This window comes from Oryx dammah, unplaced genomic scaffold (assembly GCF_014754425.2).
Source record: "Oryx dammah isolate SB20612 unplaced genomic scaffold, SCBI_Odam_1.1 HiC_scaffold_27, whole genome shotgun sequence".
Lineage (NCBI taxonomy): Eukaryota > Metazoa > Chordata > Mammalia > Artiodactyla > Bovidae > Oryx > Oryx dammah.
The window spans coordinates 15,580,447-15,648,577 of NW_024070211.1; the positions used below are offsets into that span (position 1 = coordinate 15,580,447).

The 68,131-nt window shown below is 51.9% G+C and overlaps 4 protein-coding genes across 8 annotated transcripts; all 4 read right to left on the bottom strand.

Annotated features, from left to right (window-relative positions):
* Positions 1-654: 654 nt before the first annotated feature.
* EIF4E2 (eukaryotic translation initiation factor 4E family member 2) lies at positions 655-31,379 on the bottom strand. 3 transcript variants are annotated; one of them, XM_040228096.1, is made up of 8 exons: positions 31,273-31,379; positions 23,547-23,661; positions 22,398-22,532; positions 17,386-17,490; positions 15,691-15,843; positions 15,453-15,589; positions 8,410-8,488; positions 655-3,200 (listed from the first exon to the last, which is right to left on the bottom strand). In XM_040228096.1, the coding sequence occupies exons 1-7, from the start codon at positions 31,290-31,292 to the stop codon at positions 8,443-8,445; spliced, it is 711 nt and encodes a 236-aa protein (XP_040084030.1). In that variant the 5' UTR covers positions 31,293-31,379; the 3' UTR covers positions 655-3,200; positions 8,410-8,442. The 3 variants fall into 3 exon arrangements, with proteins under 3 accessions (XP_040084030.1, XP_040084032.1, XP_040084029.1); XM_040228098.1 differs by lacking the exon at positions 8,410-8,488; XM_040228095.1 differs by lacking the exons at positions 655-3,200; positions 8,410-8,488 and adding an exon at positions 13,461-13,726.
* Positions 31,380-32,998: 1,619 nt separating this feature from the next.
* Positions 32,999-38,616, bottom strand: CHRNG (cholinergic receptor nicotinic gamma subunit). Of its 2 annotated transcripts, none has more exons than XM_040228100.1 (12): positions 38,449-38,616; positions 38,099-38,238; positions 37,791-37,835; positions 37,506-37,612; positions 36,807-36,962; positions 35,902-35,999; positions 35,411-35,611; positions 35,125-35,239; positions 34,825-34,939; positions 33,906-34,122; positions 33,583-33,716; positions 32,999-33,306 (listed from the first exon to the last, which is right to left on the bottom strand). In XM_040228100.1, exons 1-12 carry the CDS (start codon positions 38,501-38,503, stop codon positions 33,133-33,135), a joined length of 1,557 nt encoding a protein of 518 aa, XP_040084034.1. In that variant the 5' UTR covers positions 38,504-38,616; the 3' UTR covers positions 32,999-33,132. The 2 variants fall into 2 exon arrangements, with proteins under 2 accessions (XP_040084034.1, XP_040084033.1); XM_040228099.1 differs by having other exon boundaries at positions 37,506-37,615.
* Positions 38,617-44,602: 5,986 nt separating this feature from the next.
* Positions 44,603-51,621, bottom strand: CHRND (cholinergic receptor nicotinic delta subunit). 2 transcript variants are annotated; one of them, XM_040228102.1, is made up of 12 exons: positions 51,522-51,621; positions 51,162-51,307; positions 50,715-50,759; positions 50,337-50,446; positions 50,085-50,240; positions 49,822-49,931; positions 48,856-49,056; positions 47,670-47,781; positions 47,477-47,591; positions 46,218-46,422; positions 46,010-46,128; positions 44,603-45,081 (listed from the first exon to the last, which is right to left on the bottom strand). In XM_040228102.1, the coding sequence occupies exons 1-12, from the start codon at positions 51,571-51,573 to the stop codon at positions 44,899-44,901; spliced, it is 1,554 nt and encodes a 517-aa protein (XP_040084036.1). In that variant the 5' UTR covers positions 51,574-51,621; the 3' UTR covers positions 44,603-44,898. The 2 variants fall into 2 exon arrangements, with proteins under 2 accessions (XP_040084036.1, XP_040084037.1); XM_040228103.1 differs by lacking the exons at positions 48,856-49,056; positions 49,822-49,931; positions 50,715-50,759; positions 51,162-51,307; positions 51,522-51,621 and having other exon boundaries at positions 50,337-50,418.
* A 167-nt stretch (positions 51,622-51,788) lies between these two features.
* Positions 51,789-57,390, bottom strand: PRSS56 (serine protease 56). Its single transcript, XM_040228101.1, has 13 exons — positions 57,288-57,390; positions 56,564-56,674; positions 55,911-55,964; positions 55,588-55,777; positions 55,232-55,331; positions 54,985-55,144; positions 54,611-54,753; positions 54,205-54,367; positions 53,841-54,017; positions 53,586-53,750; positions 53,438-53,506; positions 52,950-53,056; positions 51,789-52,579 (listed from the first exon to the last, which is right to left on the bottom strand). The coding sequence occupies exons 1-13, from the start codon at positions 57,388-57,390 to the stop codon at positions 52,289-52,291; spliced, it is 1,833 nt and encodes a 610-aa protein (XP_040084035.1). The 3' UTR covers positions 51,789-52,288.
* Between the last annotated feature and the right edge of the window lie 10,741 nt (positions 57,391-68,131).

Below are 68,131 nucleotides of genomic sequence, written 5' to 3' on the forward strand. Positions count from 1 at the left end.
CAGGCCAGTTTCGTTCCACCCTCAGACACCAGCACCAGGTGAGCGGCACCCACCCCGAGGCGCCTCCTTAGTTTTGTCTCCTTTAGGCCTCTTTAGTGGCTGAGTCAACAATTCAATCATATTGTTAAAATAACTTGCCTGGTTTGTGTTTCTACTTGGATCATGACTAATAGACAGAAAGGAAATTTATATTGAAATGCAGTCTCAAAACTACACTGTTTTAAATCTTTTGTAAGGTTCTGCATTGTTTCATTGTCCCCTGGTATTTCACATGAGCAATGGCCACTGGAATGCGCTACATGCCCACCTTTGGGCTAAATAAAACATTCCAGGCTAAGACCCAGGGTGGTTTCTTACTTCCAAATCTAAACCTTTGAATTCTAACACTCCTCATTCCAAATTCAGAATTAAAATTAACAACTACATTTTGGTATTAAAAATGTAAATTAAGTTTTGGAAATGATTAATGTCAATTAGAGAACAGCTTTCTGATATTACATTCATGTAAATGATACTGGCAGTATCTGGACTCTTCCACGTATTTTGTTCTGGAATGCGCTTAAAACAAAGACTCACGTGCTGAAGGGCAGAAGCAGGAAGCAAAACACCACTAGTATCCCCATTTTCCATTGTATTAAAGAGTCCACAACCAGGTTCTTGCTGATATTTTCCATTTATTACTGCAGTAGACAATTGCTCTGAAAGTGCAACACTGAATCACTCTTGTCACAGCCTCTGCTCCTCCACTGGCAAACACTTGGAAATTCATTCTAGGAGCCTCGTGGACCACAAGCGTCTCTCTGGGTGGAAAATTGTCACTGCCAATGTCACAGGGCAAACACACACACACATGAACAGGAGGGTAAGAGAAGAGCACTGGCGAGGCATGGGGCCAGTTTCTGGGGGTCCTGGGAACAGTCCACCTGGGCACACTGGACGCCCCCCCTCCAGCAGCCACCCAACACGTCTGCTAGGTTGGCAGATGCCTGGTGCACCTTTCTTCCTTTTTCTCTGGAAATGGTGATACCATAACTGCAACTGGGTCCTGTCTCAGTTGTTAGGAATTGAAAAGACCTCGCAAGCTAGTGTGAAAAACAGGTGGTTTGGAGAACTGACACTTTAAATCTCTGATTTAAAGCTGTTAGGCAGAAGATCTGGAGAGTTCTAGGGTAAGACACTGCCTAGCAGAAATAACTCTTGTTCTAGCCAGCATATTTTTGATGGGGAAAAAATAACTTTCAAATACTGCAAAGACAAAGAAGAAGGCAGGGGACAGGGAGTGACATCAGCAGCTCTAGAAAACACAAGAGACTAAGAAATTAAAACGAGACCCCCCCGCCCCCCCCCAAAAAAACAAATATGGACAACTAAGTACTCAATCTGACAAAACCTTCACTTGTGAACATGTAACAAACATATGCACCCACACACACATGCTAACAGTCAGTCAGGTAGATGCCCAGAGGGCAAATCCAAACGTCCGCTCTCTTTGGGATTTTCATGGCAAATCTGAGTTTAGGCAAAAGTGAAGACCTCCCTAGGGTCTAAACTCAGGAGGCAGCGTTTGTCCCCTGCTTGGGCCAACGTTGCTCCTGTATTTGTCTGAGCCCTTCACAGCTGTCTGGGCACTAGAGTTTATTCTTCATACTCCTGGAGTTTAAATCGCTGCTAGACCTTCTCTGATCTAACTTCACCTGCAATGGAAGCACCTCCCTTTTGGCCCCATACGCCTCTGTTCTTTTAGGAATAAGCACCCCAAGACAGTGGTAATGAGAGTGTTCAGGAGCTGGAAAGTAGGAAGAGTTAATATAAATACCAGAAGGAAATGCCTGTTACTCTATGATTTCTCTGAGACCAGGTGGCCAAGGACCCCGGCCTGCAAGGATAGGTTTTAGGGGAGGCCTTAATTTAAGGTACTGCAATCTGTGCTCACAAGAGCCAAGTAAGATGGCGCTCCTCGGAGGCTGCTGAGGACTGGTCCTTGGTACTTAGTCCAACTCTAGGTGTTCTCTGACCTCTCTGAGTTCAGTCCTTCTGGAGTCAGATCACCCGGCTTCTCTGGTGTGTGCCTGGTCATTTTTAGAGCCTGCCTGCAACAGCCCACAAGGTTTGTGTTGGGCTTCCTGGATGAGCACACACCAGCTAACACATTTACCAGGTGATGAGGACAGACAGCAGATTTCTCTACCACTGCAGACAGGCAGAGCCATGCAAAGAAAGCCGTCCATCACGGTCACCTTTTCTCCAGATGCCCCAGATTTGAGATCACAGAACTGACCATGTTAACACCTGGCAGCAGCCAATTTCTGCTTCCCTTCCTCCACAAGGGGAATGCAAGAACACACAGCAATAGGCTGGATACAACAGGTCCTGCCCGTCTGGGAACCTGGGTCAGAAACTGCCCTCAGCTCCAAATCCTGCCCTTGGCACCTCTAGTACAACCTCGCTCCTCATCAAACTGCAGTTTGGTGCAGTTTAATTTACAATCATACCTTCTAAGCCGCCTAAGTGAGACCTGTGTGGCCCACTGGTTACAATTCTAAGTGCAGCAGTGCCTAAAAGGAAAGAGTCCCACAGGAGGGAAGACTGGAGGGCGTAAGGAAGGAGACTACACAATCAGTAACACACATTCTGAAAGGGTGGCCTTGGGGGACAAGGGGTGTGAAATAAACAAAATGTCCCAATAATTTAGTGGCAGATCTAGAAGAGAGCGTTTATAGCTATTCTGGGACTCTCCAACAAAACGCTTTTCCTGGATGCACAGACATTCATAATACTGCTCACTCTCAGTCGACAGCTCTGGCTTGTACACGTGGTCACGACCCCCTTCGTACAGCAGAGGCGAGCACAACAGAGTGCCCGGGAGGCACCTGGACAGCACACAGCAAGACAAAAGGCTGAACTCCCCCCGACAGAACCCCGTTAAAAAAAAAAAGTCTGTCTATTACAAAGTCACGTGTTCCGTTTTTTCCGCTTTATAAAGTCAGCGACGCTGGAGGGTGTCTAGCGGAATCCGTCCTCCAGGAATGAGTGCAAAAGGGGAGCACGCGGCTCGGGGACGTCCCTTCGGTGAGCAGATGGAGGGGCCAGCCGGAGGCCTCCCATCCGCTTCGGACAAACACACACACACAGGAAAGGATTATTGCCAGCTTGTGTACTCTCACAAGGTGATTTTTGTATTTCGAAAGCTTGAATTGTCCCTGAAAGAAAAAATGGGAGAAAAGAGAGCATTCAATACACAGTGTCATCTCCAGGCAACACACACACACAGGGGGAAACTGAGCTCGGCAGCTCTGGGGCCCACCTGACACCCTGGGATCTTCCTTCCTTGCTCATTTAATGCCAGCATGGCCATCTGCCCCACAAGTCCCTTCAAATGCTTGGGCTCAACTGTCTGTACTAGCTAGAGGTCAGAAACAACCCAAATGCATGTGAGCAAGGGACTAAATATTAATGATACTGTGCAGCTTTTAAAAGGGGAGAAAGAAGCTGTCTACTGAGACTTCTGAAAAGAAGCCTTTCTCCCAGAGACCAACAGGGTAAGGTGCAGAACACATGTGCACGTGACGCGAGACTGTGTAAGTAGGGGTGGAGGAAATAAGGTTTTTATTTGCCTCAAGTTAAGCCATACATACTGAAACGCTGTAAGGCTCCATGGGAACCAGTAACAGTGGCTACCTGGGGCATGTGCTGGCAGGGGAAGGGGACTTTAGAAACTGGGCCAATGGAGAAAGAGTGGAAGGGAAACTTCTTTTTCTGTTTTCTTACACACACATGCACACGGAAAATGTTTTTAAAAAACTGAATCATCGATTTGTATTATATACTAAAAAAAAAAAAAAAAAAACCAACCAAAAATCCCTTGGTTCAAAACTGACAGCTGCTTACAAAAGGATATTCCAGGAGGTGAAATCTGGACACCCTTCACTTTAAAAACTTGGCATGTACATCCATGTGTGCACGTGTGTGCATATGTGCATGTAACAGATAACAAGATATCTTCTTAGTTGCCTTCTAGGGGATGCAGACAGGTTTGGCTGCCCACTAGTAATCTCTCCTGTTTCAGCCTAGAAATCCAACACCTTCGCCATTTTAATCCCAAAATCTCAGGGCTAGAAGGGGCTTTAAAAGTCACTGCACCTACTGCTCTGGCCCCAGGCTTCGGACTTAAGTTTGTGCGAACTTTTGAGACATAAATTCTCATTCATCTGATTTTGGAATCATTTCCTCCATTTAATTTAATTTTTTTATTTATTTAATTTTTTTCCTCCATTTAATTTTAATGGCACATTCTAGAAGCTTTGGTTTTCATTGACCTGTCGGAGAATTGCTACAATTGTCTGGGTATCTGGCAACTGGACTGGAGAGAGTTAATACTGACGAAAACATACGCTCAGCCCAGCCAAACAGCAGTGTCTTCCTGCCAATGGCTAACCAAGTCTCCCCTGTGATGGTGGCAGGCTGACAGTAACTTACAGCCCTCACCACACAGACAAGTAACTGCAGATAAGAATGCCGAGAGGGAAACCGGAGCTGGCATGGGTGAACTCTGGCTGAGAAGAAACTGATACTATCTCAAAAGCCCACTGGCAATTTTGTAACTGACACGCATGACCATGCAGCTCCATGATCAATGCTACTAGAATTTGAGTGATTCCTATCTAAGGAGTTGACTGAACACAAAGAGAACTTAGTGGAGTGATCATCTTTTTAAAGGAACGTCTAATAGGACAGATTCCCCTGAGGTGCCGCCGATAGCTAGTGAAGGAGGCGTCTGATAGTAAGACAGAAAAGCAGGAGTCGCTGAGGTGTGCTAGTTGAGTGCCCCCAGGAACACCGTGCTGCAATACTGAGGGCTGTAGGATGGAGAGCACCTCTAAAAACAAAGAAGTGGTTGGGAAGGAAGGATTTGTTTGGCTTCCTTCTTTCCCTTTGATGCCATCTCGATCCCCATGGGCCACCTGGTGGCTCAGATGGTAAAGAATCCTCCTGCAATGCAGAAGACCCAGGTTTGATCCCTGGGTGGGGAAGAGCCCCACAGATCAACTGGATCACAAGTCAATCAACAGGGAGACCAGAAAGGCAGAACTTCTGGAAGGCAGAATCAGAGAATTTTCTGACTATGGGAGAAGGATCTGTCTTGAAGTGGGAGAGATGGCAGGCAAATATCTGGACTTAGTCCTTTCACAGCTCTTTAGTGATGTAAAGCAGAGCATTCTCAGGATTAATCGTCCCCGTGAGCAGGGCATCTTATCTTCTAGGAGAACTCTTGTTCTGTGCTGGAGCTGGGCCTGAAACAAATTCTCTCGGGTGGCAGGTAAACTAAGAGCTCTACAACACGTTCCCATTCAGAAACAGGTAATACTTAATTCTACTGTCATAGATCTCTTCACAGAAATTCTAAGAACTCAGAAGCATTTAAAAGTTTACTTGCAAAAGAAAAATGGGGAGGAACAGAGTAACAGAGCTAAGAGAATCAAGCTGTTTTTCCTCCAGAATCTGATATAAAAGAAAAACAGAGAGGAATGAGGGTGGGCAACAGGCTCCTGATGACAGGCTGAAGCAGGCTGGTGGCAGTGGGCCCCTCAGGTCCAGCCTTTGTTTAAAAAAAAAGAGTGGGTTGAGAACAGCCTAGTGCCAGATTTAGTCTGAGGAATGTGTTCACCTCAAAGCAGCTGGGAACTAACCCTCAGCTGTCCCTCACCCCAGGCTGCAGGGCAGAGAGAGATGAGAAGACAGGAAGGGAGAAGTTAGACAGGAAGTGGCAGAGGCCACAGCAACTTGTTTTCCCCCTAAAGATGGGTTCCTGTTCTTTTAAAAGCAAATTAAAATTTAGACAATTAAGACTGAGCACTGGAAAGTTAGACCCTACAGGCACCTTTGATGGGCAGACTATTGGGAAGGTTTATTGGTTTTGTTTTTTCAGTAGTTTTCAATAATATAAAAGAGTGTTCAGAAGGAAATGATAACACTTTTTACATCATGGTCTTCAGGGAAACATTCTCTGGCTATTCACCTGCCCAGCCCAGGCCAGCTCTGGCTTCCTCCTCGCTCCCTCCCTGCATAGTAAATCAAACGGCAAACCACCTAGGTTCACTCGGATAAACTTCAGTCTCTCATCTCTGCCAAGTGACCACATCAACTTCAATCCCCATCAGTAGAGACCACTGCTCTGCACATGCCAGTCTAGACATACAGGGCCCCAGAATCTCCACCCCTATCCCCCCAGCAGCTAACTGGGACTTCTGCTGAAGCTATGGTTAACAGTGCCATGCTTATTTGTAACACTAATAGAGGTCACGTGACACAGTCCTAAAATAGCAGCAGCTACATGGAATGGCACAAAACAGCAGATAAATTGAGGACAAGTATTTGTGGTTCAAGAATTATTTAACTAGCAGTTTATTCCTTTTACTTGGTGGGAGAAAAGGGAGGCAAGACAAGAAGGCTAAAGTCTTAGGGGGCCTCTGAAACGGCAGCTGGTATGTGCACCTTCTTGGAACACCCAGCTAAACACTTTTAAGGTAAAATCAAAAAACATGAAATAAAAAAAATCCTTCTCAAGTCTGTTGTGACAGGGAAGTGAGCTGGGTTTTTTTGTTTAGACTCGAATACTCCTCTCATTCTCCCAAGTCTGTGCTTCAAGAATAATACTTAACCCATTGAAGGAATGCACCCTTCAAGTCTGCCCCATAAAAATGATATGGGGGTGGGGTGGGACAACAAAAAGAACAAAGAGCCTACAAAATGGCAATTATGCAAATATGACTGTTCAAAAAAAATTCAAAGGTATTTTTCCTGGGGAATCTAGTGCCAACTCTAGGGAGAGGGAATAATTTCAAGTTTTCTTTTGTCTCTTTCAACTTCATTTTAAAGCCCCATCCCATGCTCCTCCCATGGAACCTAAGATGCTGTTGAATTTTAAAGGTACCATCATTCTATGTACTTTGAGAGGTAAACACTGCCATTAAACTATGACAAAAACCTTTCTTATCACATTCAGTGTAAGAATCCCAATTTTAGGGATCTTCAAAGCAGGAAAAAAAAGGAATTTTATATATGGTAATGCTGTTAAAGCAAGTCCTGTATCGCACCAGGACTCTGGAAATTTAACTTATGGATGTATTTTGAATGTCTGCTATTTTCCAGCCTACAAGTCAACATGTTGGTATTAAAACTAATACGTTTTCATCCCTCTTTGATATACTAGACACCATCTTAGAATTCTATATTGAGTATACTTTACAGAGAATCCCTTTGAATTTCAATTCTGAAAACCTAGCATTATCATCTAAAAACTGAATCTGTGATGAATGAATTAAACTATTTGAAAAAAAGATGAGTGGCGTGAGTGTACAGGAATTCCGGGACTGTCTGTTCCTCAGACCCCAGCCACTTGCTCTGTCCCTCACAGGGTCATACTCTCTTTGGCTCATCTAGGGAAGAGGGCAGGTCTCCTTTCCTTGAAAAAGTCTCCCTTGCTTCCTGTTCTGAAGCGGAATTCTGAAACAACTACTACAGCGGGCATGTTCTTTTCCAATTTTAGAAATTCTCCATTTCTTAGGGATGGGGTCAGGGGGCTGGGGGTGGGGATAGTTAACGTCCAGGGATGTGCTTTTGGGCCAGGCACATGCAGACCCTGTCCCTGTAGCCATTCCTCTCATCCAGAATAAATTCATCCAATCCCTTCTGCTAAAGAGACAGACATGGACTTGGAACTCCCTTAACTGAAATATAAATATTCTTAAAATGAATGGTTCACTGACCCAGCCTTTGCTATCCCAGGGCCCCTCTCTGCCAGCAAACACGTGTTGGTCTCGCCATAATATAACCTGGAACCATGCTTCCTACACAGCCCTGAAATCTCCCCCATCCCCTACCATTCACTTTAGCCTTTGAAACTTGGAGGTTCCATCACTGTTTCCTCACAACTGACAAATACCACCAGCAAACGAGACACACCTCTCGTCTAAGTCATACAGGGGCCAGAGGAACTGCCCTGTTAGTCACAGGACACTGCCAGATAGCTTAAACATGGCCATGTCTGGGAATTTAAAAAAAAAAAAAAAAACAAAACACCTCTGGCCCATTTATAGTCATGAAATGTCAGGATCCAGAGACCAGAGATGTTAGTCTGTGAAACCTCATTTTCCAGATCAGACAGCAGAGGTGCAGTGAGGCTCATCGACCTGCCCAGGGGTTCACTGGGAGACACATGACCCAGGGAGGATGATAAGTCAGCAGCTCTGGACTCAGTGTTTCCCTCCAAGACGGTGGGTGCCTGGCACAGGCTCAGTGTTGGCAGAGATAAGCCTGGGGGCAGATGGGGAGGGGCAAGCCCTTGGGAGGAGGGTCCTATGACTGGGAGGGACATCACAGGGTTACGGAGTAAGATAGACGAGGCCCTACCCTGAGTGTGAGAGACAGAGGGGGAGCGTCCGATCAGCGGCCGCTGCTGTTCACCAGGCCATGAAACTCCTCCCAGGCCCTGGCAAACCAGAGACAAAAAACACAACAGCACATTCAGATCAGAGGCTTTTTAACAAAGAGAGCAGACAAGATAACCCCACACCCCAATTCAGATACCCTCAAGGTCCGGTGGGGCCCACTGAAACCGGGAAGCACAGGAACGAGGGTCCTCGCCCGGACTTTCCTGCTAAGCAGGGGGGCTGGCACCTTTCAGGGGCACCTGGCACTTCTGGCTCGTGCTACTGCCTGTCTGGCCCTCACTGTCCCCAAGAGGACTTTCACGTCCTTCCAGCCACTCCTTCCACAAGTCTACTGGGGAGGCCACGGAGGTCAGATTAAGTTCACCCACCATGGGAGACACTTCCTATTCACCAAGGCGAGGGGCAGCAGCGCTTTCTGTCTTGGGGATGTGAGGAGAGGAGGCAGAAATGATTTTTCTCCATCAGGCCTCACCCTGAGGGTAAAGGCAGGTACCCAACAGCATTAAGATGCTGATACAAAGACGCAGTGAGGAAATAAGACTGCTTCATCTGCTTCCATACTTCAAACCTTCTAACCCTTTTCAACTCAGATCCCCAATTCATGTCAAGTTCCATGTGTTTCTGGTAATACCCAAGTAACGATTATCTTAAAAAGTTTTATGTGCCACAGCATTTCCAAGGACCAAACTCCTTTGAAATTCCCCAGGACCAAAGCTCAGCACAACTTTAATGCTTATTACCTAAATTAAGAAACTGGAGCTAGGAAGGGATAAGGAATGTGACTGAAGGGCAGTCTTTTGGATGACGTTCCACAGAGAATGAGCCTTGGTGGCCGCAGGCCAGACACCAGAAGAAAGAGGCTCCCTCGTGCCTCCGAAGCCCTGACCCACCTCAAGTTCTCTGAGAGGAGCTGACATCCTTCCTTTTTACCTGAGCCATTTTTCAGCCACTTAGGGACAAAGTGTCAGGAAACTTCCCTGGGAATTATACATAAAATGGGTAATTTGGTGCCTTCGAATCTAAATCCCTTACCGTCAATTATTCCATTTGTGGCTTAAAGGGGTGAAATATTCATGGTAACAACATATAGGGTTTAATATGCTAAATTATTTGCTCACTGCTGCTGCTACTGCTAAGTCACTTCAGTCGTGTCCGACTCTGTGCGACCCCATAGACGACAGCCCACCAAGCTCTCCCGTCCCTGGGATTCTCCAGGCAAGAACACTGGAGTGGGTTGCCATTTCCTTCTCCAATGCATGAAAATGAAAAGTCAAAGTGAGGTCGCTCAGTTGTGTCCGACTCTTCGTGACCCCATGGACTGTAGCCTACCAGGCTTTTCCGTCCATGGGATTTTCCAGGCAAGAGTACTGGAGTGGGATGCCATCGCCTTCTCCAATTTGCTCACTACAGGTTTAATATTATGGCCACTAAACTACACTTCATCACTAGGTCTCCTACTGATAGCTTTTCTTCTTTTTTCAAATAGGAAGGGATGAAACAAAGACCTGGCCCAATAAATTCATTCTTCCACACAACCATCACATCAGTTTCATTAGTTATTTCCCTTTTGAAGAGCAACACTTATAAGTTAATGATGTAGCTCTCAGAACAAGAGACTGATCCACAGTTAATGGTTTCTTCAGAATATCGCCAAAATCCGGATACATGTATGTTCACTGAATGGAAGAAAAACGTTTAGAACATCCAATAAGCATGTGTCTTGTCAGTTCACAAACTCAGTTTCCACGGAAAGACATGTTTCACAGCTCTTTCTGGAGAGATGGTAACACGATGAACTTTGAGAGTCCATCAGTGACGGCAGGAGGTCATTTCACTCTTCACTCCAAATGAAGATAAAGAGAAAGCAAAATCTGACACCCAGGCAGTGACCCAGGAAACCCCGCTTCTCATTCTAAGAGTGAGGTTTAAGTTATAGTTAAGCAAGTTAGGTGTCAACAAGAAACTACATGGCTGTGTTGAAGGTTCACCTCATTTATCCTTTAGTTTCCAGAAAGGCCTACACTAGTGCAAACGGAAGTTCTCTATGTTAAGAACTTACAGAAATAGGGATTTCAGAGTTCCCCTCTAATCCAGTTTAGCATTAAACTGTCCTCCTATTTTCTTCAGCAGTATATTCTATACATGGAAAACTTCAACATGAAGAATCTGGGCAAAGAAATTTCCTCAGGTGGATTCAGTGGAGATAAAATCACTGCTCACAGTCATTGGTACAATCACTGGTTCTCAATGCTTGACTAAGTAAACCAACCGCCTAAAACTAGGTGCGAATGTTCTCGCTATTTTTCACCTGGCATCCCAGGCATATATGTAATTTTAAAACTTGTTTCTTTGAAAGGTAAACAAAGAACAAGTTAAATGTTATATCTGTCATGTAAACTGAGTTTCCCAAAAACATTTTTTTCCCATTATTCTAATACAACCTATAGGGAATTCTAAACAGATTCAAATGACAGGGTAACAATGAGTCCTTTCAAGATCACTTTTTACCAGCTGGCTTACCAGAGAGCAAATTCTAAGGGCAGAAATCTCATCCCTTAACTCTGCATTTGCCCCTACTCTGGCCCAGCCCCACTTCACAGCCTTGCCCTCAGCTGGCTCTCACACTCACAAATGAGTTGGGCCTCCTGCTGGTCTGGGCTTTACCTTGCACATCAGTGTAGAGGGACATTTCCCAAAAGCAAAGCCTAGCCAGCAATGATGCTGGGTGACGCAGCACCCCCAGCTGTGATTTAGCTGTGGCTAGAGAAGGGATGGTTGGTCCCTGCCTACCAAGTTCAATATTTAAATACAATGAAATCTAGATGTGGTGGAGTCCCCATGATTTGACCCATTTCTCCTCTAAAACAAATGAATAAAGACAAGTCACCTACCCTCAGCTGTCTGTGCAGAGGGGCCTGGTCAGTCTTCCCAACACTGTGGCCCACCGAGTGCAACAGGCCCTGTCTTCCCCCTCCCATCCCAGGCCAGAGGCACAAAAGGACTCAACAGACTATTCCAAAGAGGAATTTCCTCACAAAAGACACTGCTGTTTTATACGGCCCTGTGACCCAACTCTTCTCCTGGTGGTCCCACGATTCTGGGGTGCAAGTCTGGCTGTGTTATGAGGCTGTCCACCTGCAAGGACCCAAATCTCTGAAACCTCAGCCACACACCTAACACTTCATTTAACCATTTTCCCACTTCTCAGTGGGCCTGTGCACCCTTAAGGGACTGTTAGCAGTAAACAAGGGTGTGAGGCAGCAAGCAGTGTTCCCTCTGCAGCAAAGCGGTTCACCATGCCCCTTGCGCAGTGGCAGCGGTCACCTCTTAGCTCAGCAAGGGGTGCTAGCAAGGAGTGCAGCAGGAAAAGGCAACAAGCAGTGTGATGAAGGAAGGCTGGGGAACGAGACACTTGAAATACAACGTTGGAGACTGGACGGCAACACAGCAAGGGGGAGGGACACCTGCCTGAGAAAGCTGAGCACCCCTAGAACACTCTCCTCACCATTTCCAGAACCCCTCATCTTCAGAGTACGTGGGAGACAGTAAGAATTGGCTCTTTCCTCCTCATGTCCTTTCAATTCTCAAGTCCAAGCAGTTGCTGTTCCTTGGCTCAAACACAGCCACGCCTGTGGGACAGCCACGGGGGAAGGACAAAGCAGAACAGTCCTGGCTTCCATTCAGGTGTGGCAAGGCTCAGAGGGGTCAAGGTCAGTTCGATGCTTTCCGATCAACTCTTACACTGGTAGGTGGCATCAGGCTCAACCTCTGGACCAGCTATATTAGCTGAAATTAAGATCAATACATGTGGACATCACAGCGGAAGGCAAGAGGGAAAGGGCCACAGAACGTCATTCTTTGACAAACACTGAAAACATAGAAAATATGTGTTTCCACACATCAACCATCTCCATCTTTCAGGAACTTTAAGTAATCTGGGGTAAGTGATCACAAAAAGCAGCAATGACAGAGCCACCTCCAGGATGCTCAGCCCGTGTGCTAGTCCTGATGTGTGGTCTATGGGATCCCAGGCCTCATGGAGACAGATGGGCAGTCAGGATGGCACAGCTCAGGGTGTCACTGCCAAACTGGAGCAGCGCAGCCACTTTGGAGAACTCCACGCTATGCCCACAGCCACCTTCATAGATGCTATCAGGTCACCTGGCCTAGCGTGGGCAAAAGTGGTTTATTTATGGTTTGGGTGGAAGCTCTAAAGAAAACCTAAATTCACATTAAGCTTTGCTAGATTTCTCCATGCAGGTTAGGGGCCTGAAGGCCAAGTTGCAGCACATACATGCCGAGCCTCAAAAACACGTGAGGGGCTGGGCCATGCTGTGGTCAGATGTCCTAAGGAGCAAAGTCACACAGGACAAAGACACGTCCCCACCCCCAGGTCCTGATGCACGACAACCCTAGGGACTGGGGAAAGGGAAGGGCTAGAACTTTGCAAAGTGTCTGCAGGGTGAGCTCAGAGAGGAAGATGAGCTGGCTCCAAGGGGAGAACAGAAGGGGAAAGGCTGGCAGAGAGCTTGCAGTTGGGAGGCTTTGGCCAGTGAGGAAAGCCCACTTACACAAAGCAAGGAAGCTCTACACACACAGCGGCAAACAGATGGAAGCAAGGCTTTACCTCCAAGCAAGAGATGTCTTTGAAGTAAGACAAATGAAGTCAGCCAAGCGAAGGTCAAGGATCCCCCTTTCCAACCTAATGGACTTTTGAGCCGAATTCTAAATCAGAAATCACTCTGTTCCTGTCCTCCGCATGACTGGTGGAAACTTAAATACCAAAAAAACCGGGGTCTCTTTCTGAGAGCAGATGTCACCTCAGTGTCGGACCTCAGTGGAGATGGAACAAAATACCATGTGATGTGATACCATGGGCTTATGGAAATGAGGCTGCATTCCCCAGACGGCCCTCCACGGAGCAGTCTGTGCCATTCCTTACTATGGTGACAGTCAGTCTGAAAGGCCACTTCTCTGATGCACCGTAAAGAGCAAGAGCATGAGACAAGCTAGTTTAGCACCATTTATTAAGTGATCTCAGCTGTTGTTGTAGCTGCTGCGTGTCAGCCTGTTCTTAAAACAGAAAATGCTCTTCCAGTTCCTCTTGTCCGGGACGGAAGGATCTTCCAGGTAGCACACCAACAGAACAAGAGACTCCGATGACGCCGGCTTCAATGACGGTGCCATCCAGAGAGGGAGAGGGTCATGGCACATTCAACCGCGGCTTCCAGAGGTTTTGAAAAAGGAGCCTTTGGGAGCCCAGCCTGCCTGGCATTCTAGTGGAAGTGCAAAAGGTTGGCATGTTGGGAGAGAAAGAGGGAGCCGCGAGGGGAAAGTGGCATCTAGGTGTCAAGGAGGGGTTTCTGGCCCCTGTGGCTGCAGGGCTGGAGGACTAGGCAGACCTCTGATAAAGCAGCAAGCAGCAGACTAAGGCACCAAGCCCCAAGGCTAGCCTAGACTCTATGGACCTGTACACATGGCTACAGAAGTCAGGAAGAGCTGCTTTGGGGTATCTGAAAGGGAGAACAGTGGAGAGGGGGGAGTTGAAAAATATCTCTTTCCCTTTCCTATCCAGGTGAAAAGGTTGCTTGGGGGTGGGGTAGGGGAATGGGGGCATTTGGGAATACTAAACACAAGAGTCCTAGGAAAAGCAGGTGTGGCTCTCTCCAGCCTAGACTGAGTCTGGCTGGAGGGCAGAAACTACCTGTATTCCAGAACAAAGAATAAGAAAAATCTGCCAAGAGAAAAACAGTGCTGACCCAGGGCTGCCAAGGCAAGTCCTCAGGGTCATAATGGCTAATAACTGATGGTGGCTGTGATGAGCCACACCCAGCCATTTCAGACAGACCACCTCCTATGGCAGCATTCCCAGTTAAAAACTGGAGCTTAGCTGGTATGAGCCAGTTCCACCCACAACATGATCTGTAAATGCATGGGAAAAGATTCCCAAACGATCTGCCTGCTGAGCGCCATCGTTGGGCTCATTACTATAATGCCTGTAATAATAGTGTGATGATGTTATTACTAACGATGATGAGAGCAATAATCCTTGACCCTGTGAGAGCATTCTCCATCTGAGGACCTTTAATTACAAACACTGAATAAGCCTCACAAACAACCCTGCTCAGTAAAGCACTCTTACCCCCCACTTTTCCGATAGGACCGGTGAAGCAGAGTGGCAGGGACTTCAAAGGCACGCACTAGTATCTGAGTCAGAGGACAGAACTACCTCTATAGGTCCTGACTCCTAGCTGGCTTGCTCTCCCTTCACATGTGAGAAAACTCTTAATAGCCACTCCCCACAACATGTCTATAACACCCTGCGTTTATTTATGATCTTCAGTCACTGAAGGAGCAACCCCAGCCAGTGATTCTCACTTGTGGACGTCCAGCTCCACTCCCCTGAGTCTCAGGTAGACTGCCGAGCTAACTTCCCCTCTGGCATCCTGCTCCCCTTAGAGTCTACTCTCATACACACACTGTTCTGCTTCCACTTCAACTTCAGCTCTGCACACAAGGAAATGGAGTCATCATTCCTATAAAGAAGTCAATTTCCCAGGACAAAGAGAGCAGACTGAAGCTAACAAGTTAAAAAGACATGCAAAAGTGGAGTAAGGGACAGACAGGGAGGAGGGCCTCACAGTTCAGTGAAATTATTTTAGAAACTGCAAGAAAAAGATCACTTTGTCTTTCATTTTAAGACAGTGGTTAGTGAACGAAAGACAAGACAGCCTGTGTGAATACAGCAAGCCCAGGTGGTTCAGCTAGGACTCTGCACAAGGGATCTCTCATCCAGAGCACCCAGGGTGCAGGCAGGCAGAGAACCGCACCAGCAGAGAACTGCTATGAGTGGACAGAAGCACTGGGGGAAGACTGGTCTGTCCCTTCTCTTTAAGTCAGTCTCCTGGAAGACCATATTCCTCTGGACCCGACTAAGGACCTACTTTTGCTGAACTCGGGGACACGCCCCACACCCGCCCCCCAATCCCCCACAACACATACTTGATGCTGTCGGTGTGGGTTTTGTATTCCATAATGGTGTTGGGAGGTAGGTTAAGCACTCGCCGAAGCGTATCCCGTATGCGGGCCGTGGTGGCTTGATCGCTGGCAGTCTTATTCCATATGGAAATAATGTCCTCCTACAGGAGGGACGACAGAAGCATTCATCAAAGGAAGGTGAGGCAGTGAGAAAAGCAGAGGTAGCACGCGTGAATGCAGCCCCGCCCGCGAGGCGGCTTACCTGGAAGCGGACAGAGACCACAGCCCCGCAGATCTCCTCCCCAACCATGAACTGTTCCCCCAGCATAGCCAAGATGAGATTCTCCCAGCAGCGGGAGGCCAAGCCCTTCCGCAGTCGGATTATCCACTTTCCACCATTTTTATTTGCATCATCCTGTAAAAAAAAATGTATTAAAAGTTAACATATGGTCTCGAAGCATTAGGGCCAAGGATCCATGATCACTGAGAAGTCTTGCTGTTTTCCAACTATTCAACTCTATAGAAAAATGTGGACTACAGGCAGAAGAAACGAGAAAAAAGAAACACAAGATGGGGATCCTTGCAACCAGCCATTAAAGAACAGCCAAACAGACCCTTTAAACTAATCCTCTTTTGGGAACTCCCTGGCGGTCTAGTGGTTAAGGCTCAGCACTTTCAGCGCCAGGGTCTGGGTTCAATCCCTTGTTGGGGAACGAAGATCCCATAAGCCATACAGTGTGGCCAAAACAAACTAACCAACCAACCCTCTTTTTTGAAAACTACATTAAAATGAAATAATGTCAGATTTCAAACACAGATCATTCCTTACTTCATTTGCTAAAAGTTTATCAAGTGTCACCATGTCCCCAAATACAGACATGAAGTCACAATCTCTACCCAGATCCAGTCTAGTGAAGTAGACAGACAAGAAAACTAATTACAGTAGTATAGTCTGACAAGTACTGCTGTAACAGAGATACATACAGGAAGTTTATGAAGAACAAGACAGTCAGAAACACCCAGGAAAAGGAAAACATTTCGGCTGGGTTGTAAGGGACACAGGAGTTAGGTGGAGGGCTCTGTGGGCACTGGGAAGGACATGGCTCCGTGCAAACACTGACTGCGAGGCAGAGACGCCCAGAGGAAGGTCTAGCTACACTGAAGGGAGGCTCTCGAGAGGACAGGCAGCAGCGCTGAGAGGTAATTAGGTGTAAGATCACGTGGGCAGCAGAAGACTGCACAAGATTTTTAATTAAGGTGTGTTTGTGTGTGGCAGGGGCGGGCGTTCCCTGGTGGCTCAGATGGTAGAGAATCAGCCTGCAATGCAGGAGACCTGGGTTCGATCCATGGGTCAAGAAGATCCCCTGCAGGAAGGAATGGCTACCCATTTCAGTATTCTTGCCTGGAAAATCCCTGTGGACAGAGGATCCTGGTGGGCTACAGTCCATGGGGTCGCAGAGTCAGACAGGACGGAGTGACTAATGACTAAGCATAGCACCGCACGTGTGTGTGTGATCATGTTTGTCTTCTGGAAGAATGCTCTGGCATCAGAATAAAGAAGATGGACTACAGCAAAGAGATCACAGAGCTCAGCTCTGGGTCTCTGGTGACTGCCCCTAAGCTTATTTTTACTCACTTTAACCATATGTATCCTATGGTAATATATCACACACACATAAAACCAGTCTATGGGAAGAATAATAAAAAAAAAAAATCCTTCAATGTTGCTATAACACCATGTTAGTGAGAAAACAATCTTTGAAAACCATCCACACAAACAATGGAATCGGGGCTTTTTCCTAGAGTTCCCATTTCCAAAGATATACCAAACTGCTACACAGCTTTCAAAGAAGACTTTAACCAACACCTGGCACTAACCCCCAAACCAAACAAACAAAAAACCCCCAAAAAACAGAAAACTTCCTCAGAAAAACAGTCTAAGGCTCTCAGTTCTCACCTCCCACATGGGTTTAATTCCTTCTTTGAAGAGATGGAAGTCGCTGTGGCCTGTCAGGTCCCCGGGACGCACCATGTGGCTGTAAAACCTCCAGAACTGCTCCACCTGCAGAGAGAGCACAGCAGAGTCAAGAGAGGCGCTTTCTTTTTCTTTGCACGAATGTGAGATTTAAGAGAAGAGCATAACCACGGAAAACATTCTGCTAGAGGCTCTACTTTTGGGAGGACAGATGTTCATTCTGGGGATTGTGGGGGAAGAACAACATGTTGAAGGGAAGCAGACTATCTATTTTGATAAAAGAATAGTGTCATACTGTCAACACAAGAATAAACTCTTTAGGTGAGAAATGCCAGCCTCAGCCAGGAGCCTTAGTTGGTAAAATGTCAATACACATCCTCCTGTGGAAGCCGCAGGAGAACCACCACATGCTGTAGGAGGACTTTGTTTTACACAATAAAAACCACTTAGGTTTGAGGTATATTCAGGGACACATAACCTCAGCTTGAACCAGATCACTTAAAAAATATATATATACAGTATTATTAACATTGTGAATTAACTAGTCATTGTGCTCTACAGTACATGCCCATGACTTATTTATAACTGCAAGTTTGGGCACTTCTTGATCAGAGGTTTACGGTCAAAATACAGCATTAGCTACACTGAAGTACACTTTATTTCTATAGAAACAGTTACTGAGCATTAAGTGACAGAATCAACCGCAGGGACTACTCCATACCATGGTGCCCTTGCTAAGGCCCAGATGGTCCAAAAACCAAGCAGGCTTCCTCACTCAGGGTTTAAGTCTCTCTTCTTAGCTATAAAATTTCTCTTTGCTCCTCCTTCACAGTCCTGTTAGAAAATCATACATATTTCTCTATAAAATGTATGCTTATTTATATTTATCACACTATTTCTGTTTTTCTCACTAGTGATTTGATAAGAAGAAATTACTTCCCTGTGCGTAAGCATGCGTTCATACTAACTCACTCAAGTTGTGGTCAACTCTCTGGGACGTTATAGACTGTAGCCCACCAGGTTCTTCTGTCCATGGGATTGTCCAGGACAAGAATACTAGAGTGAGTCGCCATGCCTTCCTCTAGGCAATCTTCCCACTCCAGGGATCGAATTCACATCTTTGACATCTCCTGCATTGGCAGGCAGGTTCTTTACCACTAGTGCCTAGTGGCGCTTCCCAATTGGGAAGCCCTTGATTACTTTCCTATTCCTCTGGAATTCACGGAGAACACCTACAAAGTACTGGGCAGTCAAGTGCACACTTTACAAGTAAAGAAAAAATGTGAAACAGTCTGAAGAAAACAGCTAGTATTTGCCAAGAAACTGCTGAAGAGGCTCTAAATAAACATCAAGCAAGATTCCATAATGTGCAGGTAAAAACAGGTACCATGCAAACAGATTCAGGTCACACTCCCAGATCTGGATAGCAACTGAGGAGAAACCCTAGACTGTGTGAAATGGCTGTGCCTCTCAATCCTCTAGAGCACAGAAACATGGGCAACATCTCATCTTACAAGGAAATTAGGAACGAAGCCATCTGCAGGACTTCAACTCAGCATTTCACCTCAGCGAGTGCCATGCTTAATGATACCCAGGGATCTGGGTCAGTGAGTGGTCCTATGCATACAACGAACAATCATCTTTTCCCCACTCTAACACAGTGCAAAGGAGGACTTCCCTGGTGGCTCAGACGGTAGAACGTCTGTCTACAATGCGGGAGACCTGGGTTCGATCCCTGGGTTGGCAAGATCCCCTGGAGAAGGAAATGGCAATCCACTCCAGGACTATTGCCTGGAAAATCCCATGGACAGAGGAGTCTGGTAGTCTACAGCCCATGGGGTTGCAAAGAGTCAGACACGACTGAGTGACTTCACTTCACTTCAATTCAACACAGTGCAAAAAATGAAGCTCACCTTCTAGAAACTGTGGCTCATTGTGAATAAGGACTTGACAGAATTGGGGACAGAGCATACCAATCACCCCCAATCCTCCAGTGGAGCACTGCTTTATTAACAGTTTGGTCTCCACCAATCTGAGAGCCATTCTCTACAATCTTTTAGCCAGAATTCTATACCCAAATCACAACAGAGATGAAATAATAGGCAGGTCGAGAAATAGTATTAAACCTTTTTTTTTTCATTCTCTTAAGGCAACTTGCATTTTTAAAACTTTCAACTGGAACCAAAAAATAAATGTTTAGATTTAGAACATGGAATGCAGAAAAGACTTTAGAAATCATCTCAACTACTTTCTTTGCTTTCAGTTCAGTTCAGTCACTCAGTCGTGTCCGACTCTGCGACCCCATGAATTGCAGCACACCAGGCCTCCCTGTCCATCACCAACTCCCGGAGTTCATTCAGACTCGCATCCATCGAGTCAGTGATGCCATCCAGCCATCTCATCCTCGGTCGTCCCCTTCTCCTCCTGCCCACAATCCCTCCCAGCATCACAGTCTTTTCCAATGAGTCAACTCTTCGCATGAGGTGGCCAAAGTACTGGAGTTTCAGCTTTAGCATCATTCCTTCCAAAGAAATCCCAGGGCTGATCTCCTTCAGAATGGACTGGTTGGATCTCCTTGCAGTCCAAGGGACTCTCAAGAGTCTTCTCCAACACCACAGTTCAAAAGCATCAATTCTTCAGCGCTCAGCCTTCTTCACAGTCCAACTCTCACATCCATACATGACTACTGGAAAAACCATAGCCTTGACTAGACAGACCTTAGTTGGCAAAGTAATGTCTCTGCTTTTGAATATGCTATCTTTGCTTCATAATTGAGAAAACGGTTTCAGAACTTGCCCCAGCTCACAGTCAAGCAGCAGAATGGATGACACTTGTGATCCCCAAGTCCAACGCTTTTTTCATTTCAAGATACAGTTTTCTTAGTCACCTCAAGAACTTTTGAAGTGAAAAAGTGAAGTCTCTCAGTCATGTCCTACTCTTTGTGACCCCATGGACTAGTAGCCTGCCGGCTCCTCCCTCCATGGGATTCTCCAGGCAAGAGTACTGGAGTGGGTTGCCATTTGCTGTCAAATACTAGGATCGAGGACTAGTGGGAAATACTACTTTAGCATCATTAGTTTCAAAATGTAATTACTTTTCTGTGAGGAATATTGTGGGACATTTCCCAATGCCTTGACTTACATGCACTGTTGAGTATAAAGCAGCATTAACCCAAGATGATGCTGATGATAAAACTGTTCAACTTAGCATATATGCCCAAAGAAAACAAAAGCTCTCCTTGTACAAGCTGGGAACATTCACACATGCTTTCTTTAAGCGGGAAAGAAAAATGCTAGAAGTAGTTATAACTATGCTAAAATAACTGAACAAATCCTGAATGAAAACTGACTCCCCAGAGTTCAGTTTCTTCTCTGATCCTAAGTGCTTAATCAGTTGTTCATAACATAATGGCTGCCATTTTACCTGAAATGTCTAGCAAGCTATCAAAATTTTTGTGCATTCAGGAATGTTAGGATGACATGGATAGTTTTTTTAATTCTATTGTTATCTCTTCCAAGAATTCCTTCATTTATTATTTGTTCAAATTTTCTGAATTCAATCTTAAACCCATCTCCCTTCGAAAGAGGCTTCTCCAGGCTGAAATGAATCCCTTTACTCTGAACTGCAAGAGCACTCTAGCTATTTATGCACCTCCTGAACTGCCTCCCTGTATTAGAAATTCCTGGGCATGTCTTATTTCCCTAAGGGCAAGGTTTTTTAGTCATTTTAGAACCCTATTATGCCCCAAATTCATTCAACACACTTTTCTTGAACCAAATATGTACCAGTGCACAGTTACTTTTAATAATTCAAAAAAGTCTAAATTTAACAGTAATAAGAGAGCACAGGCCAACTAATACAAGATCTTTGCTTGTGGCTGAAATATCAACTCAACATAGTCAGATGATATGATTATCATTATATATGCATATCTGATTAATAAACAGATAAATAAATATAGCCTGTCTGGTAAACAAACACTTTGAAAAACTGGAGCATCCTGGCATGCATTTTGGTATACAGAAGACTGAAAGAATGTAGGCTTTGGAAGGTGGTTTTTACAGCCTACCCAACTGAGTCTCAATACTGGTTCCTCCACTTAATCAAGTTAATTATAACTGACTTGAGACTTCAGATCAGATACTTAACCCAAGTCTCATTTTTCTCATTTGTAAAATATGGATAACATCACTTACCTCATAGGGCTATCATAACGATCAAAGGAAACTATACAAAGTGACTATCATTGTGTGTCCTTCCTCTTTACTAAAGTTTACTGTCTATTATAGTTTCCTTTTCCAGTGTCTGCATTTTAAACAGAACGAATACCTTAACAACTTCAAGAAAATAACAAATCCTGCATTTGACTCTGCCCACAGATCAACTGTACAAAACACATAACAATCTTCACCAAATAAGACTGACTTTAGTTGCAGACAAGCCTCTCACAGTTTACAACTCTAGTTTTCTGTGAGGAAGATGAGACAGTGCGTGGGCTCACTGTACTGACAGTGCCCACAAAAAACAGAGACCTCCTTTCCCTTCTGAACACAGAACAGAGACACCAGTTTACGCGTAATCACGGACATATCCGAAGCCCGATGTGAGGTTATTAAAACAAAAACTTTTAAATTTTATTCTCAATTTTATTGACAAGCTTCATGAGGACACCACGTACTATAAAATTTTGTATCTCCCATGATATGTTGCACACAGAAAGAACTCCATAAATACCTACTTAAACAAACCAGTGTTTTTGTATTGTCCCCATTTTTTCAATTCCACAGTTTATGCACTTATTGATTCTGACATATGTTGCCTATGGATATATAATGAGAAATAGAAGAATGAGCCAATTTAGCTTTACAGACTCAGGTCAGTCAACTAAGACCAGAATCCTATGTAAGTTACCAGGAGGGTAGATAAACACAACAATGTAAATACAGACAAGAATGTACTGGCAAAGCTACTACATTAAACTACCAAGTACTCACAGAGGCAAAGGTGCCAATCTGCTTGATATTCTGTTCATAGCTCTGTGAGCTGGTGGGACGGCCGGGGGTTCTCCTGGAGTACCAGAAAGTGTAGTTATACTGTAGGGGGTGCTCGGCCGGCCCAGGGACGACAGCCTGTGAATCAAAGGAGGCATGTTAATCTGGGCATTTTCCACATGCTCTGAGACTGAGAAAACATTTCCCAGTGTCATCCCTTACCACCTCCATTAAAAAGGATACATCCTCAATTACCTGCAATGGGCTCAAGATTCCGCTTACATGGTAAATTAGTGGTTAACTCTAAGTTCCTGTAAAACTTTCTCTGTTCTTAATGCTTTCATAACTTTCTACCTCCTACCATGAGTATTATGCTTCTATCTCATCTAAACATATTCCCAGGCCAAACACTGCCTCCTCTATGACACCCTATCACTTACTGACTCAGGACACTGGGTTAACCAGTTTGTGCCTCAGTTCCTTATCTGTAAAATAGGGAAAACAATAATGACCACCCTCATGGGGCTGCTGAGAGGATCAAATTAACAGATGTGAAGTGCTTAGCACCATGCCTGACACACAGTAAGTACTCAATAAATGACAGCTCCTAGGATTACTGCTACTGTGAAGTGTAAGGGTCTTGACTCACGCTCACTCACCTGTGTCCTCTTAGCATGTAAAATGCCTGCATTTGGAATGTACTAAATATTGTGTGATAAATGAATTAATGATTGTTTTAATATTTCAAGAAAGAAACCAAGATCTCTGTCATTCTCTAAAATTCCTCTCTTCCAAGTCACTTTCAGCCTGAATAATTACCAATTAAAGAGTTGAACATTCTAAGTGATGGGCAGGATTTGAAATACCGAGCAGCAGCTTCTGAAGCAACTAACACCCTTGCTAAATTCCAGGATTAATCTCCCCCACCTCAGGCTAGGAGAAGATTGGAAAGTGAGGCAACAAGTCAAGATCCTATGGCAACGGGAGTCTTCGAGGTCCCAAGATGAACTCCAGTGATGCAACAATCTTTTTTGAGAAAATCAGCTACTACAAAACAGGGTGTCATCAAGTTCATCCAGCATCCTTCAGATTTCACAAGATCACCAAGTCCCAAGTCCAAAGGCAACGACATCTGCACAGCACAGAACTCACCTTCCTCTTGCTGCTGCTCTGACTCTTGTCTCGTTCCGTTTTTTCCTTCTCACCATCTTTCTGTGTGCTGTTTTCCTCATTCTGATCATGATCCCCACTGTCATCATCTTTCAGTCTGAATGGGAAGGCAAAACAACAGTACCCCATGATTGAGCTGATTCTTGCTTATCTAACAAGGCCACCAGGTCAGATGAACCATGTAACCAACCAGAAGTCACTCAAGTCACTGGCAATGAGGTGCCCATGAAAGAGGGAAAAGGAAGCAGAAAGGCAACTGGGAGGATTAAGCAAAAATGAAAACGCCCACCAGCTAATTTGTTAATTCCAGAAAGCACCATATTCTAGTTTTCTAAAAGTCTGCACAAAAAAGCAAGAGGTAAACAGTGTAAGGGGTTGTTTTCTATGCCCAAAATAGTCAATAACGAAGAGAATTTCTGGATTATATAACTGTTTTGGCATTTCAAATGAACTTGAGAAACTTCCCTTTCTATCCTGCCACTTCTATCTTTCCTACCGTTCCCCACTGCTACTGCTAATCATTTAATTTCCAAGCTTAGAGCTCTCCACTGTCCTGTGTCCTTCCATGCCCACCACGCAGGATGTAATACAGGAAATGTAAGATCCTCTACAACTCGACCGCCAACTGGCATCCTCTCTCCCTCTCCCAGCCTCCCAAAGCAACCCAGATTCCCACATCTGTGCTATATGCAAACACCACCCCTCAGCCTAAGGCACCATTCCTCCCACATCTGTTTTTCCTACTAGATAGAGGGGGCCCTAGATTGGTGTCTTATTAACCTCTGTATCTTCAGCAACAATGACAAGAAGATGCTGGATTGATGTTAAATGAAAAAGAAATGAAAGGAAGGAAGAAATGTCTTCTTGTCTTGTAAATTCAGTCAAAAGTACATCAGATGCCACCCTTTCAGGAGCAGTGAAACTACCCTCAGTGCTGTGTATTGGTTTGCTATGACTTCAAACTCACTTATTTATGACTTAAATGAAGATGCTGTTTTGAGATAAGAATGAAGTGTCAGTTCAGCTCAGTCACTCAGTCATGTCCAACTCTGCAACCCCATGGGCGGCAGCATGCCAGTTTCCCTGTCCGTCACCAACTCCTGGAGCTTCTCAAACTCATGTCCATCAAGTCAGTGATGCCATCTAGCCATCTCATCCTCTGCCGTCCCCTTCTCCTCCTGCCTTCAATCTTTCCCAGCATCAGGGTCTTTTCCAATGAGTCAGTTCTTCCCATCAGGTGACCAAAGTATTGGAGCTTCAGCTTCAGCATCAGTCCTTCCAATGAATATTCAGGACTGATTTCCTTTAGGAGTGACTGGTTGGATCCCTTTGCAGTCCAAGAGACTCTCAAGAGTCTTCTCCAACACCACAGTTGAGAAGCATCAATTCTTTGGTGCTCAGCGTTCCTTATGGTCGAACTCTCACATCCATAGATGACTACTGGAAAAACCAAAGCTTTGACTAGACTGACCTTCGTCGCAAAGTAACGTCTCTGTGTTTTAACATGCTGTCTAGGTTGGTCATAGCTTTTCTTCCAAGCAGCAAGTCTTTTAATTTCATGAAGGCAGTCACAATCTGCAGTGGTTTTGGAGTCCAGGAAAATAAAGTCTGTCACTGTTTCCATTGTTTCCCATCTATTTGCCATGAAGTGATGAGACCAGATGCCATGATTTTCATTTTTTGAATGATGAGCTTTAAGCCAGCTTTTTCACTCTCCTCTTTCACTTTCATCAAGAGGCTCTTTAGTTCTTCTTTGCTTTCTGCCATAAGGGTGGTGTCATCTGCATATTTGAGACTATTGATATTTTTCTTGGCAATCTTGATTTCAGCTTGTGCTTCATCCAGCCTGGCATTTCACATGATGTACTCTGCATACAAGTTTAACAGGCAGCGTGACAATATACAGCCTTGATGCATTGCTTTCCCAATTTGGAACCAGTCTGTTGTTCCATGTCCAGCTCTAACTGTTGCTTCTTGACCTGCATACAGATTTCTCAGGAGGCAGGTAAGGTGGTCTAGTATTTCTATCTCTTGAAGAATTTTCCACAGTTTGTTGTGATATACACAGTCAAAGCCTTTGGCGTAGTCAATAAAGCAGAAGTAGATGTTTTTCTGGAACTCTCTTGCTTTTTCTATGATCCAACAGATGCTGGCAATTTGATCTCTGCCTTTTTCTATACCCAGCTTGAACAAATGAAGTCTATCAGGATATTATGTGTAGTCATTCATATGCACTAGCAGGTCAGTAGGCGAGTAGCCCCTGCTGGGGGCTTATCAGCAAAAACAGATAAAGAAGGAAGCATGGTGAGAGGACATTTAGACTATAAATACTGAGTGTTGTGTGAGGAATATCCGAGTTTCCATCTGAGCAAAGCTGTCCTTTGCTGATCTTGCCCTCTGAAAATCGTGAGCCACTCGCTCCTACAGTGACCAAGGCGACTCTTTGGTGGGCAGTGGTGTCAAACCCAGCAGCCGTCTCTGAAGAGAAGGGACATTAGCTCTGCTGTGGTAAAGTTGACTCCTTTAGCAATGGTGACAAAATGTTTAGCGGCCCTGCAAAGATCAGCCTGCCCATTACCACCAGTGCTGGAGTTTTCTAGCAACAACTGACTTTTATTTTTGAGCTGGTAGCTGAACTTCAGTTCCTGATTGGCAAAGCCTTCTCACCCAGTGCCAATTCATATAAAGGTACACCTGGAACTAAATTTGGACTGCATTCCTTTCATCTCCCTGTGCCTGGAACAATACTGTGAGTAATCTACCACTGGTTTGGAATATGTTATTTCTTTACTAGCATCAGCATGCTACTGGCTAATGAAATTACTATAACTCCCACAGTGGACCTGTGTTAAATAAACTACTGGTGAAGAAAATCTACCCCTGAGCATATTGTTACCCTCCAAAACAAAATACTAAGGCTCTCAGTGAACCTAAAATTCACTGGATCTAGACAAAAAGATAAATGGAAGGTGAATTCACAAAGATAGTAAGAACGCTGTTTAGTCTAGTGCTGGACCATTAACTTATGGATCTTTTCTGAAATCACTTTTCTGGCCTTACCCAGTCACACAGAATTTGGCAATTCTCAGGATAGTTACTAGAAGCGGTCAAACTGTAACTCAGACACAGAAGACCTTGGAGCTATTGTGGGTTTGATTCCACATCACAGCAATAAAGCAAGTACCACAAGAAATGGAGTCACACAGATTGTTTGGTTTCTCAGTGCATTTAAAAGTTAGTTGACACTACACTGTAGTCTATTAAGAGGACATTAAGAATATGTCTAAAAAAAGTACGTATCTTAATTCAAACCTTAGAGTGGACAAACTACATATGTGCTGGAGTACCTGCTCCGCCCATTTAGGATATACTCCCGAGGTCCTGGTTGCCCAGCATGGCCAATAACCCACGCCTCAGTGGCTTCCTAACTCCACCCTCAGGTCTTCATCCAGGAGGTGAAAGATCTTACAGATTCAGGAGCTGGGGCAGTCAGTCATATGAGCTGCATGTAAGAAAAGCCATGAGGGAATAAAGACAATAAGCAAAAGCAAAGAAAGCCAGGAGGGGCAAAGGGGATGGAGCAGATAAGCAGAGAGGAGAATGGGGTTTTTTGTGATGCTGCCATCTCTTTGGCTTCCCTGGACGCCTGGGAGACCTAATGGTGCTTACAATAACTCCTTCCCCGTTATGAAATTTGAGTCCGCATGGTTTCCTTTTGAAGCGGGGCCTGTCATAGCATCCAAGTCCCACAGCATTACCAGCACACCGTGTGTATCAGATGCTAGGAATACCTGACACCGTCCTTTCCCTCCTTTCCGTCCAGTAGTACCAACCCACCTGCAGTCCCCAGCCTCACCCCTCTGTTGTGCTCATCATCTGGTCTTTCAAGGAGCTCCTCTTCCCCTACTTAACTTGTCCTTTAGGACCCAGACTAAGGGCCACTTTCTCTTGAAAATATTCCCTGATCTCTCTCTAGGCTGAGTTGGGACCCCTTCTTTTAAACATCCCATATAAATGTTTTACTTGTCCTTGCTATACTGCCAGTTTTTTTGTCTCCTGATTACAAATATTTCATGAGTCTTTGTTTCTCTTTTCTTATTGCTTAGGTCCAAGATAGCTCCTAATTCTCTTCTTTAGGGCATATCCCAGGGACTCAAACCATTTCTCTCTTCTCAGCCCCCAACTTCCCACTATACCATCTGGGGTCCTTTCCCTTCAATCTTGGTTGAAAAAGGGCACAGTTGCTCTAGTACCTCACATTTTGCTAGCTCCAAGCAAAGCATGTAAGTTCCTTTTTTTTTTTTTTAGTGCTTTTACTGCTAACCACTACTGGGAAACAGAAAAATAATAAGAATAATAATTATGTCAGAGAAGAAACAATGCTACTGTGACCCTGGTCCTCAGCTCCAACTGCCTTCTAAAACAGTAACTGGAAACCCTAATGGACCTTCATCTAATGCTGTTATTTCTTGAGGGTGGAGCTCTGCTCTTTGGGACATTTAAGTCAAGTCATTCACATCCTATCTTCAGAGGCTACTCTTCCCAGCTGGATGCTGGATTTGAGCAAAGATATTATCCAGGTGGAAATATCAGTGCTCCTTAGACTCAGGCAGGCAATTAGCATCTGAAGCTATCCATGCTCAGTGGCACCTGATCAGCTCACCAAGCTTCTCTCCAGGTATGTCCACATACTCTGACTAGACAATTCACTGCAGGTAGGAAACTGGGCTAATCCACCTTCACATGTCCAGTATCAGGAAATGCAGGCAGAAAAGAAACAAGTTTAACACACGGATTTCTAAAATCAAGGCAATACAAGGCAGAATAATAAGTGCCAAATAAGTGGTTCAGAGAGTAGCTAAGAATGGGCCAAAGCTAACAAAGAGAACAGGGACAAAATAAAATCTGGCACCGGGATTTGAAAACCAAGCTCAACCCAGTAGGGACTGCAAAATACTTAGAAAGCATCTTAATGGTTTTACATTTGAATAGGATCGATAGCAATGGCACCTACTGACTTGATGGGGGTGGGGGGGAAGGAGAGGGATATGGGGGTGGATTAGGTTACATATGAAGGCCATAAAAAAAAAGGAGACTAGAACTCCTCTGCAATCTGAGCCCATCAGATTAGACTAGAACTTGTAGGATTCTGGCAAACCGAAACATGTCCACCTGTCCTTAGGAGCCAAGTGGTTAACCATATAGAGGCCAAACAGGCAACCAGTGGCCTACAAACTGTACTTTTTTGCATTAAAAAAAAAACCCTAAGGGTTGGAGTGCTTTCTTCAATTGCTAATTTCAAATGTAAGAGTTTTTTTTCTCGTGAATAGCTAGAAGACAGATGTTTAAAAAAATCTGGCTCAGTATAATGAATAGTTAATAATTGGAACTAATTAAAAATGAGCCAGGTTAGGGACTTCCCAGATGGTCCAGTGGTTAAGATCTCACACTTTCAATGTAGGGGCCTCAAGTTCAAAATCTGGTCAGGGAACCAAGATCCCACGAGCCAAGGCCACAGCCAGAAAAGAAAAGAATCCGGGTTAATTTTTGTCAAGATGTGCTTGAACCAACATTAAAACAACCTGGATATGAATCTCACCATATGTGGCCCTTCCTGTTGTGGGCAACTTATTTCATCTCAGAGAGTCTCATTTTCCCTATTTGTAAAACAAAGTAACAAGATCCCCCTTACAGGGTTGTTTGAATCAGTTAATATGTGAAAAAGCAGCAAAGTGCCTATAGAAGCCATTATTGCCATTCTCAAATTAGCGTACTGCAGACCAAAAAATGGAGAAGGAAATGGCTACCCACTCCAATGTTCTTGCCTGGAGAATCCTGTGGACGGGGGAGCCTGGTAGGCTGCTGTCCATGGGGTCGCACAGAGTCGGACACGACTGAAGTGCCTTAGCAAGCATGCATGCATTGGAGAAGGCAATGGCAATCCACTCCAGTATTCTTGCCTGGATAATCCCAGCGACAGAGGAGCCTGGTGGGCTGCTGTCTAAGGGGTCGCACAGAGTCGGACACAACTGGAGCGACTTAGCAGCAGCAGCAGCAGATCAAGAAATGATGTGGGTAGGAATAGGCCAGATGACCCAATAACGTGTCTTAAGATGAAATTTTGATTTCTTCAGTTTGGTGAAGAAAGGAGTATAGAGTTGGCAGAAAGCTCCACTGAGACAGGACTCCAATCTAGAGCTAAGGCTTGCAGGGCTTAGGATGGGATTTTTGTTGTTCAGTTGCTAAGTTGGGTCAGACTCTTTTGCAACCCCATGGACTATAGCCTGCCAGGCTCCTCTGTCCATGGGATTTCCCAGGCAAGAATACTGGAGTGGGTTGCCATTTCCTTCTCCAGCGGATCTTCCTGACCCAGGGTTCAAACCTGCATCTCCTGCACTGGCAGGTAGATTCTTCACCAGTGAGCCACCAGGGAAGTCCCTGAAGATGGGGGGTGGGGCAGTGCTAATCAGTATGGGGATGAGCTCAGCTACACAGTGGGCTACAGAAGCAAACTCCCAAAGACTTTTTTCAAGTAGTAGAGCCCTCTCAGCAACCAGGAAACATTCCTGAGGAGCTGCCAAGAGTGCTGGAATCCAGGACCTATGAATTTGCACACCAGCACTCACTGTCCTGGAAAAACTCCAATTTCCCCTCAGCAACAGTGGGGCACAAACTAAACTAATGGTAATTCCACTTTACATGTATATCTCTCTATTTAACACTTTACAAAGTACCTTTAAGCATTGCTGAATGTGATTTGAACCTTATCACACCCAGTGCAGCAGCAAGACACTAATCACTAACGCAGTCTGGATTAACAGAGGCTCAGAGACTGGGTAACTTTCCTGCTGTCAAATAGCTGGTAACTGGTGGGTCTGAGGCTGGAAATCTAGGTCTTCAGAAAAGAAGACAGATTTACTGCTAGACTATTAGAAGAAAGCCAAGAACAAAAATCTACCTCCAGATACAATCGCTGGAGGGAAATATGCAAAAATATTACGCATTTCCCTTCTGCACCTCCAAACTGTTTGATGCTGGAACTAGGACTCAAAACAATATATAAGGTTCACCCGTTGGGCAAGAACCTGAGTTCTGGGAGAGTGTGTTGGAAGAGAGCGAAAAGAGGAGGAAGAAGAAAGGAAGTAGGAAGGAGTCTCAGGGAGATGATGAAAATTCCGTAACAGAGCAGCCGCTGCGCTAAACGCGGCAGCCACATTACCTCACTGCATCCTCGCAACTCTATAACAAGGGCTCTGTTAAGGTCCCTACTTTGCAAATGAGAAAACTAAGACTCAGAGGAGAGGTGACCTGCTTAGGCCAGAGAGGTGTGTGAGAAAAGCTGAATTCAGTGGCAGGGCGGCCAGTCTGCGGAAACACCCAAACGGCCGAGGTCTCCGCCCCTCCACGCCGCGGGTAACCCGCACTCGGGCGGGGCGTCCCAAAATCTCCTTCCGGGCCGCACGGCCACCTCCTGCCCCCAGGACACCGCACTTCGCCTTGGGTGCGCGACCCTGGGGTCCCCGAGACCCCTGCATCCCTCGTCCCTAACCCCCTCATCCCCGCTGGCCGCCCAGGGCCGGCCAGACCGCAGCCCGAGTCAGAGACTGTGGCCTGTGCCGCAGTTTGCGCCGCCTGCAGTGCGGACGGGGGTGGGCGCAGGGAACAGTTGGGGGGAAGGGGCCCCGGGGGGCGGCCACGCGCCACTCACGCGTCGAACTTGTTGTTCATCCTCTCGCCGCCACCGTCGCCACTGCCTCACGAAGTGACTTCCGCTCCCCCAGGTCCCTCCGCCTAGGGTCCGGCCACTTCCGGTTGCTCAGGGAACAGCGGAACGTTGGCGCTTTGGCCGGGTAGGGGGCGGATATCCCGGGACGCCTTCCTCCTGAGCAGAGGCGCTCAGGTTTGGCGGTTGTGTGGCGTGAAGTTGGGTCTCGGTACCTGTCCAGGTCCTTGTTCCTGCCTGCCTCCCGCTCGCCCGCCCTGCTTAGCCGAGGGGGGCTCCGAGAAGGAGCTCCGAGTCGCTGAGGGAGCCGGCTCTTGCTAAAAATCCCGACTCCACCTGCAGTGGAGCTGCGCGATCCTGGACTCTCTCCTAACCTCCCTGACGCTGTTTCTTTGGTAATGACCGTCCTTTGATATACCACCCGTATCTTCACGTTGCCTTGTGGATTGATCGAGATAATCAGTGTCAGGCTGTACACAAAGTAGCCCTCAATAAACGGTAGCGATTGTTCATCTTTGCTTACTTGTGCCAGGAGCTACAGAGCTCCTCTCCACCTTCCGAGGCAATCAGAGAGGGTGAGAGACTCACCCCAGATGGTTGAGCTTGTAAGAGGCTTACAGGAACCAGCAGTGGTCCCTTCATCGAATTACTTGCTGCTCCAAATACACAGCAGTGCGTGCAGCGCACACACACGCTCTGGAGTAAATGCAGTGAACCTGCTGATGACTGATTCCGAAAGCCCGCAGTCCTGGCTATTTCCGGGGTCTTGCTCCCCGCCCCCCAACTATGTCCCGTTGTCAGGATACTGTAACATTTTTTTAACCTTCACCAGCACCTTTGATCCTGTGATGAAGGTAGATAGGAACTGATATCTGTGCCCATATTTACAGATGAAGACACAATTTCAGGAAGCACAAATGTGCTTGTGTCTTGTCACCAGTAGAACTCAGGGCTTAGGCTCCAGCCATATTCTAAAAGCATGGCCTTCCCCAAAGACCAGCTAGCCTCCTTGTTTCCTAACTAGGGCCAAGAGAGGCTGGTCAGGGTCTCCTCTCAGGCTCCCTACTTCCCTCCCTAGCTCTTTCTTGTCTTAACCATCCCTTCAGACCAGTGCAAATTCCCTGGCCTTTGAGAAGAGAAAGAAGAGGGGTCCATTTTCCAAGCCATAGAACTTTCTTAGAATGTCTAAGATTGGGTCAGAGTTGGGAATTCTGAACTCCAAACCTTATTTATCCACCATTATTCTGGCAAGCCCCTCTTACTCTAGGCCCCAATTTGCCCAACCTAAACACAGGGGAATAGTGACTTGCTTACCTGTAATGCTATGAGGAGCTTTTGAGAATGAAAAAAGAGAATAAAACTCATAAAATGTTTGGTGCCTACAGCCCCCATAAAGCAGGCAGATGCCACCTGGAGTGGGCTGCCTCCCTTTCAAGAGAGCATTGGCCGCCACTCTTCACTTCTCTCTTGACTCCCCTCCTTCAAGAGGCTGCAGGGAATTTGCAGAAGGGAAGAGAGGCCCAGGCCTGAAGGGTTAGGAACTTGTCTAGCTGGGGATAGGATAAACAGAGTCCTTAGGGCTTCAGAAGTGATGGGAGTTGACAGCACTTTGCTGACATGAGGGCAGTGCCAGGACAAGCAAGCTGGTGCTGTGTGCATGCTGATCCCACTGACGCGCTCTGCCCACATCCCAGCCCCAGCCACTCTGGGCTTCCAGCTCTGTCTCTTTATTTCCCCAGCTTTTCTCACATATTCCCCAAGAGTGTTTCCCAAAGAGTATACTCATGACCCCAGGAGCAGAACACAGCTGATAAGACTCCACGTGGCGAGCAGTGATCGGTCAGCTCAGTCAGAGGAAGGCAGATAGGAGCGGGGGTCCCCGGGAAAAGGCAGGGCGGGCACTCGGTTGTAGTGGGCCATGAGGAAGATGCCAGCAGTGCCACAGACAAAGAGCGAGAGCATGGCCAGGAAGCAGACTCGATCCAGCACTCGGCCCACCAGGAACCACTCCTTGTTCCCCTGAGGGTGGAAGGCAGGGTAAGAGGCGACCAGAGGCTGGATCTCTGGAGCATCCTTAGCCATCCAGCAGGCTTCTGCTCTTCATTTCCTTGAGCCCTGCTCACCTACTTCAGGTCTGACCCTGGCTTTCTCCATGGCCCCACAGCGCCACTCCCAATTCCACATTTTCCCTGCCATTGCCATACCATGGCCACCCCACTCATCCTGCCCCCATCTCCTCAGGTTCAAGTTTGCACATCAGTTGTGCAAGCCCCACCCCACTCTCTGCTGACTTACACTGTCAAAGTGAGTCTGCTGGTGCCGGGCACGGGCAATGAGGTTGCAGGCCTCCACGCAGGCCTGGATGGCTGGGGCGGCCTGCTTCAGGCTGCCACACCACTCCGGGCTCTGCCCTGACTCCGGGCCTTTCTCTGTTGATGAGAAAGGGTAAGGTTTGGGAGTAGAATGGGGGGAGGAACAGTCTGAAAAAGTGGCCCCCACTTTCTTAGGGACCCCAGCCCCTCTCTCCTCAACCTGGATGTTTGCCGACCTCTCATCCACTGTGCCTGGCACCTTGGTCAACAGATGACCCTTCCTTTCCATCACTCCCCCTGCCTTACCGAGCTTCTCCAGCGCTGCCCTCACCAGCCCATTGCACTGGCGCTGCCGGAAGAGGAGTTCACTGCGGGGCAGGCAGAGGGCCACTTCCTCCCCAGCTGTGATTGGCCACCCTGAGGAGGATCCATTCTGTAGCCAGGGGCGGGCATCCTGCACGGCCACTGGGGCCAGTGGGCGAACATGCATCCGCAACAGCTGGGGCAAGAGCCGCAGGAACACCTGGAGAGATGTGCATGGCTTAGTCTGGTGGCTAGCAGACCTTCCTGGGTGACCCGGCTTGGGAGCAGAAGGTAACAATTGGCACAAAGAGTTCACGTGATGGGGGCCCCGAGGCAGCCTGCTGGCAGGGGCAGTGGCTTGGCCCTGCTACAGCTTACCTGTTTTGAGCCAGACACTGACCCAGAGTCCCCAAACTTCTGTGCACGTCAGAATCACCAGGACTCTTGTCAAAAACATAGATTCCTGGGCCCCACCTCTGACCCAGGATTTCTGGGGCAGGCCTGGGAATCTGCCTTTGTAACAAGGGTCCCAGCTGACTGCTGCAGGTGTGCCACAGCTCACGCAGCCACTGGCGCCTCTCGGCCGGGGCAGAATCCTGCCTCATCCACTTTCTTGCTGTGCGACCTTGGCTGGGCTACTTAACATCTCTGTGCCTCAGTTTCCTCATGTATAAACCGGAGATGAGACCAATACCCATTTCACAGAAGTCTTAGGAAGGTTAAATAAGTTAGTATACGTAATATGCCTACCACAGAGTAAGCACTGTATATTATTCTTGATCCATCTGGGCATGTGCTTCAAGATACACATGGGGCCAGTTTGTTGCTGAACTTGGTGGGTGAGGAATGTGCCCAGGGCCAGTAGGGGATGTGAACAGACAGGGTAGGAAGAGGCTGAAGTAGGCAAGGGTAGGGAGCTTGCCTTGCGGACCCCTCGGGCCATGGAGTGTGTGTGGGGGGACCGCAAAGACACGTTGAGTACGACTACAGCGTTCACGACAATGAGGATGGTCACCACCAGGAGGAAGGTCAGGTACCTGCAGGGCGGGATAGGCAGGTGGTGGGGCTGGTCGCTTCATCACCAGATACCAGTCCCACCCCTATTGGCTAATTCCCCCAAATCCCTGGGATTGAGGATGGTAGGGAGTGGCAAGAGGGCAGTACTCTGTGTTCCTGAGAAGGGAGGAAAGGAGGTGGGCTCAAGCATGAGAGCCAGCCTTACTTGCTGATGAGTGGCACCGCCTGGGAGGTCTCAGGCACCTTCTTAGCCACGAGGAAGAGGAAGACGGTCTGGGCCAGGAGCACGTTGATGGCAACGGTACACTTCTGGCCTCCCGCTGCCCATGACCAAGAGGCCCTCAGAGCGGATCTCAACCTCTCCACCATGAGGCAGTCCCCTCCCCACAAGGAGTCCACGCCCCTGGTGCCAGGTCACGGTGCCATTCTGCCCTCCCTGCTCCCTGTGCCTCTGGCTGGGCCATAGCCCCCCTCACACCAGCAAGAGGTACCCTTGGCAGGAAGGAAGTAGATGAGGATGGCCACGGAGGAGATGAGGACACAGGGCGCGATGATGTTGATGACATAGAAGAGGGGCTTGCGCTGGATGAGCAGGTAGAAGACGACCTTCTGGTGGCCTGCCTCCTCGGCTGGGGCCGTCTCGTCCAGCAGCATCTTGGCTGGCCGGTGCCGGATGGCCCACTCCCCGTTTTCTGCGGGCAGCAGGCGGGGGTGTGCACAGGGACTGGGGGCGGGCCGATCCCGGCAGCCCACGGAACCCAGTGCCCACAGGAGCAGCACTGTGTGGGGAAGGATGCTTGACGCCCCTCCCGCCAAAACCAGAGTCACTATCAATGAGGAAGATCAGCTTTGCTGGGCCTTTAAATGATATGCATTTTATGGTTTACGGGAGCTTTCACCTTGCGTGACACGGGAGGGGGCGTGGTCTCGGTCTGGCCCCGCCCCACAGCCAGGTCCTGCATGGACCTTGGATGGAGAGTACCTGTGAAGGCCTCGGGGTCGATGAAAATCCATTCGATGGTCTGACCGTCTTCCTGGCTCAGCTGCAAATTGATCTCATTGGTGCTGTAGGTCTGGGACCTGGAAGATGGGGGTGGGAAAGAGGATAAACTGGAATGTGTGTAGATTTACCCAGGAAGTCACACAGACTATCCCCTGAGGGCAACTGTGGGCAGTTTTGCCTCAAAAAGCACAGTCAAGAATTTCTGAGTTCTCCACAAAACCTTGGCATGAGATGGGGCGGGGAGGGGCGGAGCGGGGCAGGGAGTCTGGCTCTCGAGGTCTGGGGAAATTATAGATTTTAAGGACCAGGAGGTTGCAGACAGAGCCGAGGGCCACCCCGGGTCCCTTCCTTCCATTGCCTCCAGGGCAGAAGGGGCTGATGGTGAGAACAGGAAATACAGCCTGTACCTCTCTGATCTGTTTTTACTGAAGAGGGTCTCCAGACAGGTTCCCTTGTTAAAAAAAAAAAACAAAAACACTGCTTCTCTAAAATACGGGGAACGCCTCCCACAGACCGCCATCCCCCCATTGATGGAGGAGGACACTGAGATAGCCCTGGCCTCTCCGTGGATCTGAGGGTGCAGTGGCCTAACGCGTGTGGGCATGCATGTGTGCACGTGTGTCATGGGCATGTGTGTGCCTTCGCGCCCACCCACCGCAGTCCCTGATGGCTGTCTTTGGTGCGGAAACTGAGGCAGTGAAGGAGGATGAGTGAGGGGTCTGGGGCTTAGCAGGGAGGGTCGTGGGCATCTCCAGATGTCTGGGCCCCACAGAGGTGGAGCCCGGCTCCCCACCCCCAGCCGGAAGCCTCAGGTCCCCACCCAGCCAGGACCCCTCTTTGATCTGCTCAGAGAACCCCCCACCCCCATGCGCGGGTCTCCTCACTGGAAGATGAGGGAGCAGTTCTGCCAGTCGAAGGGGAAATAGGTGACAGAGACGGGGCAGGAGGAGCGGAAGATGGCCGGTGGCAGCCAGTACACACAGCCGTCGGGAGACACAAGCACGTTGCAGTAGAGGGCCACCTCGAACACGCCGTCCACGCTGAGGACAGGCCAGGTTGTGGGGCTGGAGGCCCGCGCCCCAACAGTCCCTGCTAGACTGAGACACCCCCCCACACACAACCCGGACCAGTCCTCTGCCCCGAGTGGATGGGGCCCGGGGACACCAACCCTTCCCAGCCACCATGCCCCTGCCTGGTCCCGCCCTACCCCAGCCTCGGGGACCACTGCCTCCCCCAACAACCTCCTGCAACACCCACCCTGCAAGGCTCCCTAGCCCCAGCTCTCCTTCATACAGGTCATGACAACGACCGATGGTGGTTAAGCTCCCCGCTTGTCCTGTGCCTCCCGAGGGAGCTGTCCTTGTACCCACGGTAGCGGTAGCGGGGAGAGCAGCCACCCAGGCGGCCCAGCCCTGAGGCCGTGGAGTTGGGGCTGGATCAGTGCTGCTGGTTCCCGAGCCCCACCCTTAGTCCCCATGCCCTGGTGTCCTCAGGGGCCCCAGCTGCACCCTCTGTTCACCTGTCTCTTTCCCAGAGGCCCCCTTGTCCTGCGAGCCCTGCCCTGCCCGGGCCCCCCTCCTCACTTGTTCTCCAGCACGATGTCTGGCTGCCACACCATGGTGGATGGCACCCGCAGCACCCACAGGCCGCCGTAGTCTCGAGGGTCCCAGCGAAGCCGGTAGTCACACCACTGCTGCAGGGGGAGGGGCTGCCAGACCCTATCCTGCCCCCAGGAACTGGGCCCCCTCCCAGGGCAGGGAGCGCAGAAGAGGCAGGATGGGGTAAGAGGGAAACAGGCAGCTCTAAGGAGCCTCAGGGGCCTAGAGTGGGGCTGATGGAAGGAGAAGGGCAGTCTGGCAGCTTCTTACCATTTCTATCCAGACGTTGGTGGTGAGGGCCTCCTCTCGCTCATTCTGGGGGTGCAGAACAGAGGACAAAGCCCCCATCGTGGACTGACTCCCCAGACATCCCTACAAGACCCCAGCCTCTTGGGCATCCCCCATGGGAGTCAGCCAGCTCCCTGGTGGGCTGCCCAAGCCCTCTCTCTGTCCCCTGTGGGCCCTGCCTGTTCTTGCCTGCTGGAGCCACCCCTTCACTCCCCAGCCGGTTCCAGAGGAGCAGTGGGCTGTCATCCCTGCCTCCACCCCCCAACACACACACACAGGCCTGTGCTCACCAGGGAGATGAGGTTGGTGAGGGTGAGCTTCAGGCTGACGTTGACCACGTCCGAATCGTGCTCAGCGGGCCTCAGGTGGGGGTTGTAGCCTTGCATCAGGTCCCCGAGCAGACGCTCCTCCTGGTTCCGGCCCTTGGCCCCTGGAGCGGACAGTGGTGAGAGCCTGGGACACGGCCTCTGGGGCAGATTGGGGCGGGGGGGCAGGCCACAGGAGGGGGTGATGTGGAGAAGTGGAGAGCTGGGGGGTGGGGGACAGGCCTCAGTAGCACCCCTCCCCGGACCCTCCATCCCCTGAGGCCTTGGGCTCCTGCTCCCGGCCTCCCCAGGCCCCAGACCCCCTGTGTCCACACCCAGGCAGACAGCCAGCAGCGGCAGAAGGAACAGTGGCCTCTGGCCCCCGCGCATGGTGCCACAGTTCTCCGTAGGGACGGGGTGGGACTGCAGTTCCCCCTGGGGCTGGGGGTGCAGCCTCCAGGGCTCATGTAACAGCCCACATTCTCCCACCCCAAGCCACCCCGGCCAGCCCAGCCCAACCCCGCCAGCTGTCTGACCACAGCGCTGTCAGCTGTCCCCGCGCGGACACAATGCCGGGCTCAGATTACCCAGGCTGGGGAGGACAGAGGGGTTCCATCTGCCCAGGCCATCCGGCCTCCGTCCCCACTCTCAGGCTCAGTTGACCCAGTCCTCTGTCCTTGTTCCAGCCGGGGGCTGAGGGCAGAGCTGGGGACAGATGAGCATGGGGCAGAAAGGCGGAGCGCTGAGGAAGGTCCCGATCGGGGCTCCCTCCTTCTGCTCCCTCCAGCTTGGTTAGGATTTGGGGAGGTGGGAAGGCCGATGGGTAAACACGTTTGGTGCTTGAGTTTCTGTGTCACATGGTTGAGGTCCCCAAACTTGAACGTAAATGAGAGCACCAGGTGTCAGGGTCCCCCGGTCTCTGAGGCAGGGAACTTGGGTCTGATGAGCTTTAAAGGAAGGGGGACCAAGGAAGATTTGGGACACAGGCCCTAGGAAATAGGACAGTCCCTGAGTAGGGGCTCCTTAGTGGGGCCTCAGCATCTGTGAAATCATCCATTCATGGAGTCCCCAGCTGATGGGGGGACATAGCGAGGCCAGGGGGACCCAGGGATAAGCCCGAACTGCTCATGGGAACTCATGGCCCAAGGTGGGGGCAGGCAGGCAAGATGAAGGCGGCGGCCCCTGTAGTCTGATGAGGGGACCCAGAGGGCCCAGAAGGGCTTCCCTTATAGCTCAGTCGGTAAAGAATCTGCCTGCAATGCAGGAGACCCGGGTTCGATCCCTGGGTGGGGAAGATCCCCTGGAGGAGGAAATGGCAACCTACCCCAGTATTCTTGCCTGGAGAATCCCCATTGACAGAGGAGCCTGGCGGGCTACAATCCATGGGGTCCGCAAGAGTCAGACATGACTTAGCGACTTAACCAACCAACCAAGAGAGGCCAGAAAATCAGCCCCATCCACACTGTGGATTATGGTCAGCAGGAGGCTGGGCTGAGGCTGATCTAGGCGCCGAGGGCCCTGCTGCCAGTGAGCCACCTGTCTTTTGACCGGCTATTCCCAGCAGACAGCTCAGCGTGACCCAGTAGGTGGGCAGGTTCCCAGATGTGCCGCCCACCCTTCGGCACGCTGGGGGAAGGGTGGGGGAGGTCTCTGAGGGCTGGAGAGAAGGCACCATCAGAGGATGTGTCCCCCTACCCCTGAGTGAGTGGTGTCTTTGGCCAGTTCAGTGTGTGACAGTGAAGCAGAAGTCAGCCCACGTGCCCCATCCTTGGAGATCCAGCTGAGGTTGGCTCAGACCCCAGCCCCCCACATCGGGCCACAAGGCCCTCCTGTCCTTGCCAGGACTTTGGGGTCGGGGGGTAAGAGTAGTTGCCCCTGCCTTCCCTGAACTACCTCGATCTCTCATTTGGTGCTGCTCTGGACCCTGCGCTCGGTTTTCCTGGGCGACCCTGTCCCCAACCCAAAAAGCTTCCCTCTCACCACGCATCTAGGTGTGTGGCCCACTTTCCCTGGAGTTTACCAAGCCAATGGCTCCTTTTCCCCACTTCGCCCCCAGTCCCCCCAGACTCAATTCCGTCACCTGTTTTGCAAAGCAGTACCTCTCCTCTTCTCTGTGCTGGGCTAAGTTGCTACAGTCATGTCTGACTCTGTGATCCTATGGACTGTAGCCCCCCAAGCTCCTCTGTCCATAGGATTCTCCAGGCAAGAATACTGGAGTGGGTTGTCGTGCCTTTTCTCCAAGGGATCTTCCCCACCCGGGGATCGAACCCATGTCTCTTAGGTCTCCTGCATTGGCAGGCGGGTTCTTTACCACTAGTGCCACCTGGGAAGCCCACCTCCTCCTCTCTGCTTACCTCCAAGTTGATGCTTTGCCAAAGATCATTAATGGCTTCTTCCCCATAATCATGGACCACCTACTGCCCGCCCTCCTCCACCACTCCCAGGCATAGATGCTCAGCTGATTCTCGACATTTCTGACTTTCTTCCCTACAAGTGTCTGGGAAGGAAAAGGAACACTCTGGAGAGTGACTTCCTTCTGGTAGGAACTGTACCTCCTTCTTCTGGATGCAGATTTTAACTCCTGGTTTCTCCCCTTCTCTCTGCTCTGGAAGGTCTCCTTGGTGATCTTGGGGCATCTCTGAGGAGTGGCAGCTTCTGCCCTGGAGGTGTTAAGGTCGGGGTATGGGAACCATTGGACTTCCTGGCAGCTCAGTGATAAAGAATCCACCTGCCAATGCAGGGTTCGATCCCTGGGTCAGGAAGATCCCTTGGAGAAGGAAATGGCAACCCACTCCAGTATTCTTGCCTTGGAAATCTCATGGACAGAGGAGCTTGGCGGGCCACAGTCCCTAGCGTTGCAAATAGGCAGACACTACTTAGAGCTTAAACAAAAACAGCTTCAGTTTAGTCGCTCAATCATGTCCGCTCTTTGCGACCCCATGGGCTGCAGCATGCCAGGCCTCCCTGTCCATCATCAACTCCCAGAGTTTACTCAAACTCATGTCCATTGAGTCAGTGATGCTGTCTAGCCATCTCATCCTCTGTCGTCCCCTTCTCCTCCTGCCTTCAATCTTTCCCAGGATCAGGGAACAACAGCTTGGAACCCATTAAGAGAAAGCCTCCTGTAGTCCTCACTAACCGTCTAACAACTCTGCCACCTTCTCCTCCAGAGGCCTGAAAAGCAAAATGTTCATTTCCCAGGCTCCCTTGCAGGCGGGGCAGCCATGCGATGACCTCTTGACCGATGGGGTGTCTGCTGAAGTCAGCCGAGTGGTTTCAGCTTTTTCTTCCTGCTAAAAGGGTCAGAAAAGGCTGACCCCTTTCCTGTCTTGAAGATGATGTGAAATACGGAGCTGTGGCAGTCAAGGTGCTACCCGAGGCTTCAGGCTGGAGGACAAAATCAGCACGTGAAGGAGGGCGGGCTGGGCAGAGAGCACAGAGCCGGGTCCCTCACAGCTTTGTGGGGCAGCTGAGCCGGGGAAGCAGCTGCCGTCTCGAGATTCTTCCCATGTGAGAAAGAGGAAACCTTGATGTTTAAACCACGAGTCTTGGGGATTTTCTGTTCCTTACAGGCCGGCACATTTTCCTGATGGATTTATCGCCCTTTGAGAGAGGGTGGGTAGCTGTGCTGGCCTGGGGAAAGTGCGCAGGGACTCCCTCTGGCTTCATGGGAAGCTGGCCCCCTGTTGGTGTCACTTCCTGGGGAGGGAAGGAGATGGGGTTCTATGCCACCTGGAGGCACCCTGGGGCTGGAATGCTGGGCGAGTGGGTGTTGTTGGGGGACCCACTGTGACCCCGGGAACCTGCTCAAGAGGCATCCTTGGTCAGGTGGGGCATTTGGGGGTTGTGGCTCAGCTGGTAAAGAATCTGCCTGCAATGTGGGAGACCTGGGTTCGATCCCTGGGTTGGGAAGATCCCCTGGAGAAGGGAAAGGCAACCCACTCCAGTACTCTGGCCTGGAGAATTCATGGATTATATAGTCCATGGGGTCGCAAAGAGTCGGACACGACTGAACGACTTTCACTTCACTTCTCTAGAAGGTTCATAGCCAGGCACCTGAGCAGGCTTGACACACTGAAGCCTTGCTATGGGATTGTGTAAGACTTGCTGCAAACAGAGCCACCATGTGGCAAAGAGATGCAACAACAGTGGTCGAGGGATCTGATTTCAGCCTTTCCGCCCTCACACATCTCTGCGTGGGCTTCCCAGGTGGCTAAGTGGTAAAGGATTGCCTGCAATGCAAGAGACGCCAGAGACGGCTTCGGTCCCTAGGTTGGGAAGATCCCCTAGACTGGCAACGCACTCTGGTATTCTTGCCTGGAGAATTACCATGGACAGAGGAGCCTGGAGGGCTGCAGTCCATCAGGTCGCAGCGTCAGACATGATTGAGCACACATACACTACTTAGACATCACCATGAGTGAGACAGAGACCCTTCCAGAGTTGGTGGCCAATTCCAGGGAAGACCCAGACTCCCTGCTCATCTGAAAGGTGTAAGTCTAAGCTAGTTTTCCTATTGAGAGGGGGATAAAAACCCAAAGATGTGTACCTTGAATTTTTGGACGGTTCATATTGGACAGCAAAAGTAGGGTCAGCTTTTATTCTAAATGATTTCTCTTCTCTTCAGTTCCATGGACAGATTAAACATCTTTCCTTCTATATACCTAAGCTCACGAGGTCACTGATTCCCTCTGAGGGATGTGGGCTCAGCTGTGAGTCTCAAGCCTGCACATTAAGGAGGTGAAGAATCAGGTTTTCCAACCTGCCTCAGTCCCCTCTCAGTTACCACGCCAGGCCTGGACGTGGAAGGCCCCTGCGAGCTCCCAGGGACCTGTTCTCGGTGACTGAGGCCCACAAACGAGGAATGAGATAAACAGCCACCGCTTAAACTTACAGGACACACGGAACTACTGTGACTCCTACTAGCAAATTTGATCTTCAGAACGCCTTATGAGCCGGACTTAAGACACACTTTGAGAAAACTGCAACTGAGAGGTGAGGGCTGGTTGGCCCAAGGTCACACTGCTGGTGTAACGAACAACCCCCAAAGGTTGTCTCTTGACACAACAGACGTTTACTGTCTCACACAGTTTCTGAGGGTCAGGAATCCAGGAGCAGTTGAGGGGGTGGTTCTGGCTCAGAGACTTTCAGGTTCATCCGAAGGCTCCACTGTGACCGAAGGGGCCCCCTCAGCCAGAGGATCCGAGGTCATTCACAAGGCTGTTGGCTGGAGGCCTCAGCTCCTTGCTGCGAGGACCTCTCCACGGGGCTGCTCATCATGCCAGCCGGCTTCCCCAAAGTCAGAGAGCTAGCTGACCGTGAGTGAGGGTGTAAGAGCAAGGGAGCGAGAATGTGCTGTGATGTCTTTTACTATCTACCCTCAGAAGTGACGCCCCATCACTTCTGCCTCAGCCTACGGGTCACAGAGACCAATCTCAGCACTGTGTGGGAGGCGCCACACAGGGTGTGAGTACCAGGAGGTGGGGGCCACCCTGGAGGTAGGTGACCACACAGAACCACATCCTCAAAGAATTTGGCCCTTGGGATAGGATTGGTGGGGGCTCCCTTTGGGGTAGAGTTGTCAGATTTAGTCAGATGTAGCAAAATAAAATACAGCATTCCTAGTTAAATTTGAATTTCAGATAGACAATGAATCATCTTTTTTTTTTTTTTTTTTTAGTATATGTACGTCCCAAGTCTTGCCTTGACAACCCTACTTTGGGAGGAGGAATAAATACCCGTCCCTGGGGCGATGGCTGAGTCCCGAGGCTTTCAGATGGCGTGTCTGACCTGAGCTGGACAGGCTGATCTCTGGCTTCCATGGATGCTGAACCTGACCTTTCCATCCCCGTCCTCAGCTTTCCAGAGGGACCCAGAGAGAGTGGCTGAGGCTTAAAAGCCTGGGGAAGGCCATTCTGCAGTCCTGAGGCTCCCATGCCTGCCAAGAAACTCCTTCCTTAGAAGACCTGGAAACAGAGGCAGCCCCATACTCGGCTCCAGGTGGGGCCTCAGATGCCCAAGTTTTAGGGGTTGGCAAGGGGGCGTTGCTGGAGGAGCAGGGGAGGAAAGGTCCAGGATCCCACCTGCTCCACCCCCCACCTGGGGGAGGGGGAGGCTAGAAGATGCCTCTGTCTCTCTGACTCCTCACAGAACGGCCCAGTAAGCCAGCTCCAGTGCAAACTCCCTGGTCCCTAAGCCAGCCCCCTGCAGGCGTGTGTGCTAAGTTGCTCAGTCCTGTCTGACTATTTGCAATGCCATGGACTGTAGCCTGCCAGGCTCCCCTGTCCATGGGGATTTTCTAGGCAAGAATCCCGGAGTGGGCTACGCCCTTTTCCAGGGGATCTTCCCAGCCCAGGGATTAACTCGTGCCTCTTGCATCCCCTGCACTGGCAGGCGGGTTCTTAATCACTAGTGCCACCTGGGAAGCCCAAGCCAGCCCCTGCCTCCCCACAAATCGCCTTGCCCACCCCCAGCCGATGTCCACGCTCAGACCTTCTCCAGCGGGTCCTGGTTTTATTTGCAAAAGAACCACCGTTGAGATGTGGGCTTCCCCCTCCAATCCTGGACCTCAGCTGTCTCTGCCCTAGCCTTGCAGAGACCAATTGGGCTCGGGTCTCAGGGCGAGATATAGCCACCTCAGGAGGAGCTGGTGGTCTCTCAGACACCCCTGTCCACACAGCTACACCCCCACCCCCACCCCCACCCCCTGCAGGCCCATTCCTTTCAGGCCAATGCCCTCCCCTCACGCCCAGAAACGGCCCTGGTTGCTGGGCTGGCCAAGGGTTCTAGATGAAGCGCTTGTCCTTCTCGAGGTAGGAGAAGGGGTCCCCAGGGAAAGGCTGGGGTGGAGGCTGGTTGTAGGCGCCCTGCAGGAAGATCCAGACTGTGCCCACCACCATGATGGGTGTCACCACGAACAGGCAGAGTCGGTCCACGGTGCGAGCGACCCGGTTCCAGCAGTCCTTCTCCTGGGGCCAAGGGTAAGAGACAGTGGGGTGAGAAGGGCCCCCAGACCACAGACTCTCACCCCAAGCTGGGGCCCGGTGACAGACGCATGGCCTCAGCATAGCTGTGGGGGCTACCTCCGGCTTGCAGCAGATGGGAGGTGCTGGCGTGTCCGCAGCAAATACCCACCCCCCTCCCCCTGCTCCCCAGCGACTGGCAGGGCTGGTTATCCTATCTGTCCAGGAGACAGACAGCAGGGCCATGGCCTCCCCCAGGCCACGCAGTGCTGCCGCAAGCCTGTATGTGAACTGAAAAAAGTGCCCCTATCTCAAGAGAGAATTTTTACAAGTTGTATACACTAGGGGTAAAGAACCTGCCTACCAACGCAGGAGACCTAAGAGACCTGGGTTCGATCCTTGGGTCAGGAAGATCCCTTGGAGGAGGGCATGGCAACCCACTCCAGTATTCTTGCCTGGAGAATCCTATGGACAGAGGAGACTGTGGCGGGCTACCGTCCACAGGATTACAGAGTCGGACATGACTGAAGTGACTTAGCACATATGCACAGGTACAATACTGAACAACCATATAGGGCAGTCTTTTAAGTGTCTGGCTTTGTCTGGAGTTTCAGGCTTGGAGTTGAGCAGGGACAGAAAATGACTGGCAGCTAGGAGAAAGAAGCAACCTGAAGGGAGGTCCAGAGCGTGGCCCCAACAGGGCAGAGCTGTGCGTTTGCATATATACCTGAGTGTGTGCCTGGCCACACACATTGCTATGAGGTTATAAGCAGGAGCTCCCGCTCCCTTACAGGCCTGGAATCTGCACTCACTCTTCACTCCTTCATCTAAGTTGGCAGGTATCTCGGAGGGGAGCTGTGCCCCCTTAAGATAGGATATGCTTGATTAGTGCACTACTTGAACACCTGTACATGGGAACACCGTGGCTACTCACCTCATTGTAACTGTTCTGGTCCTTCATGTAGTTGACGATGAAGTTGGCCCCATCCACAGCTGGCTTCAGCTCACTGAAGAGCTCCTGCTGGGCCTGCTCGGAGCCTGCTGGGGGCTGGCCTGTGGACACCAGGCCAGGGGTGGGCATGAGGCGTGCCCTTACCCTCCCTCCCATGGATGTGCCAAACTCCAAGCCACTGGAGACTCACGTGCCGTGGTGAGGCGCCGGGCCAGCCCATGCCGCTCTGACTGCTTCTCAAACATGAGGTCACTTCGGGACTTGAGTGAGAAGTACTCCTCTGCCTTGGAGATGTAGCCCAGGGAGCTGCTTCTCCGGATCAGGGTTCCAGGGCTGGGCCCGTCCTCCGCTGGGCGGGACATGTGCAGGATCTCGGGAAGGGTCTCCAGGAAGAGCTGGGTAGGTCAGAGGAGCCATCATACAAAGTGGGTCACCTTCACTCATCCAAATATTGGGGCTTCACCCCTGGCTGCCACAAGGTGTTCCCCAATCCATCATTTATCCCCCCGACCCCTAACTGATGGACACTTAGGTTGCTTCCGGTTCTCCCTCACTACTCAACATAGAGAAGAACTCATTGGTTGAAAATGAATTCCAGGTGAAAAACAAAAAGTCAGAAAAATATCCCCGAGTGCTGAGCTAAGACCAGAAAAGTTGCTAAACGACCCCCCTCAGCTGTCCCCAAATCACCTGGTGGCCCTGCAGAGAACGAGAGGCAGGGAAAGCATCCCTCCTGGGGACCCTGCCCCCACAGTTCTCACTTTGTTTTGAATCGAGGTATAACCAGTACACAATAGAATCAACAAACCGTCCTCGTGTAGCCAGGTGAAATTCTTCAGAAGCATTTCGCTGTGTAAACACCTCTCAGGTAAGAACTTTATCTAAGATGTTCCCTCCTGCCTGTGTGTGTGTGAGTTGCTCAGTCCTGTCCGACTCTTTGAGACCCTATGGGCTGTAACCCACCAGGCTCCTCAGTCCACGGCGTTCTCCAGGCAAGAATACTGGAGTGGGTTGCCATGCCCTCCTCTAGGGGATCTTCCCGACTCAGGGATTGAACCTAGGTCTCCTGCACTGCGGGCACAGATTATTTATCTGAGCCACCAGGAAATCTCCCCTCTGTCCTGCCTGGCCCCCATCAATTCCTACACAACCTCAGAGGGAATCGCCACACCTTGACTTCTAGCACTAAAGACTGGTTTTGCCTGTCCTTGAACTTCACAGAAAGGAAATTTTACAGTCTCCTTAAAGTCTGACTTCTGGGTAACATTCAGCCTGGGGCGAGTCGAGAAGCAGGGGTAGCAACCGCCCCCACCTTGTGTATGTGCGCATGCGCTCCACCGCCATTGGGTACCACCCCCGCGTGCCGGTGCGTGTGTACGCATGCGCCTCGCGCATGCCGCTGCAGAGAGGCCCTAGACAATCTCCAACTTTTGGCTACTGAGCCCTCACCTTCTTCACCCGCTCAGACAGCACGTGGGTGCTGGGTGTGCGGAAGTGAATGTTGAGCACGATGACACAGATCACCACGACCACGGTCACCAGCACCATGCCAAAGAGCAGGAACCTGTGGGCGGAGGTGCAGCCTGAAGCCCCTGCCCAGGGTGGGGCGGGGTGGGGTGGGCGGTCGGGGAGGGCTGCTCACTTGCCGATGAGGGGGATGGCCATGGACGTGGCTGGCAGCCGCTTGGAGATGAGCAGCAGGAAGACAGACTGGGCCAGGAGCACCGAGATAGCCATGGATGTCTTCTCGCCACCTGGGGGAGCCTGTCTTTAGCTCTGACCTCTGGCCCGGGGCCTGGAGGGTGGCACGGTGGCCCCTGCGCTGCTGTCCACAATGCCATGGTGCCCAGGGCTCAGGAGCTAGAGCGCTTGGGTTCCCATCCGTCTTTCCCCTTATTGCTAGGTGACCTTGGACAAGCGGCCTAACCTCTCTGTGCCTCAGATTCCTCAACTGTTAAATGTTGGGAGGACAGAGTGAGAGAGTGTGTCTTAAATGCTCCGCCTCTGCCTGGCTGTGGGTGAGAGCTCAAGGAACAGTTGCCATCCTCGACAGCCAATCCCCTGCCACTCAGCCCCCCTAGACCACAGATCTGCTGTGTCCTGCCCTGCGTAGAAGCCCCAGGGTGTCCTCACACACCCCAGCCCAGCCCCCCCCTGCCTTGCCCACCTGAGCCCCTGAGAAGTGCTGTGGGGTGGGCCCCGTGGTCACAGACCCCTGGCCCCCCACCCCACTGTCCCTTCTCGGTCTGCAGTGCGCCTCACAGCCTGGCTCTGGTTCCCACCCCACCGCCCCCAGGCTGTACTCCCAATCCTGTATTTTCCACCCTGTCTGTCAGGGTCAGGGCTGGATCATATTTGTCTCTGGAACTCACCGTGCCCCGCTCATAGTAAATGTTCTGGAGCCACGTGACCACAGATGACATGTGACATGACACCTTCTAGAATCAGGTGAGTATAGATTGCATGTCCCCTGCCCTGGCTTCCTAGAGACCCTGTGATCCACCCATTGGCTCCACAGCCAATCTCTCCCCAGCAGAGGGAGACTAGTGTTCTCCCTAGGGTCTCTGGGAAACCCAGCATGAGAGGCAGAAGTGAGGTCCAAAAGGGATGGGACTCCCTGGGGCCTTGTCCGCTTATGGGATATCCCACAGGGTCACAGAGCCCTGCCGCTGACAGGCCATGTGCTCCTCATGCACGGACCCTGGGCAGGGAACCCCAGGAGTGGTGATGCCCCCCCCTGCCAAGTGGCTCCCAGGGAAAGTGAGGGGCAGGGCTGGGGCGGCTGAGCTCAGGGGCCCTCGGGAGGGGATGCCGGGTGCTGGGCTCACAGTCGGCTGGCAGGTAGAAGACCAGGTTGATCATGAAAGAGATGAGCACGCAGGGCACCAGGATGTTGATGACGTAGAAGAGTGGCTTGCGGCGGATAATGAGGTAGAAGGTGACGTCCTGGCGGTTAGGACTGTCCAGCGGCGCACTGGGGTCCACGTTGACCCTGGCTGGCCGGTGCACTATCTCCCATTCCCCGTTCTCTGAGGAAGACACGTGGACGCCTTGGGGTCAGGCTGGGCAAGGTGGCCAAGGAGAGGCTTGGTGCAGGATGGGGGGGCTAGCGGGGACTGAGCCGGCCCAGGGGCTTAGCCAGGCCTGTCTGCAGTGTCCTAAGGGGGCTGGTGGGTGGGGACACAGAGGAGGGTTCACGTTCTGTTTGTGGGTGTCTTTCCCTGGGGCTTGGGATGAAGATTTCACTCTACAAGGGCAAAGTTTTCCTCTGGGATGGATTTTTTTTTTTCTCCTTGGGAAAAATAAAAGCTGAGGCCATATGTGGTTCAAATAAGAGCCTTGGGGAATAACAAAGCAGTCAGAGGAATCACTACCCCCACCATGATGTACCAGCCCCGGGACGAGCAGGATGCGGTCTCTTCTGACAGACAGGGGCAAGTGGTTGGGCCCCATACAAGGTCTGAGCCTGGTCACAGATGGGGGAGGGGGCATTGGGAGGGGGCAGCATACACACCGTGTGGAAGACACACGGCACACACGTCAGATGACAGCCAAAACCCCCAACCGCCCCCCGGACCCTCTGGGGATGGGAAAACTAAACCACCCCTCTCATCCGTCGGCCAGATCAACCCCAGGGACCCTGTCCCGACAGGGAAGGGTCTGTGTCCACCTGCACGTCTGGGTACCGGTGTGACCATGCCCCGTGTATGTACACACACGTGCAGCTCTGTGACTGTATCTGTGGGCAGGTGTCCAGGGGAGCCTGGCCACCCAGGAGCTGCTGCTCCTGGCACCTGTGAAGCCCTCGGGATCGATGATGATCCACTCCACGGGGTAGGAGCGGCCGTCTTTTTCATCCTGCTTCAGGCTCAGGGTGATCTCCTTGGTTGTGTACTTGAGCGAACTGGGGAGGGCAGAGGGCAGAGGGTGGGTCTCAGCCGCTGGCTGGGGCCACGGTGGGGGTGGGGCCTCTGCCTGGGGTTGGGGGGGTGTTTGCCTCCCTCGGCCCCTGGTGGGGTGCCCTGGCGGGGAGGGGCAGGCAGAGAAGTGGAGGCACCTGAACTTGAGAGAGCAGTTCTGCCAGTCGAAGGGGAAGTAGGTGACAGAGATGGGGCAGGAAGAACGGAAGATGGCGGGCGGCAGCCAGTAGACAGAGCCTGAGGGGTAGATGAGCACGTTGCAGGAGTAGGAGATCTGGAAGGAGCCGTCGTTGCTGGGGGACACGGACAAGGGCCACAGTGAGTGCTGGCCAGGGTTGGGGAGGCAGAGGTGGGAGGGCGGCGGGAGGCAGGGAGGGCTGCGGCTCAACTTGTTCTCCAGCACAATCTCTGGGCGCCACACCATGTCAGCGGGCAGACGCAGGACGCTGATGTTCCCAAAGTCTTCAGCATCCCACTGCAGCCGGCTGTCTGTCCAGCCCTGGAAGCCCGAAAGGAATGTCAGCACTGTGACAGTGTTCCCTGAGATGAAGATCCTAATTCACCGGAGGCTCTCTCTGGGCTGTGGTGGCAGTAGCTGGTGAGAAGGGCAGTTGGGTCTGGGGTTTCTCGGGAGGCAGGGGCCAGTCTGTCCTGGAGGACAGTGTCTGAAGCAAGCTGGGGATCCCCCAGCAGAAGCAAGCACAGGAGAATTTGGGCCCTGCATCCTCTCTACCACCCCGTGGCTCTGCGTGGGGTGTTCTCCTTACCTGCTCGATCCACACATTCGTGGTGAGGGTCTCTTCAACTTCTTTCTGTAATCAAGCAGGAAGCTGGTGCCCCAGAGGCCAGTACATATTCCCCAGGTGCCTTCTCCCAGCTCCCACGGGAGACCACGATGATGACCTGTCCCCAGCAGTCAGGAGTGGATGGACAGACCAAGAAGCAGGGAGGGCACATGGCCTCTTGAATGTGTCATGGGTGCAAAATGGGGTGGAGGTGGGAGAGATCCCAGAACTGAAGCTGGAGGGGAAGGGGCATCACCTGAGGTCTGCAGGCAGTACGAAGCCTGGAGAGGGCCTGAGCGCCTTTCCAGGGGAGAGGGCCTACTGGAGCTGGCGCTGGGGCCTTGACCTTCCTCCCCATGGCCATCCCAGCTGACCTCCAGGAAGCTGTGGCTGCTGCCCTTCCCCCACCAGCCAGAAGGGGCTGCTCACCAGGGAGATGAGGTTGGAGAGGGTGAGAGCCAGGGAGATCTCCACGCTCTCCTCTTTGTGCGCTGCGGGCCGCAGTTCCTTGTTGTAGGCCTTCTCCTCAAACAGGTGCCGGATCAGCCGCTCCTCCTCGTTCAAACCCCAGCTGCCTGGGGAGGGTGGGGGACAGGGGCCCAGGGAGGACGCTGCCTTGAGGTCTTGCTGGGCATGCAGTGGGACCCCGGGGGTCAGCCCCTCCAGGGAAAAAATGGCCATGGGAGTGGGGAGGTGAGCCTGATGCTGGGAGAGGGTGTCCCGGGTCAGAGGAGGAGAGAGGAGACCGTGCAATGGGGACCCTTGGGGGAGGGTGATGGCCATTCTTACCGCACACGACCAGGGCGGCCAGCAGCCCCACTGTTAATACAGACCCTTCCATCCTGTTCCTCTGACTGGCTCTTGGGTCTGCCCCTCCGGTCGGCAGGGCTGGGGAGTGTGGGTGAGTGCCAAGGGGACAGGTGCAGGGTGGGGGCGTGGGAGGGGGGCAAAGGAAAGAGGCAGCCGGAAATGCAATCTGACACCTCTAGGCTCTGCGGCAGGGCAGAGAAACTGGGGCAGGTGATGAGGGGGTGGGGACAAGGACTGGCTGGCCGGGGCAGGAGTCGAGGGACATAAGGCAAAGGGACTCCCCACAGCTACCAGTGAGGGTCGGGGCCGGGTGGAGAGGCCGAAGGCTGGGGGCAGCGCTGGGCAGCCACGGGCGGGGCAGTGGGGACAGGCAGGTCGGCTGCTGCCATTTCTTGGAGGGCAGACCGGTATCCTGAGATGGGGGGCTTTGCAGCTTTCCTCCAGTGTCTGTGACCTCTATCAGCTGAATCTGGAGGCCGGCCCTCCCCCTCGAGCCCGTGTCCATCCACTCCAGTCCCACCCTAAAGAAGCTCTAGAGTGGTCTTCGTGGATCATAAATAATGTTTATTAAAGCAGCTGTGATTTTCTGGTGGTGCATCTGAGAAGACACATGGAGCCCTAACCTCCCGCCCCCACCCCACTCTGGCAGTGACGGTTTGTCATTGTCTCCTTGATCCCCTCCCAGGCCCTGGAGCAGTGGTCCTGATGGGGGTGGGGGGAGACAGGGGGTGGAGTGGAGACCCAGCTCAGGGCCACCTGGCTGGAGGCACGTGAGGGCTGAATGGGTGGCGCCCCTTCCTCCCCAGCTCTCGGCCCTGCCTTGAACCCTTGCGGGCTCCCTCGGGCTCTGCCTCCGCCAGGGCTGCCAGGCGGAAGGCCTGCAGGGCCTGCAGCAGCAGCCGGGGAAGGCTTCGGGCCAGCGTGGCTGGCTCCAGACCCACCAGGCCACTGAAGACCACATGCCGGCCCCCCAAGCCTGCCCAAACCCAGGCTCGGAAGAGCCCAGTCAGTGTCTTGGAGCCCAGGTCTGCCAGGACCTGCAGAGGGAGAGGTAGACAGTTCAGGGGCCCACAACCCCACTCCTGGTCCCCCTCCTCCTTGCTCCAGAAACTCACAGGCAGAGCTACCCTGTCCCCATCCCATCCCGCTAATCCAGCACACTTCCTGCTCACTTGGACACGCCCACACTCCACTCCCACCTCCTCTCCACTCCTTCACACCCACCCAGCACCCAGCTCACATTCAGCTGCCCTCCCCATAGCCGTTCCCCCACCCATGGATACCCTCCCCCACCTCCACCCCAGGCTGTTGGGGAAGGGTCCCTTCTGTTCCCCCTCCCCAGCAGGGCTGACCCAGGTTAGCCTTCCCAGGCCACTGTGAAGGAGTCTGGGAAGCCTGGAGACCCACCTCGTTAAAGTCCATGGCCAGGCGCTCAGGGGGCACCTGCAAGACCCAGGCGTGGGTGCCCTGAAGGGTGGCCAGCTTCTGCCGCAGGGGCTCCAGCCCAGGGCAGCCTGCAGGAAAAGGAGAGACCTCAGGAATAAGAGAGAGCTGACGCTAGTATGGAGTCGGGGCAGTATTCCACCAGAACCTCGGGACACCTCCCAGTGGGCAGACCTCCACATGCTGGGCTGGGGCAGCTGAAGTTGAGAGGTGTTAAATGGTAAAAAACCCCAGCCTCTGTGGACACTGGAGCGGGCCCAAAGTCACAAGTTCCGCCCCCCCCCCCCCACAAAGAATCATGCGTCCTGTTGCAAGTGAGGGCGAGAGCGGGTCTGACCGCTGCCAGATGGGGTGAAACTGCATCCCAGCACAGACAACCCCGAGAGTCCCCTCCTGGACACAGCCTCCCTTGGCCGGCTCCCCTGGCGGCCGCCGGTAGGGGGCGTCATTACCATTCACTTCACTGCGCCGCTCCGACCTCCGCTTAGAGAACCGAGCGCCAGTAGCCCGGGGAGGCGATCCTGGGGAGACGCAGAGTTAGCGGAACGGCGCGGCAGCGCTGGGGTGGGCCGGGGCCGGGCTGCGAAGGGCTTGGGGTACCTGAGTGCAGCCGCTGTTCGCAGGAGGGGTGCCTGGGGGGATCCCGGAGCGACGGAGCGGGGCGAGCCGGGGCTGGGGCCAGGCGCCGCACCCCCAGGCGAGGGCCGAACAGCTCCTGGGCCCCCCGCAGCAGCTCCAGGAGGGTGTGCGCCAGCGAGCGCAGCTCTGCGGGCGAGACGAGAGTCCAAGCGGCGGTCAGACGTGGGCCAGACCCTGGGCCCCCCTCCCCGGCCCAGCCCCGGGAACCGGACTGACCACATCGCCGTCGGCGCTGCAGACACTGCTGGTGCGCCAGACGGGCACAGGCGCCCGCGGGCCCCAGGCATAGGTGGGCGTAGAAGGCGCAGGGTGGGGCGGCCTCTGTCTGCGGTTCCTCCGACGGGTCCCAAGCCAGAAGCTCCCTGCAGCTGGGCTCGCGGCTGAAGGGGGCGGCTGCGGGGGGCTTCGGGGGTTAGCTTACCACCTCCCCCTCGCTTTAAGTCCTAGCCCCCCAAATCCCTCCCGAGAGGAAAATAGGCTTTCCCCACGCAGGAGCCTGGGGGCTGGTGGGATGGAAACGGGCTCGCCCCAGGGCACTTATGGGGCACTTTGGGCAAGGGGTCGGGGGAAAGGTGCTCACCGCTCATCTGCTCCTGGAGCCAGTCCTTGAACACAGCCACACGGGTGTAGACTCCAGGCTTCCCCGGCTCCCCGCATCCGTCCCCCCAGGAGGTGACCCCGTACAGGACCTCCCTGGGGCGGGGGCCAGGCTCAGAACAGGTCAGGGGGCCTCCTGAGTCACCCTGCAAGGACCAAAAGAGAGAGGCAAGAGAGAAGGCACTGTATGGACTCACCTTATCACCTCCCCCCACCCCAATGACACCCTTACAGGCAGCTCTGAGCTCTACTGGGGTTACCACTCTTGTACCCATTTTAGCGATGAGGACATAAAGGTGCAGAGAAGTTGATGACAGCCTGATTGGAGCAGGGAAGGAGGCGGTCCCGCCGCCGGGGAGTAGCCCACTACTACCCTCTGATCCTCATACCTGGCACGAATCGATACCCCCGGCCAGGTAGCCCGCACAGAGCATGGTGCTGGGGCGTAGCCCTGGTCCCAGGGCCCTTCTGCAGGTGTCGGCGCTGAGCAAGGGCACACGGGCCTCCCTCACCGCCTCGGCCTCTGGCCCATCTACAGGGAAGCCGTGGAAGAGGCTCAGGCCTGGATGGCAGGAGTTCTGTTTTAGGGTTCCCCCTTCCCACTGCCCTCCTTGATTCTTCCCCACTTGGCGAGACGGGCATTATTTTGCAAAGACAGTAGGTCAGAATCCTTCCACCCCAGCCTTCCCAAGCTCCATCACTCCAGACCCCCCTTTCCCCCACGCCCTTGCGTGGCTCACCCAGGCCCTGTCCTGCCTAGTACCTTCGAAGAGGGCACCCCAGCCCGCGATGGCGCAAGGAGTGCCTGCGGGGGGCTCCTGGGACTCCTGGGGCAGGCACACGGGGCGCGCCGCCCCTGTCGGGCTCACCGGCGTCCACAGCTGCACCAGGGCCAGGTCATTGTGGAAGGTCCGAGGGTCAAACTGGGGAGGGGGTGGCGGCGCCGTGTAAACGAGGCATGGGCTGGGGGTGCTGTTCCCAAGTCTGAGGGCCTGGGGCTGCCCTCTCACCTTCGGGTGGGGCACGATGCGGTTCACCTGAACCTCCTCCGCTGGTTCCCCCTCGGACCCCTCGGCCAGCGTTACCGTCCACAGAAGCTCGTTCGGGGCCCTGCGGCGCAAGACACCCAAGACAGGAATGCGAGAAGCTTCCCCCTGGAGACCCTGCCTCCGCCCACGGGTGCCCCCCAACCCCCAGCTAGCCAGAGGCCGCGGACAGTGCGCCCGGGGGAAGACTCCGAGGCGGGGAAGGAGACAGCCGCCAGGGGGCAGCAGAGACCGGGCCTCGCGCGCGGCGCCCCACCCCGACGACCCGGGAAGAGCTGGAGCCCCGCGCTGGGGATCCCGGGGCCGGGGGCCCGACGTACCCCGCGAAGCAGTGCGCCGCCGTGAGCACCCAGGACGCGGCCACCAGGACGCCGCCGCACAGAGGCTGCCCGCCGAGCTGCAGCCTCACCAGCCAGGGCCAGGCCCCCGGTGGGGCCGCGTTGCCCCCCACAATGCGGCCGTGCGCCCGCGTCACGTTGACAGCGCCCGGGCGCCTCTCGCCACAAGGCCCTGGAAAGGCCGAAGGGGCACAAGTAAAGAGGCACAAGTCCCGGTCGTCCTAACCATCGAGACCCCTCCAGGGTCCACCCTGCGCTCAGCCCTGCTCCCCTCCCCTCTATCCCCCAAGCCTTTGCAAGCTCACCTGGCTCAGATGAATCCTTCAGGAGGGGGGCTTGAGGCCTGGGATGCCCAGGTGCTGCTGAGAAACACACCTCTGAGCCTCACGGCCACCCTTCCCCTCTTCTCCACTCCAGGCTCGGCCTGAGCCCTCTCTCCGCCTAACGGAGCATGCCGAACCACCCCCCTTTACCCTGCCCAGTAGTGTGTGTGTGTGTGTGTGAATGACATTTCCGACTTCTTGCGAGCTCATAGGCTGTAGCCCACTAGGCTCCTCTGTCCATGGGATACTCCAGGCAAGAATACTGGAGTGGGTGGCCATGCCCTCCTCCAGGGAATCTTCCCCACCCAGGGATCGAACCCAGGTCTCCCTCATTGCTGCAGGTTCTTTGCCCTGTGAGCTACTATGGAAGGGTCTATTTCAGCCGCCATAAACGGCTCACTGTTCACCAGATGAGCCCAGACTGTGCCAGCCCTCCTGCCTTTGCACTTGCTGTGTGCCCAAGCCTTTCCACCTGGGGAGACCCTCCCCTGCCTATTCTTGGTTGCAGCCCCACCCTTTCTGTGTGTGTCCCCAAGAGGGGGTGAGTTCTGAAGGGAGTGATGAGGTGGGCAGGAGAAGGGGCCCTGGGGTAGTTGGGGCGAGCTCACCGGGGCATGGGGTGGTGTGGTTGGCACAGCTCCGGCACTCGTGCAGTCTGTGCTGAATCTCCATCGCCACCCGATTCACCGCCCACTGGGCACTTCTCTGGGCAGCCTGCAACACCTTCGTCCCCTGGGCAGACAGAGCTGCGGGGGACACAAGTCCTCACGCAGGGTTGGGGAAGAGCCCCAGGCTCGTCCACCTTGCCCCAGCTCTGAGTCCTGACTTGGGAGACCCGGGAGGGAGGCAGGGTGGGCTGCTGGAGTTCTGGGAGGGAATGGCACTCAGAGCAGATAGGATCGGATGCTTGGCCTGAGATAGCTCTGCTATTTCAACAGGGCTGCGCTGGAGTCCTTAAAAAAGGAGGGCCTTTCCTTAAAAAACCTTGAAGGGAAAACAGGACCCCAAAGGTGCAGATATTACAGGACACGGGCTTACGGACACAAAATGACCATGGTGGGTTGAGTTGCCTACCTTGGGGCCCAGAGAGCCAAGGGGACGCTGCCCTGGGCCCCTTCCTCCCTGCTGGACCCAGAACCTTCCAGAAAGCACACCTTTTGGCAGTGCTTGCCAGCTGCCCTCCCCCTCCCCCGCCTCGGTATCCTCTTTCCTCTCCCACCTGTGTCTCATTTCTGGCCCCTTCTGCCAGCAGAGAGGGGCGACAGGGACGCAGAAGGGGCCAAAGGGCCCTGTGAGTGGAGATAGCAAGCTCAGGGGCCCCCTGCCTGAGACCACCCCTCCTTCCTTGGACCAGCTCACCTTGCAGGGTGCTGGGGGGCACGCGCATGTACAGCGGGTGCCCGTGGGCAGACCATGGGTCTGGGAGGGGCGGCAGCAGCAGCAGCAGCGTGGCCAGCAGCATGGTGACCCTGTCCCCGCGCTCTGTCCCCCTCGGGTCCGCCCTCTAGGCTCTTATCCTCGGTGCCTGCCTCCTGGGCACTGAGTTCTCGGCCCTCAGACCATCTGACTCTGTTCTCTCACTTCAAAATGACCCGCTTCCCTTGGCCCGTCCCTCACCTGGCCCTTTACTTCCAGGAGCCCACAGGGGGAAATGGGGCCTGGGGCGGGTAGGGGGAGCACTATAGAGAGGACAGACTGCGGGAGGGGGGCCGGGGTCGGGGGAGGGAACGGCGTAGTGGGCTCACCTTTGAAGTCTCATCATCTGGGCTCTGAGGCCCCCCCCTCTGTCTGTCAAAGGAGCCCTTGTTTCTGCGGCTCCATCAAAGGGGCCTGGACAGGCCAGAAGAGCTGACCGTTGGGCTGGGGGCCAGGCGGAGGGGGCTGGTGGGCAGGTCCTATCTCCAGGGCGCAGAAGAGGGGAGATTCCTATCCTCCTCTATTCCCTGAGGAGTTTACGGCTATGTTGGGGAGGGGTGTGTGTGTGTGTGTGTGTGTGTGTGTAGACACTCCTGAGGGGAGGAGGCAGGGGGTGTCTGAGGGTCTTCTGCAGCCCCGCCCCCTGAGGAGGTGCCCAAGCTCCCAGCCTCTTTGCCCCTAATTGCTTGGCAGCGTCCCTCCCCAGTGTGGCCATTTCTAAAGATGATCAAAGCGCCCTAATTAGCGCAGTAATTGCCGCCCTGGGAGGAGCGGGGTGGGAAGAGACGGAGGCAGGCGGATGCTGCAGTGCCCCCGAGGGGAAGGCAGGAGATGAAAGTCCCCCCCACGGTGGCCCAGTTCGGGAAGGACAGGCCCCAGCAGCCTCTGCTGCTCTCCCAGACCCCCTGCCCTGTGCAGGGCCCGCTCGGGCTGCCCGGGCGGCATTGTTCTCAGTTGCTGTGACCCTGATCTGGCAGGAGAGTCTTCTGGTGCCTCATGGGAAGGGCCACAAATGGGCAGCTCTCAGGGGCCCATGTCCCCCACCTGGGCATTGAGGAGCTCCCCTTCTACCCCACAGAATGTCCTGGGATCCGAAAAACCATCCTGGTGCCCCCATTCATTCTGGTGAGCCCAGGGCGCCTTTGGCCCGGCCTGGTGCTTTTTTCAGAGTAGATCTGTCATGACATCTGCTCATTAACATTGTCCTTTCTTCTCCAGCTTTTGCTCCTTCTGCATAGGTGAACGCAGCCTGATGGGAACCTGTTCCACCCTTGACAAGACAGAACCCCAGACCTGCAGAGAGAGCCTGAGTCAGGGGTCCCATGGGGTTGATGGGTAAGAGGCGGAGAGGGGGCAGCCGGATACAGCAGCTTCTCCAAGTTCCTCCTTCTGTGCCACTGTGGGCAGCAGACAAGAAGCTTGATTTCTTTTTTTCTCCTTGAAATTCTCTTCCCTGGAAGTTTGCAATGCCCCATGAGTTTGGTTCTCCCCAGCCTCTCTGGGGCACTGATCACAATGAGGCTCCCAACCCCTGGAACTCCAGTCTGAGTCAGCTCAGCCCTGCCCCCAAGAGCCAGTCGCCAGCATCTCTTCCCAAGTCTGCATTTGGTGACAGCACTTCTGTATCTTGAAGTCAGCCCTGGTGGGAATCAGCGAATGCTAACAATCAGAGCTCTTTTTCCTAGGAGAGCCAGTGATTTGGCATTTGCCATCACACCACTGCATTGTTCAGTTGCTAAGTCGTGTCCAACTCTCTTTGACTCCCATGGACTGCAGTATGCCAGGCTCCTCTGTCCACCACTATCTCTGGGAATTTGTTCAAATTCATACCCATTCAGTTGGTTATGCTATCTAACTATCGCATCCTCTGCCACTCCCTTCTCCTTTTGCCTTCCATCTTTCCCAGCATCAGGGTCTTTTCCAAGGAGTCAGCTCTTCCCATCAGGTGGCTAAAGTATTGGAGCTTCAGCATAGACCTTCCTGTGAATATTCAGGGCTGATTTCCTTTAGGATTGACTGGTTTGATCTCCTTGCAGTCCAAGGAACTCTCAAGAGTCTTCTCTGGCACCACATTTCGAAAGCATCAGTTCTTTGGCACTCAGCCTTCTTTATGGTCCACCTCTCACATCTGTGCCTGACCATTGGACACTGCACACCTTTTCCCTCTGATTACCATCACACCTCATAAAAATAATACCTCTGATTCAGGAACGCCATGAAAATATTGAGTCTATTTACTGTCCCCACCTCCCCTTAGGGTAAGATCTCCACCACTGCTGAAGAAAAGTTAGGGAGCTCACAGCATGGACTGCAAGTCTGCTCAGACCCCAGCTCACCCTCCTCTGGCTCCTCTGCCACTCCTGTTCTCGTGGCTGGATCACGAGCCCTCCCCTCTCCTGTGTCTTGACACCACCCCAAGTCCAGGTCAACTTCATTCACTTCCACAGGTCACCTCTTGAGAACTTCTGTCTACATCCACATCTCATGAAATGATTCTATTATCGGTGATGGGTGCACGCGTTCCTTACCTGCTTCTCTTGTTGGACCATGATGGAGAGGACTTCCAGCCACTGTCCCAGCAGGTCTACCTCACTCTTTTAGAGTTTCTTCAGAGCAGTGGCTTCTCTGTTGCTGGCTGTCCAGTGGGATTCTACTTGTTTAAGGGGCTCAGTCTCCATCTTCTAGAGTGGACAGCTCCCCACTCTCCCCACCTCACTGTAGGGCTCACTGCTGCACTCTTGCCAGAATCCACGGTCCCCCCCAGACCCCTCCTCTTAGTGGACTGGATAAAAGGACAAGGGAGAAGGCCTTTGGGATGGCAGTGTTGGTAGACAGAGTGTCTTCCCTCACAGCTCCAGCCAGGTAGGAAGGAGGAGTGGAATTCCTAGAGGAATCAAGGAAACCGTTGCTCCGGAATCAGGGAACTGGGAGAGGGAGAGACTGGCATTCCAGTGCCCAGAGGTCACCTCAACCAGAGGACTCGCTGTCCAGCTGAGTGGGGAGGGGCCCACACCCCCCCGCCTCTGTGATGTCTGGTCCCTAAGCATTTACAGAGGGCCTTCCACGTGTGTCCACAGGCCTGAAAGTTGGCACCCAGTGCAAATGAGACTGGTGGTTTTTGGAGAAAAAAGGCAGCACAGTCAAGACGCTGCCAGCCCTATGTTGCCATAACGCATGTCTGGCAGGCAGGACACGCTCCATAAGGTGCCAGGGTCCCTATGCAAAATGAAAACGCAGGGCCCCTTGTTCAGCAGTTGTTCAGAGTTTCAAGATCGTGATATCTGAATATTAAACCAAGTGTGGGGCCTTGCAGACCAAGGGCCCTGTGCCCAAGGGAGTCACCCTAAGAGAAACCTCCATCCGCTGGCAGGTTGGGCCCCTGGCCCTTCTCATTTTCAGTGAAAAGGAGCTACAGCAGCCTTAGGGCCTTGACTCTGGTTCTAGGGCTCCCTGGCCCAGGTGAATCAGAAGCAAGGGCCTTGTCTTTCTGCCGACGCCTACACTGAATCTGGGCTTCCCAGTGGCTCAGTGGAAACGAATCTTCTTGCAATACAGGGAATGGGGGAGATGCGGGTTTGATCCCTGGGTCGGGAAGAGCTGCTGGAGGAGGGAATAGCTACCCGCTCCAGTATTTTGTCTGGAGAATCCCAAGGACAGAAGAAGCTGGTGGGTTACAGTCCATGGGTTCACAAAGAGTTGTACTCGACTGAGCTACTGAAGACACACAGACACACCCCAACACTGAAGAATAAAGGGGCGAGGAGACCCCTACTCACCCTCTCACCACCCCATGAGAGCTCCTGGAGCTCCACTTACATTTGGAAAAGGGAAAAGTGAAAGTCGCTCAGTCATGTCTGACTTTTCGCGACCCCATGGACTATACAGTCCATGGAATTCCCCAGGCCAGAATACTAAAGTGGGTAGCCTTTCCCTTCTCCAGGGGATCTTCCCAACCTAGAGATCAAATACAGTCTCCCGCATTGCAGCTGGACTCTTTACCAGCTGAGCTATGAGGGAAGCCCACAGGAGAGGGAGAGGCGCTTTAATCAACTGGAGTCTCCATGGACGAAGCCTAGGAGAAGGCTCTAACATGGAAGGTGGAGAAGGCTCAGAATCTGGCCGGATGTTGGGACGAGAGCTGTGTCCTGCAGTGACAACAGGCCTCTGTCCGGCACAGTCTCAGGAAGGCCTGAAAAACTTAAATTGATTTAAATCTACATCCTGCTGTGTCGCTGTTCCCCGGTAAGCTGGTGGGAGCCACCTGCGGTTGCAAGCTCAGTTCTTTGATGTCTGTCTGCTACCAGGAGGAGGGCTTTCTGCCTCATCCCCATGGTGTCCCCAGCACCTAGATCAGAGCCTGACACTCTGTATTTGCTAAACAGGTGAAGACATGAGCGCTGGCCGGTCTTCTGGCTCCAGGGACTGGCACATCAGCTTTAATCTGTCTGAAGCCATCCAGGATCTCTAGGTTCCCTGGCCCCTGTGGGCTCTTCCCCATCAGCTGCCCTTCATTGCAGCTGGGTGGGGCCTGGTCTGCTGCCCCTTCTTGTCTGGGCCCACGTTCACTCTGCCTGGTCTGTCCTCTCCTTTGGAGTGTGGGTCTCCCTTGGAGTGCAGGTCAGTGGACCAAGGCAGGGTTAGGGGTTGGTGGGAACCAGCACGTTCCACGGTTATCTCTGAACCAGCAGGTGGCAGAGCTAGGGTCTCCCCCTCACCTCCTCCTCCCATGTCCTTCCCTTTTTCCTCCTGGTTTTTCTGGGGCTAGGGGCAGGATCTTTGTCCAGGGTGCGAGACGAGGAGGGGCTGTTAGTGACACCTGTAGCCCCTGCTTTCCCAGCCTCCCCTCCAGGCCCCAGGCTCCTGCCTGTGAGGTGAGCTGGCCTTGTCTGCTGACCCTCCTGCCCTGGGTGCCCTCTGAGGCCATAACAGCTCCACCTCACCCCTCCTGCAGGTAGGAGCAAAGTCTCAGCCCCAGCCTCCCACTTGTAGAAGAGGGAAGGAGAGAACCTTGGACCTTTTTGTCGATACCTCGGGAAAGCCCCAGCAGGCTCGGGTCGGGAGGCCCCTGTGGACTCTGGTGACCTGGGCCAGCCCTGCAGCCTCCCTGTTGGTACCGGGCCCTCTCTTGTATTCAGAGGAGGATGGGAAGGGGACCGCAGGCCTCTGGAAATGGTGAGGAGAGACCTAGGCACTTGCCACCCTGGACAGAACTGCCTCTCCAGGTCACTACACTTGTCCTCTGGGGGTGAACCTTTCCCACCTCCCCCGTCAGGCTCCTCCAGGCCATGGATGTGCTTGCTCCCCCCTTACCCCAAACCACCCTGACCTTCTGGGCTTGCCAGGGGTGGACAAAAGGGCACCTGGGTTGGGGGGGTACGACTAACCCACAGCTGACCAGGCCACCTTTGAGGGTAGTGTCCCAGGACCTGAGGGTGGGACCCACAGCTATGCCAGCTTATCGGGCCAAACACGGCTGGCTGGACACAGAAGCATCCATGAGCCGGCTGCTGACATATTGAAATATAAGGAGAGGGGGGAACTCAGGCTGTTCGGATGACAGGCTGCTCCCGCCGTGATTCAGAGCTCAGGCCTGGGGGTTCTGACTGTACTTCTGGGTGATCTGGGGTGAGTCACTTCCTGTTGAGGGTTGGATTGTGTTCCCCAGAAGATGTGTTGATGTCCTAACCCCCAGAACCTCAGAATGTGACCTGATTTGGAAACAGAGTTTTTGCAGACGTAAAAAATCTTGAGAAGGTCATACTGGAGAAGGGTGGGCCCTTCATCCACTGTGCTCAGTTGCTTCACTGTTTGCGACTCCAAGGACTGTCGCCCGCCAGGATCCTATCAATCCATGGGATTCTCCAGGCAAGACTACTGGCGTGGGTTGTCATGCCCTCCTCCAGGGGACCTTCCCAACCCAGAGATCCAGCCTGGATCTCCTGCGTCTCCTGCACTGCAGGCAGGTTCTTTACTGCTGGGCCAATGGGGAAGCCCCTGTGTCCCTGCAAAAGAGAACAGATGCACAGGGAGAAGCTGGTGTGACAATGGAGGCAGACACTGGAGTGGCCACGAGCCGAGGACTTCCAGCCACGTGGGAAATAAGAGAGAGTCATTGGACAGAGCCTCCTAAATAGCCTTTGAAAGAGCATGACCCTGCCAGCACCGTGATTCTCTTGGCCTCTAGCCTCCAGCACTGTGAGAGAATAAATTTCTGCACAGTTTGTGATCATTTGTGATGGCAGCCCAGGGAACCATACACTTGCTGTTTCTCAGCCAGTCTGGGAAATGGGATAATATCACCCGTCTTGCTGGGAGGTGTGAAGGACACCTACTGGTCTTCCAGCGAAGGGCTGGCAGGGATTGTCATCACTGCTCTAGATCAGCGCTCTGTACACGCTGCTGCTGCTGCTAAGTCACTTCAGTCATGTCCGACTCTGTGTGACCCTGTAGACGGCAGCCCACCAGGCTCCCCTATCCCTGGGATTCTCCAGGCAAGAACACTGGAGTAGGTTGCCATTTCCTTCTCCAATGCATGAAAGTGAAAAATGAAAGAGAAGTCGTTCAGTCGTGTCCGACTCTTTGTGACCCCGTGGACTGCAGCCCACCAGGCTCCTCTGTCCATGGGATTTTCCAGGCAAGAGTACTGGAGTGGGGTGCCATCGCCTTCTCCACTGTACATGCTGGGAATCCATAAGATGCTGTCTCCTGGCACGAACATGATGAGAATAGCGAGGGCCCGATCCTGGAAGGCACCAAGGGAGATGCTGGTGCCTCAAGAATGGAAGAGAAAGGGACCTGGGGCAGCAGTGTGGGTTGGGGGAGCGGCTCCCCAGGTCCTGTGTGGCCTGATGCACAGAAGGTGTCTGAGTACTGCGGGTTCCCCTTGCTCCAAGGGCCCTTCCCCAAGCGTGGCCTGTCTTCTTCAGCTTGTCAGCTTTAGTTGTTGCTCTGATTTTTCCCACCCTTTGGGCTGTACTTGACTACTCTTTTTTTTCCTTTGGCCACACTACAAGGCTTGCAAGATCTCAGTTTCCAGACCAGGGATTGAACGTAGGCCATGGCAATGAAAGCCTGGTGTCTTAGCCACTAGGCCACTCTTGAGAGTCTCTCAGACTACAAGGAGATTAAACTGCTCAACCCTAAAGGAAATCAACCCTGAATATTCATTGGAAGGACTGATGCTGAAGCTGAAGCTCCAATACTTTAGCCACTTGATGGGAAAAACTGACTCATTGGAAAAGACCCTGATGCTGGGAAAGATTGAAGGCAGGAGGAGAAGGGGACGACAGAGGATGAGACGGTAGGATGGCGTCACCGACTCAATGGACATGGGTTTGAGCAAGCTCCAGGAGATGGGGAAAGACAGGGAAGCCTGGCGGTGCTGCAGTCCATGGGGTCGCGAAGAGTCGGACTGAGCGACTGAACAATAACAACAGCAAGGCCACCAAGGAACTCCTAGGCTGAACTTGACTTTATTATTATTTTTTTTAAGTGAAGTTGCTCAGTTATGTCCGACTCTTTGCAACCCCACGGACTGTAGCCTACCAGGATCCTCCATCCATGGGATTTTCCAGGCAATAGTACTGGAGTGGATTGCCATTTCCTTCTCCATGAACTTGACTTTAAAAGGGAGAGGCAAGAGTGCTGCTTGGGGTTGGGGGCAGGCTCCATGGGTGTTTAAGAATGGACACGTCCTGGACCTGCACGAAGGACTCTCTGTGTTTGGTGAGACCCCTGGCTTCTGACCGGGTATGTTCAGCAGGGGTCACAGGCATGGAAGCATGCAGACCATTCCCTTCACACCCCCAATTCAGAACCCAACCTTTTGTGTACATCCTCCTCCCCTCAACCCTTTCCTTCTAAAACAGCTGGGAAGAGAAGGGGGTCATCCTCACCCACTCCCCTCCCCCAGGCTCATTCTGGCCTTCTCCAGCAGGGTCAGGCCCCTGCCTTCGTCACTGGTATCCTGCGGGGACACGAGGAGGGTCACAATGCTTTTCCACTGTAGCCACAGACTCCAACTTTTTTGTCTTCATTTAGTGAGAAATGTTGGAGAGTTCAGGGGAATTTTGCTAAAAATACCAGGAAAACATAAGCAAAATACAAAAACTCAAGTCCAGATGAGTTCGTAGAACATGAGATCATGTCCTGCTAACAGTGTCTGCCCGGGTGGGTGCCACTGTGGGCTGGGCAGTTCACCCCTTAGGTTGAACCATATGAAGTCCATCAAAGTGGTCTGATAAATTCAAAAGAGCTACAGCAGATTTTTTAGTTTATTGTTTAAAAAATTTTATCTTATAGTTTCCCAGGTGATGCTAGTGGTAAAGAACCCACCTGCCAATGAACAGAAGAGACACAGGTTCTATCCCTGGGTTAGGAAAATCCCCTGGAGGAGGGCGTGGCAGCCAACTCCAGTATTCTTGCCTGGAGAATCCCCATGGACAGAGGAGCCTGGTGGGCTACACTCCGTGGGGTTGCAAAGAATCAGACACAACTAAGGCGACTTAGAACAAGCACATTGCTGATTAACCATGCTGCGATAGTTTCAAGTGGACAGCAAAGGGACTCAGCCATACATACACATATATCCTTTCTTCCCTAAACTCCCCTCTTGTCCAGGGTGCCACATAACATTGAGCAGAGTTCCATGTTCTGAACAGTTGATCCTTGTTGGTTATCCATTTTAAATACAGCAGATAGTACATGTCCATTCCAAACTCCCTAATTATTCCTTGACCCCACCCTTCCCCCTGGCCACCATAAATTCATTCCCTAAGTCTGTGTTTCTGTTTTATAAGTTCGTTTGTATCGATTCTTTTTAGATTCCACATATAAGGGAAGTCATATGATAGTCTCCTCTGTCTGACATACTTCACTCAGTAAGAGCATCTTGAGGCCCAGCCATGCTGCTGCAAATGGCATTATTCATTCTTCTTAATGACCGAGTGTATATTCCACTGTGTATATGGACCACATCTTTATCCATTCCTCTGTTGAGGAACATTTATGCTGCCCCCATGTCTTGGCTATTGTAAGCAGTACAGCAGCTTTATTTTAAAATGTCAATATTTACTACATGCCAGAAACTACATCTTTCTCATCATTTAAACACGATAGAAACCTTTAGGAAAGGAGAACACGTGTAGGCAAAACTCTTTTAAGTTGAATGTGTGCGCAATTTTGAATACCATTGTTCAACCCTGTGCAAACCAGGCCACAATTGTGCCCGTTTCCTCTCATTTTCTTCCTTGTCTTTCGTCTTCCTTGCTTGTGATCTCTCTCCGTAAGTTTTCTTTTTCTTTTCTCAGTCTTGCCGTCAGCTGTTACTTTGAAATTTGCTAATTTAATGCCTTCAATTTCTACTATAATATTCACATTTCTCCCCACTCCTACATGAAATAGTCTCCCTAATCAATACTTTTTATTCTTATGGCTTTCCTATCTTTTTGTTAATATGAGATGATCTTTGTAGAACGCATTGTCTCTCTGATGAAGAGACATTTACTAGAGTTTTGTGGTTTCTTTCAATTTCCTTCCATTTATTCATTTTCTTTTATGAAAATAAACTAAAATTTTAAAAGTTATATTTGAAATAGTCAGATCCCTTCTCATAGCAGTATTTCTGTGCATTTAATGTTCTAAATTTCTACCTGTATCAGTGCAAAAAGAGATTTCTGGAAATGGTTATTATTCACTGATTATGGCTATTTCTGACAGGGAGATTTATTTTTATTTTGTTTTGCTTCTTACCTCTTCTTTGTGCTTTCTCAGTTAGTGTGAACTCTTTAAGCATTTGTACACATGCAAAGCATTAAGAGTATAAAAGCAAAGTGTAAGACATCGAGTAGATACCTTATCAACGACACAAAGTTGACTTAGTGCAGTATCTCGCCCAGTAAATATTGACATGGAAACAGCTAGGGCATAAGCAATTTCTCGTGGTTCTATGTAATACAATCTATTAGACCTTTAATAATAATTATTTAAGCCAAGTGTTATTAGACCCAATTTGCAGATAAGGCCACTGAGACACAGAGATATTGAGTGACGTGGCCAAGATCAGATCACCAGAAACTGGAGGAGCAGAGAGGAAAAGCAATCCCACCTGCTGCTGAAGGCCACTCCCTTGACCACTGCCCTGCCCTCCCTCCTGAGCCCGCGGGCACCTCCCGGCTGCTGTCAAGGTTCAGTGAAAGCTCCTGACACAAAGGTCAAAGGTTCTTCTTGAAAGGATAGAGGGTTTGCCTCCCCCTGGGGGAGACCTGGCTGTGCTGAGGCAGGAGGCAAGGTGGAACAACTGTGATGGCTCTTAGGGGTAAGGGTAGGGGTCTACGGGAGGCAGATGAAGCAAAGGGCGGGAGACCAGGGGCCTGGAAGGGCTGGGGCGAGATGGGAGACTGGAAGCCAGGGCCTCAAATGCCACTGAAGTCCTCCCAGCATAAATCTGGTACCCCTAGGTTGGTTCTGTCCCCCCAGGGCCCTGGAGGTCTCAAAGGCTGAGTCGGGGGTGGTTCAGCTACTCTCTGAGTCCAGCTGCCACTCATGGATGAGAAGCGGGAGGACAGGGACACCAGGACCCTCCAGTTGGGTCTGTCAGCCCCCTGGCCAGAGCGCCAGGCCCCATCACTCAAGGTCCAGTGGAGGCTGGCAGCCGGGGCAGGGGACAAGAGGTTGGCGGGGAATAGCATAAACTCCCCAAGGCAGTGAGCGAGGCATAAGCAAGGTGCCTTGCCAAGCCCCCTCCCCTGTACATGCGCATGCACACACACACACACACACACACACAC

Excerpts from the sequence above, each read along its gene's own strand:
- CHRNG (XM_040228099.1), bottom strand. The coding sequence starts at position 38,503 with ATGCGCGGGGGCCAGAGGCCACTGTTCCTTCTGCCGCTGCTGGCTGTC. Across the intron at positions 35,240-35,410 it reads CTACTTCCTTCCTGCCAAGG|CGGGAGGCCAGAAGTGTACC; the intron begins GTACCTCTTGCT and ends GGTCATGGGCAG. Across the intron at positions 33,717-33,905 it reads GGCAGCGCTGGAGAAGCTCG|AGAAAGGCCCGGAGTCAGGG; the intron begins GTAAGGCAGGGG and ends TCTCATCAACAG.
- EIF4E2 (XM_040228095.1), bottom strand. The coding sequence starts at position 31,292 with ATGAACAACAAGTTCGACGC. Across the intron at positions 23,662-31,272 it reads ATGAACAACAAGTTCGACGC|ACTGAAAGATGATGACAGTG; the intron begins GTGAGTGGCGCG and ends CTTCCCATTCAG. Across the intron at positions 17,491-22,397 it reads AGATTGGCACCTTTGCCTCT|GTGGAGCAGTTCTGGAGGTT; the intron begins GTGAGTACTTGG and ends CTCTCTCTGCAG.
- CHRND (XM_040228102.1), bottom strand. The coding sequence starts at position 51,573 with ATGGAAGGGTCTGTATTAACAGTGGGGCTGCTGGCCGCCCTGGTCGTG. Across the intron at positions 50,760-51,161 it reads TCTCCAACCTCATCTCCCTG|AAAGAAGTTGAAGAGACCCT; the intron begins GTGAGCAGCCCC and ends GCTTGATTACAG. Across the intron at positions 47,782-48,855 it reads CTTCTACCTGCCAGCCGACT|GTGGCGAGAAGACATCCATG; the intron begins GTGAGCCCAGCA and ends AGGCTCCCCCAG.
- PRSS56 (XM_040228101.1), bottom strand. The coding sequence starts at position 57,390 with ATGCTGCTGGCCACGCTGCTGCTGCTGCTGCCGCCCCTCCCAGACCCA. Across the intron at positions 55,965-56,563 it reads ACTGCACGAGTGCCGGAGCT|CACCTGGGCATCCCAGGCCT; the intron begins GTGCCAACCACA and ends GTTTCTCAGCAG. Across the intron at positions 55,332-55,587 it reads GCGGCGCACTGCTTCGCGGG|GGCCCCGAACGAGCTTCTGT; the intron begins GTACGTCGGGCC and ends CTTGCGCCGCAG.